General features: G+C 42.4%; 2 protein-coding genes and 1 pseudogene across 2 annotated transcripts; all 3 read right to left on the bottom strand.

Annotated features, from left to right (window-relative positions):
* Positions 1-40326: 40326 nt before the first annotated feature.
* LOC115199744 (aquaporin-3) lies at positions 40327-50255 on the bottom strand. Its single transcript, XM_029762140.1, has 6 exons — positions 49995-50255; positions 42574-42700; positions 42250-42387; positions 41970-42085; positions 41646-41863; positions 40327-41400 (listed from the first exon to the last, which is right to left on the bottom strand). The coding sequence occupies exons 1-6, from the start codon at positions 50100-50102 to the stop codon at positions 41211-41213; spliced, it is 897 nt and encodes a 298-aa protein (XP_029618000.1). The 5' UTR covers positions 50103-50255; the 3' UTR covers positions 40327-41210.
* Positions 50256-53694: 3439 nt separating this feature from the next.
* On the bottom strand, positions 53695-58944 carry LOC115199567 (nucleolar protein 6-like; annotated as a pseudogene).
* A 365-nt stretch (positions 58945-59309) lies between these two features.
* Positions 59310-66050, bottom strand: LOC115199566 (nucleolar protein 6-like). The gene is made up of 6 exons (XM_029761904.1): positions 65834-66050; positions 64328-64388; positions 60210-60376; positions 59947-60115; positions 59616-59734; positions 59310-59390 (listed from the first exon to the last, which is right to left on the bottom strand). Exons 2-6 carry the CDS (start codon positions 64386-64388, stop codon positions 59310-59312), a joined length of 597 nt encoding a protein of 198 aa, XP_029617764.1. The 5' UTR covers positions 65834-66050.
* Positions 66051-72089: the final 6039 nt, after the last annotated feature.

Genomic DNA, 72089 nt, shown 5'->3' with positions numbered 1-72089 from the left:
GAGCGACTTACAAATTGGTGCATTCACCTTATGATATCCAGTGGAACAACCACTTTACAATAGTGCATCTAAATCTTTTAAGGGGGGGGGGGGGTTAGAAGGATTACTTTATCCTATCCCAGGTATTCCTTAAAGAGGTGGGGTTTCAGGTGTCTCCGGAAGGTGGTGATTGACTCCGCTGTCCTGGCATCGTGAGGGAGCTTGTTCCACCATTGGGGTGCCAGAGCAGCGAATAGTTTTGACTGGGCTGAGCAGGAACTGTGCTTCCTCAGAGGTAGGGAGGCGAGCAGGCCAGAGGTGGATGAACGCAGTGCCCTTGTTTGGGTGTAGGGCCTGATCAGAGCCTGAAGGTACGGAGGTGCCGTTCCCCTCACAGCTCCGTAGGCAAGCACCATGGTCTTGTAGCGGATGCGAGCTTCAACTGGAAGCCAGTGGAGAGAGCGGAGGAGCGGGGTGACGTAAGAGAACTTGGGAAGGTTGAACACCAGACGGGCTGCGGCGTTCTGGATGAGCTGAGGGGTTTAATGGCACAGGCAGGGAGCCCAGCCAACAGCGAGTTGCAGTAATCCAGACGGGAGATGACAAGTGCCTGGATTAGGACCTGCGCCGCTTCCTGTGTGAGGCAGGGTCGTACTCTGCGAATGTTGTAGAGCATGAACCTACAGGATCGGGTCACCGCCTTGATGTTAGTGGAGAACGACAGGGTGTTGTCCAGGGTCACGCCAAGGTTCTTAGCACTCTGGGAGGAGGACACAAGGGAGTTGTCAACCGTGATGGCGAGATCATGGAACGGGCAGTCCTTCCCCGGGAGGAAGAGCAGCTCCGTCTTGCCGAGGTTCAGCTTGAGGTGGTGATCCGTCATCCACACTGATATGTCTGCCAGACATGCAGAGATGCGATTCGCCACCTGGTTATCAGAAGGGGGAAAGGAGAAGATTAATTGTGTGTCGTCTGCATAGCAATGATAGGAGAGACCATGTGAGGATATGACAGAGCCAAGTGACTTGGTGTATAGTGAGAATAGGAGAGGGCCTAGAACAGAGCCCTGGGGGACACCAGTGGTGAGAGCACGTGGTGCGGAGACAGATTCTCGCCACGCCACCTGGTAGGAGCGACCTGTCAGGTAGGACGCAATCCAAGCGTGGGCCGCGCCGGAGATGCCCAGCTCGGAGAGGGTGGAGAGGAGGATCTGATGGTTCACAGTATCAAAGACAGCAGATAGGTCTAGAAGGATGAGAGCAGAGGAGAGAGAGTTAGCTTTAGCAGTGCGGAGAGCCTCCGTGACACAGAGAAGAGCAGTCTCAGTTGAATGCCCAGTCTTGAAACCTGACTGTTTAGGATCAAGAAGGTCATTCTGAGAGAGATAGCAGGAGAGCTGGCCAAGGACGGCACGTTCAAGAGTTTTGGAGAGAAAAGAAAGAAGGGATACTGGTCTGTAGTTGTTGACATCGGAGGGATCGAGTGTAGGTTTTTTCAGAAGGGGTGCAACTCTCGCTCTCTTGAAGACGGAAGGGACGTAGCCAGCGGTCAAGGATGAGTTGATGAGCGAGGTGAGGTAGGGGAGAAGGTCTCCGGAAATGGTCTGGAGAAGAGAAGAGGGGATAGGGTCAAGTGGGCAGGTTGTTGGGCGGCTGGCCGTCACAAGACGCGAGATTTCATCTGGAGAGAGAGGGGAGAAAGAGGTCAAAGCAAAGGGTAGGGCAGTGTGAGCAGGACCAGCTGTGTCGTTTGACTTAGCAAACGAGGATCGGATGTCGTCAACCTTCTTTTCAAAATGGTTGACGAAGTCATCCGCAGAGAGGGAGGAGGGGGGGAGGAGGATTCAGGAGGGAGGAGAAGGTAGCAAAGAGCTTCCTAGGGTTAGAGGCAGATGCTTGGAATTTAGAGTGGTAGAAAGTGGCTTTAGCCGCAGAGACAGAAGAGGAAAATGTAGAGAGGAGGGAGTGAAAGGATGCCAGGTCCGCAGGGAGGCGAGTTTTCCTCCATTTCCGCTCGGCTGCCCGGAGCCCTGTTCTGTGAGCTCGCAGTGAGTCGTCGAGCCACGGAGCAGGAGGGGAGGACCGAGCCGGCCTGGAGGATAGGGGACAGAGAAAATCAAAGGATGCAGAAAGGGAGGAGAGGAGGGTTGAGGAGGCAGAATCAGGAGATAGGTTGGAGAAGGTTTGAGCAGAGGGAAGAGATGATAGGATGGAAGAGTAGAGAGTAGCGGGAGAGAGAGAGCGAAGGTTGGGACGGCGCAATACCATCCGAGTAGGGGCAGAGTGAGAAGTGTTGGATGAGAGCGAGAGGGAAAAGGATACAAGGTAGTGGTCGGAGACTTGGAGGGGAGTTGCAATGAGATTAGTGGAAGAACAGCATCTAGTAAAGATGAGGTCAAGCGTATTGCCTGCCTTGTGAGTAGGGGGGAAGGTGAGAGGGTGAAGTCAAAAGAGGAGAGGAGTGGAAAGAAGGAGGCAGAGAGGAATGAGTCAAAGGTAGACGTGGGGAGGTTAAAGTCACCCAGAACTGTGAGAGGTGAGCCATCCTCAGGAAAGGAACTTATCAAGGCGTCAAGCTCATTGATGAACTCTCCAAGGGAACCTGGAGGGCGATAAATGATAAGGATGTTAAGCTTGAAAGGGCTGGTAACTGTGACAGCATGGAATTCAAATGAGGAGATAGACAGATGGGTCAGGGGAGAAAGAGAGAATGTCCACTTGGGAGAGATGAGGATTCCAGTGCCACCACCCCGCTGGCTCGATGCTCTAGGGGTATGCGAGAACACGTGGGCAGACGAGGAGAGAGCAGTAGGAGTAGCAGTGTTATCTGTGGTAATCCATGTTTCCGTCAGCGCCAGGAAGTCTAGGGACTGGAGGGTAGCATAGGCTTAGATGAACTCAGCCTTGTTGGCCGCAGACCGGCAGTTCCAGAGGCTGCCGGAGACCTGGAACTCCACGTGGGTCGTGCGCGCTGGGACCACCAGGTTAGAGTGGCAGTGGCCACGCGGTGTGAAGCGTTTGTATGGCCTGTGCAGAGGGGAGAAAACAGGGATAGACAGACACATAGTTGACAAGCTACAGAAGAGGCTACGCTAATGCAAAGGAGATTGGAATGACAAGTGGACTACACGTCTCGAATGTTCAGAAAGTTAAGCTTACGTTGCTATGTGGCTGGAGTGTGTCAGCAGTTCCTGCAAGAGGAATCCATTGATGCTATGGACTGGCCCTCCCGTTCCCCAGTCCTGAATCCAATTGAGCACATCTGGAACATCATGTCTTGCTCCATCCACCAACGCCACGTTGCAGCGCAGACTGTCCAGGAGTTGGCGGATGCTTTAGTCCAGGTCTGGGAGGAGATCCCTCAGGAGACAATCCGCCACCTCATCAGGAGCATGCCCAGGCGTTGTAGGGAGGTCATACAGGTACGTGGAGGCCACACACACTACTGAGCCTCATTTTGACTTGTTTTAAGGACATTACATCAAAGTTGGATCAGCCTGTATTGTGGTTTTCCACTTTAATTTTGAGTGTGACTCCAAATCCAGACCTCCATGGGTTGATAAATTGGATTTCCATTGATTATTTTTGTGTGATTTTGTTGTCAGCACATTCAACTATGTAAATAAAAAAGTATTTAATAAGATTATTTCTTTCATTCAGATCTAGGATGTGTTGTTTAAGTGTTCCCTTTATTTTTTTGAGCAGTATATTAAGGAAAGACTTTTTCAAATTATAGTCGCACACTTCATGTAGCCTAGCCCCTAGTCCTATATGTTTTGATAAGGTTTGTATCTCAACTAAAGTGGTCAAATAACTTCTTAAAATGAAACACATTAATCTGCTTTATAAGCGCTGTAGAGCCTAACTGGTCTACACAGGCAGCACATGAGTTTCAAGTTTGGGGAAGATAATTTCCACCATAATAAAGCATTATATTCATAATCGTATTTGCGGTCACATTTGCGAATGTTGTTTTCCGGCTAATTGATTGAATTTTGGAACATTACTGCTTATAGCCTAATGCTGCATGTGTATTGTTGTGCTTATAATATGAAGTATCACGACTCAGGATATGACCCAGATGCAGACACAGGAGGCGGATAGTACAGTTCTCAGATGATTTATTATAACATGGGGCAAAGGGCAGGTCAAGGACAGGCAGAGGTTCGTAATCAAGTCAGAGTCAGACAGGTACAGGACGGCAGGCAGGCTCGGGGTCAGTGCAGGCAGAGGTTCATAATCAGGTCAGAGTCAGACAGGTACAGGATGGCAGGCAGGCTCGGGGTCAGGGCAGGCAGAATGGTCAGAACCGGGAAAAACTAGGAAACAGAACATGAGAAACAGGAAAACAGGAAAGCACACTGGTAAGACCTGACAAGACAAGATGAACTCGCAACAGACAAACAGAGAACACAGGTATAAATGCTCATGAGATAATGGGGAAGATGGGCGACACCCGGAGGGGGGTGGAGACAAGCACAAAGACAGGTGAAACCGATCAGGGTGTGAAATGAAGAAATAGCCTATTAGCTTATCAACATTTTTAATCTAAACATTCTGATCTGTTGCATCAGCCTCATTGCTTTTAAAAGAAATTGATACTAGTCGTTGTATTAATTTAGGATCTATCACATCTCACAACTGTCCCAGACTATGTTTGGAATATTTCTTTCTCGCACAGCAGGACAAGGCGATCAATAGAATAGGTCAACTTTTGTACTATGGGGGATAGTAAATTGACTGTTCGTTAGGCCTACTCATCTTATTGGCTGACAAAAAGTAAATGTGGACAGTTCTTCCAACATCTTCAATATGCACCTCGAAATTCGATAAGGACACACACAGTTGTATCCCCGATGTGTCTGTCTTCACTTGTAGCCTGTGAGAAGGACCCGTGATGCCCGTGTGAAGGACCTGATCACGTGATGGGCATTGGCTAATAAGAATTGAGATATCTGAGAGAGCCACGTGGTGCATCTGAGCACGCATTCGGGAGAATGGAATTACAATTATTATATTCAGTCCAAGGGCACAATTGCCAGTGGCTACAAAAGGCATGGATTATTTTAGGGAGCATCACAACCACAGGGGATTATCAAGTGCTTGTCAAAATGAGAGACTGATCAAGTGTGTGTAGCCTGCGCCAAAAAACAAAGCAGAGCTCGTGCCTTTTGTGCAACTTTTTTCAAATTATCATTAGAGTCGCATCATGCAGCAGTAGAATGTATTTTAAACATCTAAACATATGGTCCAACATTTGTATTACAACTAAAGTTGCATAAATAACTCTAAATTAAGCTTATAGGAGGACCTGTTTCTTTGTTAACCGCTCAACACAGAATAGCCGCATGTGCGCACTCCCTCAAATCATTTGGAGAAAATATCCTTTCTATTTTATTTAGCTGTTCACTTGTATTCCTTATACTATAAAATAATATAAATTAATGCCACGAAATTTTCAGCAAATCTTCTCTGCTAAATGAACTAGTGTAGCCCACAGCCATATCAGGGCCTAACATAAGTACAACTCGAGAATTGTATTGTTATTTTATTTAACTAGGCAAGTCAGTTAAGAACAAATTCTTATTTACAATGACAGCCTACCCTGAACCTGCAGCCATGGGAGGATGTTATCATTCTGACCCACAGCTGTAAGGATCGACACTGGAGATGAGAAGCGGCTACAGGGAGTGAACACATAGTGATTGAGTCCAGGTGGTTCCAATGAAGCGCAGGTGCGCGTAATGATGGTGACAGGTGTGCGTAATGACAGGCAGTCTGGCGCCCTCGAGCACCCGTGAGAGGGAAGGAGGGAGCAGGCTTTGTCAACAGCAAACATACCCAACTGGCCCAGTTTTCATTTTATTTAACTGATAATGCATCCTTCCACAAGATATAGTCCTGACACAAATCTAGTGTTGCTACCCAAACCGGCTGGTCGTTCGTTCAATTGGTTCGGTTGCTAGAGACACGACCCAGTCATTCAGTCTTTTTGTTCTGTATCTATGGACGCGACCCAGTCATTCGTTCTAAATGTTCCATTGCCATACTGGCTGGCAGTGTTCTTATCCCTTGCTTGCTAGCTAGCCAACTACGGCTAGCTTACAATCACGTCAAAATACAGCCAGAATAACAGCAAAGTAGCTGCATTTGCATTTGTTTAAACTGTTTTCTAGTGACATTTATTTGGATACATCCACAACAATGAGCTAATGAGGCGCGATTTCACCTGGCATTAAAAATGTGCTCACTCATCAGGGAACTGTTCTTCAGAGGAGCTAGCCAACAACACAGCTAACACAATAACTTCAAACTGAAGCTGGAAAGACTGCAAACTAGCTGCACTTTGTTTCGTTTTACCTTTTTTCAATTGACATTTCCTTGTATATATCCATAAAAATGATCTCAGCTGATTCATGATTTTGACTGGCTGAGAAACGCTGCCTGCCTGTCTGTCTCGTCCCGACTCCAGACGCTTTCATTACTATGGGACAGCTGGAGTTCAGATTTGAATATTGAAACAATGCTTCAAATGTTGGAGAGACAGACAGCAAGGTTAATACAAATTTCCGCAGTTGTAAGCTAAATGTTAGTCTATGCTTTTTATAGTGGAGATCAAGTTTATAAATTGCTTGGCTGGGCTGATGAGACCATGGATTGGGCAGTCAGATGGAACAGAGTAAATAGACATTTTAACGTTATAGGTTTAGCCGGTGGTAACTTGTGGAATAGACACTGGCTGGAATGTGATTTTAACCAATCAGCATTCAGGATTAGACCCACCCGTTGTATAAACACCAACATCCACTCCAATAATGCATTCACCCCTATCTTCAAGAGATAGACCGACCCCCATTGCGTGGTTCCCGCTTTCCTTCATGTACACCTGAAACATCTTGCACTGGTACACTATGAACACTCATTTTTGACAGTTGTGAGAGACCTATTCATCAGTATGCTGCTAGCTATATAACTACTTACCTGTAGCAATAATCAGTTTTCTATTGTAGCTGCAGGTTTGTAATGTCATTGTTATCTAACCCACATAGCCTTAACTGCACAGCTAAACTGCCTGAGACTTGTCTTTGAATAATAATGCATCAATCCAAATCAGCCATTATGTGACTGCGGCAAATGAGAACAATAATCAGTGAAACTTGATGGATATACTGTATCTGTATGGCTTTAATATAATGATTATTATTGCTATTGGCCAAGTAAGGTGATTGTTCAGATCCAGTCTTCATCATCTGCACTGTTCAATAAATACCACCTATTTTTGGGCCTGATCCTCTGACTCCGTCTTAACTGTTGCTGATCCAAGCCCAACTAACTATTGTACACCTACCTAATATTGCACACTGCCCTTACACATTCTCACTTAGCTCAGCTTTCACTTATTGCTGATTTAGGTATTATAAAGGAGTGCTATAGAAGCTGATACTCTGGGTAAAGTAGGCTAGCCTATTTGGGAGGGGTGCGAAAATAAAATCTGGGCCTGCCTGATAACAGTCTATCTAAATGATTTGCAGGGACGGATGCTGCCTCACACCTATGGCCTTCATGGCAGCTTGTGCCAAGTGGGCAATATGAGATTTTAGTTGGACTCTTGGTTAGACTTTATTTGGGTTAGTTCTATACGACCATACCTTACCTAGACCAGTGCTTGCTCCATACAGTAGCCCGAATGAATATAGAAAATCATCTTAGATTCACACAGTACACTGGGTAACAGTACAGTCATTTAACACTAGGGGGCAGTAGAGTACCAGTCTTAACAAGATTCAACATGTACAGTCCCAAAACAATAATGTTACTATATTTATGAGCAGGCTACACAGCGGAATTGCCTTTAGAAAAGTTTCAGTGAACTGTAATGCAGTCAAAAATGCCTTCAGTAAAATAGTTTAACTTGACTTACGATGTAATTAATGAACATGATATATTTTCCAAAGGTGACTGTATACAGTGCCTTCAGAAAGTATTCACAATACCTTTTACTTTTTCCACATTTAGTTGTGTAACAGCCTGAATCTAAAATGGTTTAAATTGAGATTTTTTTCACTGGCCTACACACAATACCCCATAACGCCAAAGTGTAATTGTGTTTTTCAAAAGTTGACTAATTAAGTAAAAATTAAAAGCTGAAATGTCTCGAGTCAATAAGTATTCAACCCCTTTGTTATGGTAAGCCTAAATAAGTTCAGGTGTAAATATTTGCTTAACAAGTCACAAAATAAGTTGCATGGACTCACTCTGTGTGCAATAAAAGGATTTCACATGATTTTTGAATGACAACCTCATCTCTGTACCTCACATACAATTATCTGTGAGGTCCCCCAGTCGAGCAGTGAATTTAAAACACAGATTCAACTATAAAGACCAGGGAGGTTTTCCAATGCCTCGCAAAGAATGGCATCTATTGGTAGATAGGTAAAAAAAAGCAGACATTGAATATCTCTTTGAGCATGGTGGTTATTAATTACACTTTGGACGCTGTATTAAAACACCCAGTCACTACAAAGATACAGGTGTCCTTCCTAACTCAGTTGCCGGAGAGGAAGGAAACCACAGGGATTTCACCACGAGGCCAATGGTGACTTTAAAAAAGTTGCAGAGTATAATGGCTGTGATAGGAGAAAACTGAGGATGGATCAACAACATTGTAGTTACTCCACAATACTAACATAATTGACAGAGTGAAAAGAATGAAGCCTGTAGAGAATAAAAATATTCCAAAACACGCTTAATATTTGTAACAAGGCACTAAAATAATACTGCAAAAAAATGTAGCAAAGTAATTCGCTTTTTGTCCTGAATACAAAGTGTTATGTTTGGGGTAAATCCAATGCAACACATTACTGAGTACCAGTCTCCATATTTTCAATCATAGTGGTGGCTGCATCATGTTATGGGTATGCTTGTCATCGTTTATGGACTGGGAAGTTTTTCAGAATAAAAAATAAACAGAATGGAGCTAAGCACGGGCAACATGCTAGAGGATAACCTGGTTCAGTCTGCTTTCCAACCAGACACTGGGAGATGAATTCAAACTTTCAGCAGGACAAATACCTAAAACACAAGTTAATTATACACTGGAGTTGCTTACCAAGATGACATTGAAGGTTCCTGAACGGCCTAGTTACAGTTTTGACTTAAATCGTCTTGAAAATCCATGGCATGGCTTGAAAAGCAACTAGATAGAGTTTTAAGAATTTTTAAAAGAATAATGTGTAAATATTGTACAATCCAGGTGTGCAAAGATCTTAGAGACTTACCCAGAAAGACTGACAGCTGTAATCACTGCCAAAGGTGATTCTAACTTGACTCAGGGGTGTGAATACTTATGTTAATGTGATATCTGTATTTCATTTTCAATCAATATGCAAACATTTCCAAAAACATATTTTCACTTTGTCATTATGGGGTATTGCGTGTAGATGGGTGACAAAAATTCTATCCATTTTTTATTCAGGCTGTAACAACTAAATGTTGAATAAATCAAGGCGTATGAATACTTTCTGAAGGCACTGTATGTAAGAGTGGTTGAGTGAGTGGGAGTAAGAGTAGGTGCAAAAGTCTCTTGAAAAGCAGGTGTGAAGAGTCAGTGAACAATCAATCAAGTCATGTCAGATCAGTGATTATTTCTTTATATATAGCCTATGACATTTCATCATCATGGATCTAATTAGGCCTATATTTATACAGAACAAAATTATAAACATATCATGCAATAATTTGAAAGATTTGACTGAGTTAAAGTTCATATAACGAAATCAGTCAATTTAAATAATATTAATTAGACCCTAATCTATTGATTTCACATGACTGGGCACCGGCACAGCCATGGCACTGGCCCACCCACTGGGGAGCCAGGCCCAGGCAACCAAAATGAGTTTTGCCCGAGAAAAGGACTTTATTACAGACAGAAATACTCCTCAATTTCATCAGCTGTCCGGGTGACTTGTCTCAGATGATCCCGCAGGTGAAGAAGCTAGATGTGGAGGTTCTGGCCTGGCTTCATTACACGTGGTCTGCGGTTGTTAGGCCAGTTGGACATACAGCCCAAATCTCTAAAACAACATTGGTAGAGAAATCAACATTACATGATCTGCCAACAGCTCTGGGGGAGATTCCTGCAGTCAGCATGCCCATTGCTCTATCCCTCAAAACTTGAGACATCTGTGGCATTGTGTTGTGTGACTGCGCCTTTTAGAGTGGCCTTTTATTGTCCCCAGCACAAGGTGCACCTGTGTAATGATCATGCTGTTTAATCATCTTCTTGATATGCCACACGTGGATGGATTATCTTGGCAAAGGATAAATGCTCACTAACAGGGATGCAAACAAATGTGTGCACAGAATGTGAGAAAAATAAGGTTTTTGTGCGTATGGAACATTACTGGGATCTTTTATTTCAGCTCATGAAACATGGGACCTTTACATGTTGCGTCATTTTTTTGCTTCAGTATATATAGATCAATGATTATTTCAAAAAAGGGAGAATCCCCCCATGAATACATTCAAACAGGCAGGAGGGATCCTCTTGAGTTGCCTCTGATTCCACAGACACATTTGCGTAAGATCCCTGCGTCATTCCTCCCGCAGTGGTTGAATAGGCCTATACTTTACTTGCCCAATAGAGTACTATTAGCCTACAGGTTGGGGTTTTCAATCTAGTCCCGCTAAAGATACTGCAAAATAGCGTTGTTGTAGCAAATTTGGGGAGCAGCTTGACATGGGAAACATACACACGCATAGCCCCTGGTCTCCAGGATCCCAAGATAGCCTATGATCGTTAGGAGGATAGTTGTCATAGGGGGATATACTATTCTCAGTAAAGCACTATGGATAAAGTCATTAATTAATAGTTGTCATTATTCACAGATTTTTTGTTCCCTCATATTCTGAACATCCATATGCAGTAAGATTCTCTAACCTAATGTATGGCAGCTTTGCCGTCTCTATTCAGCTACTACATTACACTCGTTGCCACTCCTGTCATTTGCCAAAGACAGGAGTGGCAAGGAGCGGATTGTTAGCTAAAAGACTGGTGCCCAGTGTATGTGGGCTATGCAAGGTGTTTGCCTACGCTACGCAGCAAAACATTGTAATGAATTCGGAGGGCAGACTGACAGGGACTCAACCCCAGGTCTCTTCGGAGTCAGTGAGAGTGCCAAGATAGTTTTTTTGTTTGCTCATAACGTACCATGGCCGTTGGAAGAGTGTTTGCCTGTAGCCGAAGTTGCCAGGGGGAAACTGTGTGTGTGTGTGTGTGTGTGCAATCCTGTTTGAACAAGTTATTAGATTGATAAGCGTGCATGCGTGCCCAGTGACGCCTGTTTGAACGAGTGTATTAGATCATTAGATTGATGGCCGTATGTTTTGTACCTACTTTTTACCTCCGACACACATACACACTCACACAACCCATTTGTCTCCACCTTCACAAAGTAATCACACCCCTTGACCTTTTCCACATTTTGTTGTTACAGCCTGAATTTAAAATGGATTCAATTGAGATGTGTCACTGGCCTACACACAATAACCCATAATGTCAAAGTGGAATTCAATGAAAAGCTGAAGTGTCTTGAGTTAATAAATATTCAACCCATGTTATGGCAAGCCTAAATCAGTTCAGTAGTAAAAAACAATATATATATATATATATATATATATATATATATATATATATATTCTCAAAAATGTACTTCAACTTTATTCTCGAAATATATATATTTTTTAAAGTACTATCCATGTGAAAACAAATCCAAGTACTACCACCCATCACCGTTTATTTATTTTTTCCTCTTCACTTGGCCCTAATACTTTTCCACAGAAAAGTAGCTTTTTGGACCTAATGCCAAAACATTTAGGAGATAGAGGGGCTTAAAGTTGAGCCATTTTCCGTACCCCACCCTACCATGAGATAGCCATGTCATCATCACTGGAAAATATAAAAGGTAGTGTTTGATATCATTTAAAAGCTTACGAACAGGGGTTGTCAAACTATTATATAATTTAACATCAATTATCAAACAATTCATAATTTTTTTTGCATATGATTTTTTGCATATGTTGTAGTTTAGGCCCTATTTTGCATAACGGAGGTGTTTGTGTTGTGCCTGCCATCAGTTGAGACACAACCAACACAGCATGCTCTTAAACGCAGGGTGGCTGTCATTTCAGTCATAGACATAAGGACTGGGGAGTTTTTCAGGATATTTTTCAGTATATTTTCAGTGGGTCTGTGACAAAGGAAGGTGGGGCTGTAACAATGGTGAGGTGTGCTTCTACACCTGCATTGCTTGCTGTTTGGGGTTTTAGGCTGGGTTTCTGTACAGCACTTTGATATATCAGCTGATGTAAGAAGGGCTATATAAATAAATGTGATTTGATTTGAGTGTCAGGATAATTACATGCCATGTCTCAGGCTGAACACATTGGCATTTTGAAAGCAATCGTGAAATGACAAACAGTTGACAAATAGATTATCCACCTCTCAAATACAGCCAAATGATGGCAACGAGAGGTTTATTCTAAGGTGAGCGTGGCTTGAGCCTTGCTACTCTAATGCTGATGTGTTTCTCCCCTCCAGTTCCAGGGGATGGTGTGGCTGCCCCTAACACTACTGAAATGGACCCTGGGACAGAGCCCTCTCATCTGTCTCAAAGCACCACTGACCCTGAGGACCCCTCAATGACATTCTTCACCGTGGAGTATGGTGAGTTGGGAAATGTTACATTCCCAGCAAGAAAACCAAAAATGGCACTCAAACAGAAGCGGGAACTAACAAAGTCACTGACCAACAACCAAAACGAAACAGGTGGGGTTTTAGGAGGGGTTCTGAAAGATACTCATGGGGGTGTCCACTTAAAGTTGACTAGAAAAAACAAGTGGAACCTAAAAGGTACCCACTATGAGCGCCCACAAAATGTGCCCAAGAAGAGGCAAACAAACGAAAAACCCTCACCAAGCTTAAGGGAAGCGAACTAAAAAAGTGGCACAAAACAAAATCAGACAAAGGAAGGTTTTGACCCTCCACATCTCTCAAGACAACTGGAGTACTGGGCCAGCCACTGTTAAATATCACCTGGACCAGCACAGTTGAATCACCTTCCCACTAATGAGATGGAAACACATACTGACTGATGAGGTGACACCAATCGGTGCGCCCTACGTGCTAAAGTGCTATATGTGTTGAAGTCCAACCTCAAAACATAAATGGAAAAAGCAAAGCCTTCCGGAAGGGTGTGGAAGGAAAACTATAACTGCCTTTATAAACCTGTTGAGACCATTTCACATGAAAAAAAATCTTGAAAGTCAGATGTAACGTTTATGGGTTTGCATTGAGTATACCTTCAAATAAAAACAAAAGCAAACCAAGGAGCAATCTGCCCAGATTGGCTGTGGGGCCTTCTACTATGTCACTGATCCACCATAGGGTGGCGCTAGAGAAGAGAATCCCAGAGTTCGAACGACCTTTACACGAGCGTCCAGAGGTTTGCTAGAGTTGAAAAATGTTTGTTGAGTCTGAACTGTTGATTTTCTGAGAGTTTGTCCATCAGTGTGTGTGTTGTATAGAGTTTGGCTGGAAAGTGACCGTGCTGGTGCTGAGCTCCCTGGCTCTGGCGCTGGGGACTGTAATACTCCTCCTCAACATCCACCACAACAAGTGAGAACCTGCACACTACTGTCTACTCCCCTGTACCACTACTGGTCCACTAACAAGGGGCCTAATGGAAATGTAGCTTGTCAGTAATACTATCCATAGCATTCAGAATTGTCTAAGTTCCCCCTGAATGTGAATTATGCTCCGAAGATTGTTGATGACCCTGTAGTTAGTAAGATTCTTTTCTCAAATGACTTAAATAACCCAGAACTATAACTGCATCACAAACTACTTTTTAAGACTACTATAACCACAACTGCCCACACTCAGTTGCAAAATTACAAATGAGAACTAGATGGTAATTTTCCATGAAGATAAACCAGTGTGACTTGTGTTTGTGTGTGTGTGTAACTACAAATACATGGTTTCAATCTCCCAAGAAAAAGAACGTTGTGTGTATGCTGAAGTTTTACACTCCTACGGGGGTGATGAGTCAGCCGGGGTCCCCTTTGCTTAGCGAGAGAGCCCCGCTAACGCAGCAGCCCATGCAGCTGGCCCGCTCTCAATCCCTACATTGCGGAGAGATCCTGGTCGAGTGGAAGGACGGTACCCTCACCCCGCTGTTCGACCACAACTGTTACCTGGCTGACAGAAGGACAACTGTGTCCATGTGTGTGTCTTTGTGCCCGTGTGAAGGAAAAGAGAAACAAAGGGAATCTGAGAATCTATTGTGGAATCTGAGAGGTGCACAGTGAGCGCACACGTTTCAATGCATTGCATTTCAATATTCGATTCCACAAGAAGTTTATTGATGTGAGTCGGCATGGTGGTCATGTTACATGCTCAACACACGCACCTCATGGAATGTCTGGAAAGCACTGAGTTCCCTCAGAAGTATCTGGCCAAACTGAGATGAAAGGTAGCAAAGAAGTCCTGCCAGAAGATATAGCTGGGCCTGGTTGAAGTATCGTTACGTTATATTACAAACCTCAGATGAACTGGACAAACAGCCTTTCCCTCTAACTGATACCCTTTTCAATATACAGTGCATTCGCAAAACTATTCAGATCTCTTCACTTTTTACACGCTGTTACATTATAGCTTTGTTAAATAAATATTTTTCCTCATCGATCTACACCCAATACCCCATAATGACAACAGGTTTTTAGAAATGCTTGCAAATGTATTCAAAATAAAATAAAAAAAGAAATAACTTTACGTAAGTATTCAGACCGGTTGCTACGAGACTCGAAATTGAGCTCAGGTTGCATCCTGTTTCCATTGATCATCCTTGAGATGTTTCTACAACTTGATTGGAGTCCATCTGTGATAAATTAAATTGATTGGACATGATTTGGAAAGGCACACACCTGTCTATATAAGGTCCAAGCCATGAGGTCGAAGGAATTGTCCATAAAGCTCCGAGACAGGATTGTGTCAAGGCACAGATCTGGTGAAGGGTACCAAAACATATCTGCATCATTGAAGGGCCCCAAGAACACAGTGGCCTCCATGAGCAATCGGGGCAGAAGGGCCTTGGTTTGAGATGTGACCCGATGGTCACTCTGATATGGCTCCAGAGTTCCTCTGTGGAGATGGGGGAATCTTCCAGAAGGACAACCATCTCTGCAGCACTCCACCAATTAGGCCTTTATGGTAGAGTGGCAAGACAGAAGCCACTCCTCAGTAAAAGGTACATGACAGCCTGCTTGGAATTTGCCAAAAGCCACCTAAAGACTCTCAGACCATGAGAAACAGGGTTCTTGGGTCTGATGAAACTAAGATTGAACTCTTTGGCCTGAAAGCCAAGTGTCACGTCTGGAAGAAACCTGGCACCATCCCTACGGTGAAGCATGGTGGTGGCAGCATCATGCTGTGGGGATGTTTTTCAGCGGCAGGGACTGGGAGACTAGTCAGGATAGAGGAAAAGATGAACGAAGCAAAGTATAGAGAGATCCTGCTTCGGAGTGCTCAGGACCTCAGACTGTGGCTTGGAAGGTTCACCTTCCAGCAGGACAACAACCCTAAGCACACATCCAAGACAACGCAGGAGTGGCTTCGGGACAAGTCTCTGAATGTCCTTGAGTGGCCAAACCAGAGCCCGGACTTGAACCCGATCTAACATCTCTGGAGAGACCTGAAAATAGCTGTGCAGCGATGCTCCCCATTCAACCTGACAGAGCTTGAGAGGATCTGCAGAGAAGAATGGGAGAAACTCCCCAAATACAGGTGTGCTAAGCTTGTAGTGTCATACCCAAGAAGACTCGAGGCTGTAATTGCTGTCAAAGGTGCTTCAACAAATTACTGAGTAAAGAGTCTGAATACTTATGTAAATGTAATATTTTCGGTTTTTTTTTTATACATTTGCTAACATTTCTAAAAACCTGTTTTTGCTCTGTCATTATGGGGTATTGTGTGTAGATTGATTGACAAAATGTGGAAAAAGTCAAAGGGTCTAAATACTTTCCACTGCACTGTATAAGACGTCGCTACAGTAACAGGTCGATAGCAACAATTAATAACCTTTCGGACAGTTAAAAAAAGTGGAGCTTCTGAAGCGTGGAATTCTGCTCCCGCATAGAATGTTCGGTATTGTTTCCCTGCCAACAATAAATGTTGCTGATTGAAGTTTTAGGCCTTAAGGCTATCAGTTTCACAATATAATTTCCAAAATTTGAGAAACATGCCACCCACTGAAGATATGGAGATGAAAATGGTTCCATTATTCGTTATTTTGCCTTTGTTTTCCCAATCTCAGTCTTTTTTTCTTTTAAGGCACAGAAGACGTGCATTTTTTAATACAAAGAGAACACAACTTTTTTTACTTATCTATTTTTTACTTTACTTTATACTTTTTCTTAAACTGCATTGTTGGCTAAGGGCATAAAAGTAAGCCTTACACTGTAAGGTCTACACATGTTGTATTCGGTTCATGTGACAAATAACATTTGATTTGATTTCATACCTACAAGCTGAATTAGAGGAGGAAGATGATTTATATAAATATGACTACATTAACCTGTGGTCTGACATCAGAAAGGTAATTTGAACACCTCGCATCCCAGTTTCGCCCCCTACATTGAAAAGCAGAACACCAGATGGAGAAATGCCATTGGCTATTAGAAACACATAGCCGTTGTGTTGTGGTGGCTCGCATCTACTTGCCAATACCGGACTGTGGCAAATCTCTTTGGCATTGGCATATCAGCATTAGGTGGTCTAGTGCTCGAAGTCTGTAGGGTGGTAAATTATATTATGTACAAAACATACATCAATGGCCTCCTGAGTAGTGCAGCGGTCTAAGGCACTACATCCCAGTGTTGTGGCCGGGAGTCCCATAAGGGCGGCGCACAATTGGCCCAGCATCGTCCGAGTTAGGGGAGGGTTTGGCCGGGGGGGGGCTTTACTTGGCCCATTGCGCTCTAGCAACTCCTTGTGGCGGGCCGGGCACCTGCAGGCTGATTTCGGTCAACAGTATTTCAGGTTAAGTGAGCGGGTCATGTTTCGGGAGGGCGCATGACTCGATCTTCGTCTATCTCAAGCCCGTTTGGGAGTTGCAGCGATGAGACAAGATCGTAATCACGAAACTGGGGAGAAAAAGGGGTACATTTAAAAAATAAACATACATCAAATTGCCAACGGGTATCCAACTTGGTAGAACCATAGTAGGATTCCAGAGAAGAGGCTTTCCTATGTGTGCCGGTACTATAGATGGCAAACACATACCAATTATTGCCCCTAAAGAAAACCCGGCTGATTATTACAACAAAAAGGATGGCACTCAATCGTACTCACGCATATTGGTAAGCAACTATTATTCACTTGATACATAATAGGCCTATCAGAATGTGATTACTGGTAATGTTAACAACCATATCAATCACACTCATTCATATTGAGTCACATTGGCAAAATGTCAATAGTCATATAGCAATCAAATTGCTTGAAAATAATGAAAGATTAATATATATGTTAAAAGATTTTGCAAGGCTAGCCTATGTTACAATGATACAACTGTAATTGTATACAATATATCACTTTCAAAGACACCTATGTTGGATGGCCTGGCAAGACCCATGATGCAACAGTGCTTCTTAACTCTGACTTGTACATTTTGGCAGAGGAACTTCGCCACAGTTACCTTTTCCCACAGGAGGTAGGGGATTATCACTGGGCTTTGTGCTTGCTGTGTAAGTTTGAAGTTTTAAGGTCACGTGCACAAGTGCAATGCCACGTGCACAAGTAGTAGCCTAATTAAACTGCTGGTCTCTGATCCCACGTATCATCTTCTGCCTTTGCGCCCTTGAGCAAGACATTTAACCCCTCATATCTAGGGGTGTTGGAAAAGGCAGAAGAAAAATTCCCGTTCTCACCAATGGACAGTATAGTATGCATTTTAATCTATTGACATAGTCAAAGAGCAGGGGAGGACTGGTAGCCTACCTGAAAATAACTCGTCACTAAGCAAAATTCATTGGGTAGCCAGCTTGTTTATTACATTTTTGGTTTTGTTTCATGTGTTACTTATTGAAATCACAGATTGTTGGTGGGACTGAGGTCCCCATGGTCATCATTGGCGATCCAGCTTGCCCACTGAAAAGGTGGCTTACCAAAGGATTCCCATCTAACGAATCGGAGAAGGACTTCAACCACGTGTGGTTGTAGAAAATTATTTTGGTTAGCTCAAAGGCAGGTGGCGACGCGTCATGAAGCAGGTAGATGTGAATGTTGCTCTGGTCTCTGAAATTGTTCACGCATGTTGTGTCCTCCAAAACATTTGTGAAATCCATGGGACGGATACCTTAATCCCTGAGTCTGTGGTCAGTCACATAACAAGAGATGCCAGTAAACACAGATGCTGGACATGCTCCACCCACCCTCTGCCTGCACACACTGTAATAGTTTCCTTTTAATCATTTTTATTTTAAATGAACTGTATTGTGTCTTGAACTACTCCAGGATTTAATATTCACATTGTCTCCTTTCATTCAGATAGTTGTATTAAATATCTTGTAACATTAAACATTTCAAAAAACAATGCATTTATTGACTAGTTGAACAGTAGAAGATTTACTTAAGTTGTAGCTATAAATTTAAGCTACTCGTACATCTCATGTTTTTATTGTTATTTTCAGACAGATTAATTAATCTAGTTATATCTTGTAACATTAAACATTAAAACATTAACAAAAAAAATATGAATCAATTGAACAGCAGAATAATTACTATTTAAGTACTAGTACATGTATTCCATGTTGTGTTTGTTAAGTAATGAAAATACAGTAGTGCCGCCTCTTCCTCGCTTCCTGTGTGGTCATTTGGATGTGGAAATGGGTGGGTATGGGTGTTGGCAGAGTGAAGCGAGGGCCCTGGGGAGGTAAATGCCCCTTGTACTTACAATTGAATTCGGAAGTTTACATACACATAGGTTGGAATGATTAAAACTTGTTTTTCAACCACTCCACAAATTTCTTGTTAACAAATTATAGTTTTGGCAAGTCGGTTAGGACATCTACTTTGTGCGTGACACAAGTCATTTTTGCAACAATTGTTTACAGACAGATTATTTCACTTATAATTCACGGTGTCACAATTCCAGTGGGTCAGAAGTTTACATACACTAAGTTGACTGTGCCTTTAAACAGCTTGGAAAATTCCAGAAAATGATGTCATGGCTTCATAAGCTCCTGGCTAATTGACATAATTTGAGTCAATTGGAGGTGTACCTGTGGATGCATTTCAAGGCCTATCTTCAAACTCAGTAACTCTTTGCTTGACATCATTGGAAAATCTAAAGAAATCAGCCAAGACCTCAGAAAAAAAATTGTAGACCTCCACAAGTCTGGTTCATCCTTGGGAGCAATTTTCAAATGCCTGAAGGTACCACGTTCATCTGTACAAACAATAGTACACAAGTATAAACACCATGGGACCACGCATCCGTCATACCTCTCAGGAAGGAGACGCGGTCTGTCTCCTAGAGATGAACGTACTTTGGTGTGAAAACTGCAAATCAATCTCAGGACAACAGCAAAGGACCTTGTGAAGATGCTGGAAGAAACAGGTACCAAAGTATCTATATCCACAGTAAAACGAGTCCTATATCGACATAACCTGAAAAGCCGCTCAGTAAGGAAGAAGACATTGCTCCAAAACCACCATAAGAAAGCCCGACTACGGTTTGCAACTGCACATCGGGACAAAGATTGTACTTTTTGGAGAAATTTCCTCTGGTCTGATGAAACAAAAATAGAACTGTTTGGCCATAATGACCATCGTTATGTTTGGAGGAAAAAGTGGGATGCTTGCAAGGCGAAGAACACCATCCCAACCGTGAAGCAGGGGGTGGCAGCATCATGTTGTGGGGGTGCTTTGCTGCAGGAGGGACTGGTGCACTTCATAAAATAGATGGCATCATGGAGGGGGGAAATTATGTGGATATATTGAAGCAACATCTCAAGACATCAGTCAGGAAGTTAAAGCTTGATCGCATTTTGGTCTTCCAAATGGACAATGACCCCAAGCATACTTCCAAAGTTGTGGCAAAATGGCTTAAGGACAACAAAGCCAAGGTATTGGAGTGGCCATCACAAAGCAATGACCTCAATCCTATAGAAAATGTGTGCGCAGAACTGAAAAAGCATGTGCGAGCAAGGAGGCCTACAAACCTGACTCGGTTACACCAGCTCTGTCAGGAGGAATGGGCCAAAATTCACCCAACTTATTGTGGGACGCTTGTGGAAGGCTACCCGAAACGTTTGACCCAAGTTAAACAATTTAAAGGCAATGCTACCAAATACTAATTAAGTGTATGTAAACTTCTGACCCACTGGGAATGTGATGAAAGAAATAAAAGCTGAAACAAAGCATTCTCTCTACTATTATTCTGACATTTCACATTCTTAAAATAATGTGGTGAGCCTAACTGACCTAAGAGGGGGCATTTTTACTAGGATTAAATGTCAGGAATTGTGAAAAACTGAGTTTAAATGTATTTGGCTAAGGTGTATGTAAACTTCTGACTTCAACTGTAGGTGGTTGAAGTTGTGCTGGTCGTTGAAAGATCCCTTTCAGCATCTCTAGCACCATGTTTGTTTGCATGGTGCCCATCTGCATTAGCATCTCCCTTTGTGAATACGGTAAGTCATTGTTAGGTTTCTCTCTCATGGTTTTTGCTTAGCGTCCCTCATCAACTTCTCCTCAAAGAAGCGCCTCTCTGACTCCTCCAAGTGCATTGTGACCATGGACCACACCTCCACACACTGCCATCTGGAGCTTCTTCTTTCTGGGGTCACCTGGGGAAAAAATAAAGAAATACATTAGTGGTTTACAAGACATAGACTCTCCATACTCAACTGGTGGACAGCGGACCCAGAACGAGATCAATACGGAACCCTTTCTGAGGTGGTCCGTATTGACTTGGTTGGGCTTCGACCCCTGGTATCATTTAAACACACATAAAAAATGGAAAAATGCATAGAATTGCAGGAAATTAGCTTTAAAACAAAAACAAAAAAATCTGCCCCGTGCAAAACGTGTAGAATTGCAGGAAATTAGCTTTAAAATGCAACATTTTCTCTGCGCCAACAAGAGGGGTGTGAACAGTTTGGGGTGGCATGGGTTGCGAGGTGGGGGTTTGTTACTACGGCAGTAAATTACATTATCCATCCAGACCTTTGCCACCTAGGAAATTTGTGTGAACGGGCCTTCTCAAATAGTATTTGATTACTCCTGGCATAGACCATGGATACAGAACATTACAGGATTTTTTTAAAGCACTGTCTTTTCAATTACGTCATGTAGGCTAATAGCCTAATGTTGTTTCTGATTACTTATTCTTCTCGCAATTAGAATTAATATGACAGCAATAGGCTACCATCCAGAAAGGATGAGTAGTAGTTAATAGTTAGTTAATGGTTGAAAGTAGTAGTATTTAGCAGAGGTGTGGACTCGAGTCACATGACTTGGACTCGAGTCAGACTCGAGTCACAAATATGATGACTTGCAACTCGACTTTGACTTTAACACCAATGACTCGTGACTTGACTTGGACATGAGCCTTATGACTTGATCTGACTTGATACCCTCCCCAAGCCCAAATATAAAAAATGATGCTATTAAAAAAGTGTGCAGCGCATCAACTCTTCATTTAACGGATTACAGTTTGAATCGGACAGCAGGCAATCAAATTGTGCCAGATGAGAAAAGGTTGTGCGTGGCAGTGCAGAGGAACGTCGGCGAGTGAATTCAGATGGAGCCCTTTGAGGAATGATACCCAAAATTATTATTTTGGATATAAAGACGTCGCTGTATCAAAAAAAAATGGATTGCAGCTTGCAAAACATGCAGGAAGAAAATTGCATACTGTTAATGTTGCGACAGTTCGTTTCTGGTAACAGAACAAAATAGTCAGCACATAGTAACTTCTGATTTAACTGTACTTTAATTAATGCAAACACGTGTGTGGTATATGTGTGGTTCGTATATATACGGTCTCGCTGTTTTACCTCGCAGGGCAAACAGAGAAGAGGACGACACATCCTATTGTTCTCGCTTTTATACTGACAGAGATAGTTCCCGCTCAATGCTGGTCTGTCAGAGGGAGGAGGAGCGTGGTTTAAACTTGCTCCTCCTATCGTCGGCGTGCAGGCTGATCCCAGCATCGTGACGCACTTCCTGTCGCCGGGTGTCATTCTTCCTGTCTTCAGCAGTTGATTTATCCGTAGTTTATGTACTTAATATTGTAGCATAGCTTCCCCAGTATATTATATAAGTTATGCAAACAAATAGCCAGTTCAACCCTAACAATACGGAGGCTCAACAATTTCCAACTTTCTTCGACATTTGAAGCTGCACAAAAAATGGCAAGTCATGGCAAATATAGCCGACAGTTATATATTTTATTACTTTACTAATGTATCATGTAGGCTAATGTAACGTTAAATCAATGAGCCTCCACACAGTCAGTCAGTGCGGGAACGTGATCATTGCACCCAAGATTGAGCTACAATTGGCTAGGCAGTTAGTAGCCAAAATGTTCCTAAACAAGGTTGGGCGATTGCGCCCCATAGCGACCCTCGATAGTCGATCCCTATTGGGGGGGGGGGGGAATATAAAGTTTATTTGGAAATATTATTTTAAAAGCATTCATGATTTGCGTGAATGTAATATACTAACTATTACTCTTGTTAAAAATATGAAATGGTTTTACATTTGGTGAAGAGCACATTATGACTTGTTTAGGACTCGAAACTCAAAGTTAAAGACTTGAGACTTGACTTGATACTTAAATGGTCTTGACTTGAGACTTGACTCGGACTTGCCTGTCTTGAGTTGGGACTTGACTTGGGACGTGAGTGCTAAGACTTGAGACTTACTTGTGACTTGTTAAACAATTACTTGGTCCCACCTCTGGTATCTAGCTAGGTATCTTTCATATAAACAAAATTCTGTCATCAGTTGTGAAGACAACATGGGATTCCCTATAGCTAACGTTAGTCTAGCTAATACCAAACGAGTGGGTCATGTCAACCAGGCTAGGGATTACCCTGCATTTAACGTCAACCTGGGACTACCTGCATCGTCATGATAGAGTTGGAGGGAATCCCCTGGAAAATTAGGGTAGTATAGTAACTAGCAAGCTACAGTATCTTCATTATTGTGTTAAATGCAGGCGGTCCTATGTTTACTTCATAAATGAAGACGGACAGATTTTCTTTCCTATTAAAGTTAGCTAACTAGTTAGAAAGTGGTTGAAGCTAGCTAGTAGTTAACTAGCTAGCTGCTGCTGTAACAGAGAAATGGTGTTTAGTTACCTTAATAGGAAGGAAATTCTAGGTAACACTAATTTACTTGATCCGGATTGCTGGGGAACTAACATTTGCTGTTCCTCTTCTCTCGACGATGGCCCTGCTGATGATGTTGTGAACGATGCCTCTGGCGAGGTGTCAACACTGTCTCCGTCTCCTTCCACGTCTAATTCCTCCTTGTCTTGTTCTGGCAGTGGCAGCAGGGTAGTCACCATCAAATTGACTGGCTGAGCACTGGCCCGGTGCCCTCAAATCTGACCACACAGATCAAAGTGGGCCATGTCCTTTGTGCTCCGACCACTTGTATTACTGTTGTCGCTGACCTGTGTGACATGATTGTTTCAGGGACTTGAGTTTCGATATGATTTGGCCTTATGTTTGTTTGAATCCCTGCTCTGTCAAAAGCCTCTCCAGCTGCCCATAGACTGCTGAGTTCCTGGCGGTCCCATCAATTTGGGCAGTTATTAGATGATGAATAATTTCTTCTACTTCACTCTTACTCCAGGTCGCACCTCTATCATTCAACATTTTGTTGTTTTGGAGATTTCTTTACGGTAGGGTAGCTGGATGTGTTTTCTTTCTATATGTCTTGGTAAGTATTAGTAAATGTATTTAACAAACTTTAACATACTATTTTAGGAGAGAGTGGTCTGCGCACAGGCAGCAGGCAGGCAAGCTGCTTGCAGGCAGCTTGAGATCATTTGATTGACAATTCTGGTCACCTAGTGATGGATGTTAGGCTCGGTTCAGAAGCGGCATTCCTTAACAGACAAGTTTAATACCCATTCAGTGGCGCTTCGAAACTATCACCAGAGAAGGTTTCGTGTCGGCAATTAAAAATCTTTACACAATGGGTGGGTCTAATCCTGAATGCTGATTGGTTAAAACTGCATTCCAGCTGGTGTCTATTCCACAAGTTATCACCAGCTAAATCTATGACGTTAAAATGTCTATTTACTCTGCTCCATCCGACTGCGCAATCCACGGTCTCATCAGCCCAGCCAAGCAATTTATAAACTTGATCTCCACTATAAAAAGCATGTAGACATTATCTCACATTTCTTTTAGACTAACATTTAGCTTACAACTGCGGACATTTGTATTAACCTTGCTGTCTGTCTCTCCAACATTTGAAGCATTGTTTCAATATTCAAATCTGAACTCCAGCTGTCCCATAATGTAATGAAAGTGTCTGGAGTCAAAATCATGAATCAGCTGAGATCATTTTTATGGATATATACAAGGAAATGTCAATTGAAAAAAGGTAAAAATGAAACAAAGTGCAGCTAGTCTTTCCAGCTTCAAATTGAAGTGATTGTGTTAGCTGTGTTGTTGGCTAGCTCCTCTGAACAACAGTGTCCTGACGAGTGAGCACATTTCCTATGCCAGGTGAAATTGCGCATCATTAGCTCATTGTTATGGATGTATCCAAATAAATGTCACTAGAAAACATCTTAATCAAATGCAAATACAGCTTCTTTGTTGTTATTCTAGCTGCACTTTTTGACGTGACTGTAAGTTAGCCGTAGTTGGCTAGCTAGCAAGCAAGGGATAAGAATGTTGCCAGCCAGTATGGCAACGGAACATTTGGAACGAACGATTGGGTCGCGCCCACAAATAATGAACAAAAAGACTGAACGACTGGGTCGCGTCTCTAGCAACCGAACCAATAGAATGACCAGCCGGCTTGGGTAGCAACCCTAGATTTGTGTCAAATAGAAACCGTTGTTTGGAGGACATATTGGCAGTGTACCCTTACAGACAAACAAACATGCCGTAGCTGAGGCATTTTCATTCCGTGTGTCAGAAAGGGGTATTAGTGAGACATATGACCAGGTGCTTCCAGCAGGTGTGAGGTAGTAGTGGATCATACTGTTCAAGGTGAGTCCTGATGTATTTGTAGCATTGCTATGATATCAATATCTAGTGTGTTGAGGCGTCGACAATGTTGGCAATCGAGTATAGCCGGTTGGGTATAGAGGAGAATAATCATCGTTTTTTTTCCAATGTTAACAGATATTTTCAGAGATAGTATTGTGGCAGCTGGTGTGTAGAATATATGATGTAACATTTTGTTTAAATTGGTGAAATGTGGAAAAATAACATTTTTTAAATGATTTTTGCTTCTGAATTATGGGTATTGCGTAATTTTTTATGAAGGTATCTTTACTTTTACTCAAGTATGACAATTAGGTACTTTTTCCACCAGTGCCAGATGGTGATGAAACCTGTCGGGATGCTCTCTATGGTGCAGCTGTAAAAGTTCCTGAGGACCCGAGTAGCCATGCCAAACCGTTTCAGCCTCCTGAGGTTGAAGAGGAATTGCCGAGCCCTCTTTATGACTGTTCTGGTGTGAGAGGACGATGTGTGAGAGGACGATGTTCAAATCCTCAGGGATTTCAACATCGAGGAACATCGAGGAACCTGGAGCTCTTGACCCTCTCAGCTGAGGGCATACAACACAATGAATTACTCAAATCAAATCAAACCAAACTACTGTATCATGCCCACAGTTTACTACACAAGTCATATGTTTATTTAACATTGGAACTGTTAGTGATCTTGTTAGTGAACAACTATGCAAACAACTCATTTGTTACATGGCTCAGTCCAAATGCAACCCTCAAAGATGACAGACTTGTAGACCCAAATATGTGTGTCTGTCATGTAAGAGATAGAGATTGAGAAAGATTGTAATGGCGCCGGAGGAGATGGCTGCCGATTTACGGACTCCTAACCAACTGTGCTATTGTGTGTGTTTTTTCGCGTTATTTGTAACTTATTTTGTATATAATGTTTCTGCCATCGTCTCTTATGACTGAAAAGAGCTTCTGGATATCTCACCTCCTACTGGACAAAGATTTTTTCTTTAACGAGTCGGACGTGAAGGATTTACTTCAGACACCAGACAAGGCCCAAATCCCCGTCATTCGCATGAGAAAGAGACAGAGATATCGGGGACATAGCTCGTGGTGCCTTGGGGAGGCAGGTAGCCTAGTGGTTAGTGTTGGGCCAGTAACCGAAAGGTTGCTAGATTGAATCCCTGAGCTGACAAGGTAAAAATCTCTCATTCTGCCATTGAACAAGGCAGTTAACCCACTGTTCCTAGGCCATCATTGTAAATAAGAATTTGTTCTTAACTGACTTTCCTAGTTAAATAAATAAAAAAAGGATCCGACGTCGAGTGGGTCATTTGCCTCTACCATCAGTCCTATTAGCCAACGTACAATCATTGGATAACAAAATAGACGAGCTACGATCACGAATACTCTACCAACGGGACATTAAAAACTGTAATATCTTATGTTTCACCATGTCGTGGCTGAAGGACGACATGGAGAACATACATCTGGCAGGGTTTATGCTGCATTGCAAGATAGAACAGCTGCCTCCGTTAAGACAATGTGTGGCGGTGTGTGTATATTTCTAGACAACAGCTGGTGAACAAAATGAATATTAAGGAAGTCTCGATGGTTTTACTCGTCTGAGGTAGAGTATCTCATGATAAGCTGTAACCACAGTATTTACCAAGAGAGTTTTCATCTATATTATTCATAGTTGTCTATTTACCACCACAAACTGATGCTGGCATTAAGACTGCACTCGATGAGCTGTATAAGGCCATAAGCAGACAGGAAACACTCATCCAGAGGCGGCGCTCCTAGTGGCCAGGGAATTTAATGCAGGGAAACCTAAATCTGTTTTACTTCATTTCTACCAGCATGTTAAATGTACAACCAGAGGAAAAAACCCTAGACCACCTTTATTCCACACACAGAGATGTGTACAAAGCTCTCCCTCGCCCTCCATTTGGCAAATCTGAACATAATTCTATCCTCCTGATTCGCGCTTACAAGCAAAAACTAAAGCAGGAAGCACCAGTGACTCGGTCAATTAAGAAGTGGTCAGATGACGCAGATGCTAAGATACAGGACTGTTTTGCTAGCACAAACTGGAATATGTTCCACAATTCTTCCGATGGCATTGAGGAGTACATCACATCGGTCACTGGCTTAATCAATAAGTGCATCGATGACGTCGTCCCCACAGTGACTGTACTTACATACCCTTAACCAGAAGCTATGGATTACAGGCAACATCCGCACTGAGGGTAGAGCTGCCGCTTTCAAGGAGCGGGAAATCCCGCTGTGCCCTCTGACGAACCATCAAACAGGCAAAGCCTCAATACAGGACCAAGGTTGAATCGTACTACACTGGTTCCGACGCTCGTCAGATGTGGCAGGGCTTGCAAACTATAACAGATTACAAAGGGAAGCACAGCCGCGAACTGCCCAGTGACAAGAACCTACCAGACAAGCTAAATAACTTCTATGCTTGCTTCAAGGCATGCAACACTGAAGCATGCATGTTCTGGACAACTGTGTGATCACGCTCTCCGTAGCCGATGTGAGTAAAACCTTTAAACAGGTCAACATTCACAAGACCGCAGGTCCAGACGGATTACCAGGACGTGTACTCCGAGCATGTGCTGACCAACTGGCAAGTGGTCCCTAAACACCATCCTCTGCGACTGGACACTGGACTTCCTGACGGACCGCCCCCAGGTGGTAAGAGTAGGCAACAACACATCTGCGATGCTGATCCTCAACACAGGGTCCCCTCAGGGGTGCGTGCTCAGTCCCCTCCTGTACTCCCTGTTCACCCATGACTGCATGGCCAGGCACGACTCCAACACCATCATTAAGTTTGCTGATGACACAACAGTAGTAGGCCTGATCACCGACAATGATGAGACAGCCTATAGGGAGGGGGTCAGAGACCTGGCCGTGTGGTGCCAGGATAACAACCTCTACCTCAACGTGATCAAGACAAAGGAGCCGATTGTGGACTACAGGAAAAGGAGGACCGAGCACGCCCCCATTCTCATCTTGGCCGGGGCTGTATTGGAGCAGGTTGAAAGCTTCAAGTTTCTTGGTGTCCACATCACCAATAAACTATCATGGTCCAAAAACACCAAGACAGTCATGAAGAGGGCACAACAAAGCCTATTCCCCCTCAGGAGAATGAAAAGATTTGGCATGGGTCCCCAGATCCTCAAAATGTTCTATAGCCGCACCATCAAGAGCATCCTGACTGATTGCATCACTGCCTGGTATGACAACTGCTCGGCCTCCGACCCCAAGGCACTACAGAGGGTAGTGCGTACGGCCCAGTACATCACTGGGGCCAAGCTTCCTGCCATCCAGGACCTCTATACCAGGCGGTGTCAGAGGAAGGCCCTAAAACTCAACCCACTCAAGTGACGCAGCCCTCCTAGGGACGGCATGGAAGAACACCAAGTAAGCCAGTGACTCAGCCCCTGTAATAGGGTTAGAGCCTGTAAGGTGTAGACCTTCACTGTAAGGTCTACACCTGCGCATGTGACAAACAAAATGTGATTTGATTTGTGTGTGTGTATTTCCCTGTGGAATGTTTATACTGTAGATGTTACAGCTGGAATGTGTTTGTTCTTTCACACAGAAGTAGGTATCATCTCCACCTCCGATGTTTTCCTCCCCTGGTGCACTTTGACCTTGTGGTGGAGAAAATACCTTGGGAATGCCCAATGTCCCTTTTCTCTCCTGCTGTTTCAATATGCACTGAGTGTACAAAACACTTGGAACACCTTAATATTGAGTTCAACCCCATTTTCACCGCAGAACATCCTCAATTCTCAGAATGAGAGAGATTATGTCTGTGTGTGTGTGTGTGTGTGTGTGTGTGTGTGTGTGTGTGTGTGTGTGTGTGTGTGTGTGTGTGTGTGTGTGTGTGTGTGTGTATTTCCCCATGGCAGGGAAGTTTCCAGGCTCCCAGCAGGAGGAGTCAGTTTACTTCTCCATGTTGTTGTTTGTTGTTTTGGGAGAGGCAGGTGTCGAAGTTTAAGGTTATAATATTGAATAATTTGTGTTAATAATTAGCATTACTGAGGAATGAGGGACTGGCTTAAAGGCTTAAGCATTAATTATAGGAATTTGGAAAATTATAACAGAAAAGAGGAGTTCTCTGAGCCCAACATGTCATTTTATACTGTAGATGTTACAGCTGGAATGTGTTTGTCCTTTCCCACAGAAGTAGGTATCATCTCCACCATCACCACCTCTGACGTTTTACTCCCCTGGTGCACTTTGACCTGGTGGTGGAGAAAGTACAGTAACACATTGGTGATGCCCGCTGTCCCTTTTCTCTCCTGCTGTTTCAATATGCACTCAGTATATTGTCATAGGTTGCACACCCCCAGTTTTTTAGCATGTGTTTCCAGCTGGGGCAGAGAGGTGTGGAACGTATGTGTTTAAGAGGTGTGTGAGAAAGATTGAGTCTGAGGGTTGTTGTTTTTTTCAACCATGAGGTATAACGAACAGCCTACTGAGTCAGACATTGTTGGGCACTTCCCAGTTTGTTAAAACTTCATTTATGCACTCAAAAAAAAAATCTGTTCACCGTACGACTTCTGTTCACACATAATTATCATGAAAATCACAGAAAATGTAAAGTCATTACAAGCGTTTATTGCTAATATGCGTTTACTGAAACTGGATCATTCCCCACTCACTGATTCAGTAGAAGTTTGCCAATGAACTGTAAACATCTCCTCCCAGAGAGTTTATGCTGAATGGCTATCTGATTGAGAAAAGCGTGGACAAGGCTGGTCATTGACGTCAGCCTTTTTTCAGTACTTTCCAAGATGGCCTAACTAATTCAATATCCCAATTGAATTTCCCACTTCTCCTCAAACTTTCCTCTAGGAGCATGTCCAGTCCCCAGGCCAGGCAAGAGTCAGTGTGATTACTTATTAGTTTTGACTGCTTCTAACCTGGGCTACTGAGTTTACTTCAGGTCTAGTCAGTGTGGACGTGACTGGAGGTGGATGGAGTCTCGTTTCCTCCTTCATGCCCCCTGCATCACCCTCTTATCTTTCCCCGAGACCGTCTCTGTCTCTTTCCACAATCAGGGCCTCCCATCAAACACATAACGCAGCGCGGTCTAGAGATGGTCACTGAGGGCCCGTTTCTGACCCAAGTTAAGAACACGTAAATGGAACGTAACTCCTTTTTTTATGCACTCTTCTCTCTCTCTGCGTATTCTGACCTTGAACTTAAGCATGAGAATAGCATGCTATTCACCCATAATTCATTTGGTGTGGAGATTGAATAAATGAAGGCGTGGCCGAGGTGTGTCTACAGATACGCTGTATTCTAACCTAGCCGTATTTGTGTGCGAGGAAACCATGAATAAGGTCTCGTGAACCTTCCCGGTTCCACATGGGAAAAGCATCTACTTTATTATTTTCAATAGAAATAACACTCTTCTCCACGCACTGTAATTTCCAACTTGATACGAGCTATTGATAAGAGCTAGGTAAATGAGTAATCCATTTGGATAAGGAAGTGTAAATATGAATGACACTAATGGCAGCAAACTGAAGCATATCAGCATATCAACATAGTGCCCAACAATGTCTGACTCGAGGTTGAAATGCTGTGCCATTATTCAGAATTAAAACTGTACAGTCTTTTAACTCGCAGGGACGGGCACTCTCGAATGTCTTAATTGTAGACTACCCTGACTTTCTCTGTTTCCTATTTCTGTCATGTTAAATTTTAGCCACTATCAGTCTTGACCGTCAGTAGGTCTAATGCCAACACATATTCAACTGCCAATTTACTGTTAGTTCCCTTCAGTTGGTAAAGTTTACATGATCATTACATTTAATTACATTGTTTAGTTTATCTTAATTTCCTTCCTCTGTAAACGCCGTCACGTCTGCGTGGCTGTTGCTGAGGATCATTAGTAATGGTTGATAATATAAAAACAAACAGCCTGGTTTGCTTGGTCTGTTTTGCCAGCGCTCCCGGAAGTCTCGCGATGTTGCGCCTCTGGGTTTAGAAACTCTGTGGTATAGCCTACTATTGTACATTATTCTCCCTATTATAATTCTACTGTATGTAGACTCCTCTTTCCACATTACCATGGGTTGAACAACTGAATGAATCAAACTACCGTTTCCTTTATTTTGTGCTTAAAAGCTCTCCAAACCGTTTTTTTTTTTAATGATTCATAAATACTTCCCTAAACCTAAATAATCTACAAGATCAGAGTATTTTTGAAATCGAACTATTGGTGCTGAAATGGAGACGAATATGCATATATGTAGATGCCTTCCTTTCATTGATCCTTAATATTCTGAGACCGTTCTCTCGAGTCCGTCGACAAAATTCGAACTGAAAGGTAAACCATATTTAAAGCGATGGCTTAAGATAAATCTACTGAAAACCCTACTGAATGAAAACTCCACAAGAAAATCTGTTTTCAAGGTAGCCACAACTGCAGAGCGCGTTACACGACTCAATAAGGTAAGTCTGAATACCAAATACTGAGAAGTGCATGGGAAAGGCATGCGTAAGAAAGGCTTAAATTCCTAAGTCGGAATCGGCCCCTAAGAGAATAAGGGTTTGGTCTCACAGGTTTTGGTCATTTCACTACTTCAGTGAGCAAGAAATGTAGCATTCAGCAAGATCTGTAGCTTGTGCAATGTTGTGTGGTACACAACGGTATTGTCAGGTGAGATTTTTTGTCAGAGAAATGCTAAAGGCAATGAACTGTTGTGCCACGTCCTGGCCAGTATAAGGGTTAATTGTTATTGTAGTTTGGTCAGGACGTGGCAGAGGATATTTGTTTTATGTGGTTCAGGGTGGTGTGTTAGTTAGGAGGGCGTTTGATTTATTATTTCCGGGTTTTGAGTTATGGTCTATGTTTATGTATTTCTATGTGTAGTCTAGTAAGTGTGTTTCTATGTTGAGTTAATTGGGGTGGACTTCCAATTGAAGGCAGCTGTTTGGTGTTGCCTTTGATTGGAAGTCCTATATTAGTTGGGTGTGTTTGTCTGTGTATTTGTGGGAGATTGTTCTTGGATTGCTGTGTTGCCTTCAAGACTGTTATTTTGTCGTTCATCGTTTTGTTATTTTTGTATACGTGTTTGTTTGGTTTTTTTCCTTCTTTTCCCGTAAATATAGAAGATGAGTATACATGTCCCTCCTGCGTTTTGGTCCTCCATTTCTAACGACAAGCGTGACATGTTGCCCCTGTTCTTGGTGGTTTACCTCCATCTTATCTGTGTGACTTTTACCAATTTGACGACAAGACCCCACAAAAATGCTATGGGAAAATATGTGCTTCTCAAAGGTCCCTCTCATAAGAACAATAATGGAAGACACCATATTTGATACAGTGTGGAGGACACATCAGGCTTTCATATTTCATATAGTACACCACAGGGAGACAGTTCACTCAGTGAGCAGAGTTCTTCACATGGTAAACAGGTGAAATTAGACTGCACTTGCGGACTACAGGAATTGCCCGGAATTCTCAGACAAACAAAACACCACACTCTATATATCAGTGAACACATGTGGGAAAGTATTTCCGTGCTGCTTTCCAAAGTATTACTGTTCATGCTTGCATGCCAAACCCAAAGGCCAAACCCTTTTGTGTACAGGTACGCTGACTAGTTGACCTGTCAAATGGCCAAAGATGACTGCCTCTGTTTTCACTCATTCCCTGTTCTTTCCATTGGTTCTTGGATAGGGTTTTGATGTGTATTATAGCCCCAGAGTGCTGGTACAGAGGGATTTTGGGTCAGCACACATGGCCCGCACATGGCATCCTCCATCCCCCCAGGTGTATGTTTGTGAGGCACTGGGCCCAGCACCAACTGGGCTTGAGAGGCTGCTTGGAGCAGAGACTGTGCGAGACAACCCACTTAAACAACAGAAACATGTTTTTACAGGCCAAAACAGAAAGCAATATAATGACTGTAAGGTAGGGTGAAGCTGATTTTGAAATACTCTGTGTCAATTGGAAATTGTGGTCTGAGCTGCAAGTTGTTAGTAGCTATGATAACAATTTAGTTTTGAAAGAAAACATTCACAAGTTATTAAAAGACACATACCGCTGTTACTGAATGGTATTGGATTCATTTCCTGTCTGAAGGGCACATGTAGCACCCCCCCCCCCCCCCCCACACATTTCATAGAATTTGTCCAATGGTATGAGTTTACAGTTGCCAGGACAATGGCTTTGACATGAAAGGTTACAGTAAATCATTGAGACATTTATAGGAGAGGTTTGAGAACAAGGCATTCTCAGGTGGGAAAGCTTCTGTCTTCATGTATTTCTTCTGCTCTGATTGATGAAATAAAGCCACCTTGAAGAACATTAAAGGAATATACGTTTTTCCCACAATCTCTTTGGCTTATAAATGTGTTGTACAATGCTGACATTAGGCCAGGTGCAAATACTTTGATCAGACAACCTCCTTGGCTGGCACAACCTGGAAAATACAAGCCCAAGCTAAGGTTATTGTATTGCACTGGAGGTGAAAATAGGATCTGATCACTGTAAACTGAGGGTACATGAACAACAGAACTACTTAGTGCCAGCATCGGCCGTACACACCACCCTCCGTAGCGCCATGTGATCAGATGCCAAGTAGTTGCCATACCAAGCGGTGATCAGCGAGGCAAAATAGCTGTATAACTTTTTGAGGTTCTGAGGGCTCAGGCCTAGCTTCGTCATGTCATCAGCAAACTTAATGATGGTGTTGGAGTCATGCACGGCCACACAGTCATGGGTGAACAAGGAGTAAAGGAGAGGACTAAGCACGCACCCCTGAGAGGCCCTGTCTTGATGGTCAGCGTGGCTGATGTGTTGTTGCCTACCCTCACCACCTGGGGGCATATCATCAGGAAGTCCAGGGTCCAGTTGCAGAGAGAGGTGTTCAGTCCCAGGGTCCTTAGTTTAGTGGTGAGCTTGGAGGGCACTATGGTGTTGACTACAGCTCAGCGTTCAATGAACAGCATTCTCACGTGGGTGTTCCTTTTGTCCAAGTGGGAAAGGGCAAGATAGCATTCGCTATAAATTATCGTTCAGTTTGGTCCCTAAGACGAGGTTCTAATCTCGTTCCTGGTACGGTATAGAACAGAACCATTAGCTCATGTTATCTGGAATGCTCTTTAGGCTTTATTACCCAAAGACATCGTAAATCTCCTCTGTCAGTGCTATCTCATAGAGGCCCTCCTCAGTAAAACACACACACAATAGTTAACAGAATACTCTATTCTGTCGAATAAAACAACCATTAGAATGCAATACAAGATTATAATATAATCTTGCAATTTTCTACGACAATGTACATACGGTCACTGTAGGGACGACGTCATTGATGCACTTATTAATAAAGCCGGTGACTGGTGTGGTAAACTCCTCAATGCCATCGGCTGAGTCCCGGAACATATTCCAGTCTGTGCTATCAAAACAGTCCTGTAGCTTAGCATCCACTTCATCGGACCACTTCTGTATTGAGCGCGTCACTGCTACATCCTGTTTGAGTTTTTGCTTGCAAGTAGGAATCAAGAGGATAGAGTTATGGTCAGATTTGCCAAATGGAGGGGGAGGGAGAGCTTTGTAGGAGTCTCTGCGTGTGGAGTAAAGGTGATCTGGAGTTTTTTAGCCTCTAGTTGCACAGGTGACATGCTGGTAGAAATGAGGTAAGATGGATTTCAGTTCTCCTGCATTAAAATCATCGGCCACAAGGAGCTCCATCTCTGGATAAGCATTTTCCACCTCTGGATGAGCATGTAACTTGCAGTCACACACAATTTGTTATGACTCCTATCGGATGTCTAGTCGGAGGTATGCATAACACTGTTATGAGTCCTATCTAGTCGGAGATGTGCATCCGAGGGAATGCTGCTTATGATGGAGAACACATCCCCACAACAGGCAGTCAGTTGCTGTAGCAGTCGGTTAGTGGATGAATCCAGGTTTGCTGGGCTTAGCTCACATCTCAGAGAGAGAGAGAGAGCGAGAGAATGAGGGAGAGAGACAGAGAGAGAGAGAACTGGTGGATACACTGTATTGAAAGGTGGCAGGCTACATTTACCAAAAGGAGAAGAGATCATAAATATAATATGGGGCACAGGAGGCTGCTGAGGGGAGGACGGCTCATAATAATGACTGGAATGGAGTGAATGGAATGGTATCAAGCATATGGAAACAATGTGTTTGATGCCATTACATTCATTCCATTACTTTGAGCCCGTCCTCCCCAATTAAGGTGCCACCAGTCACCTGTGATATGAGGTTCGTAAGAGAAGCTCAGCTGATGTGCCTGTTTGAGACTTCCTGAAGGCATGCATGGCATGCAACACAATGAACTACTGTATCATACCCACAGTTTACTACACATTACCATCAAGTCATATGTTAGTGATCTTGTTCATGAACAGCTAATTTGATACATGGCTCAGTCTAAATGCAGGCCACAAAGATGACAGACTTATAGACCCAAATATGTGTGTCTGTCATGTAAGAGAGAGAGATAGAGAATGAGAGAGATTGTGTGTGTGTGTGTGTTTGTGTGTGTGTGTGTGTGTGTGTGTGTGTGTGTGTGTGTGTGTGTTTGCTGCTCTACTCAAACAGCATTAACAGAGGAAGAAATACATCAGGCTTATTGTCCTTATTCCACACCTGTGCATCACACAGCAGGACCCAACAAACACAATAAAACAGATACGTGTAAGATGGAAATGTAAAAGTGAATTTGATCATCTTTGTATTCGTTGTCTCATTAGCCACTTACTTCCCCTTTCCTCTTATTCTATATAATTTATTTACAGGTTGCTGTTTGTTTTATTTACCGGATTTACCGACACTAAAATGTAACAGCACAGATCCCATTCTGCAATAACATACTTTGTCTTTGTAGGTCAACAATAAGCAGGGGAGAAATCCAAAGATTGAGCAAGACTTTAAAGTGAATTTGATCTTTTGAGAGCAACACTTGTGGTATTGTAATGGTTAGGGTTCTCCAGAGGGTGGTGCGGTCAGCCCAACGCGTCACCAGGGGCACACGGCCTGCTCTACAGGACATCTACAGCACCCGGTGTCACAGCAAGGAGAAGATCATCAAGGACCTCAGCCACCCGAGCCACGCCCTGTTCACCCCGCTACCATCTAGAAGGCGGAGACAGTACAGATGCATCAAAGCTGGGAAAGAGAGACTGAAAAACAGCTTCTATCTCCAGGCCATCAGACTGTTAAATAGTCACCACTAGTCGGCCTCTGCCCAGTACCCTGCCCTGAACTTAGTCACTGTTACTAGCCGGCTACCACCCATTACTCTACCCTGCACCTTAGAGACTTGCTGCCCCATGTATTAAAGACTGGTCACTTTAATAATGTTTACAGACTGTTTTACCCATTTCATATGTATATACTGTATTCTAGTCAAGGCTCATCCTATAGTATATCTACTGCTGTACACACCTTTTCTATTCATATAATGTACATTCTCACCATCATAAACATTCCGGACTCTAACATTGCTCATTCTGATATTTCTTAATTTCTTTATTTACATTTTTGGGATTTATGTGTATTGTTTGGTATTACTGCCCAGTTGGAGGTAGAAACATAAGCATTTCGCTGCATCTGCAACAACATCACCAGATGACCTGTGCGTATCTGCTTCTGCTCAGACCTGTCGCATCGTATGAGTTATACCATGATTCTGACCTGTTGCCAAGCCAAAACCTCAACCATGCAAATTCAGGGGGATTATATTTTTCTCCCCAGTACTTTACATTATCCAACAAATAACCTCATCGAGGTATGCACAACAAGGTGCATACTACGGTTTACTGCCACATCTATGGAAAAATTGAGCTCAGTTGGAATGTAGTAAGGAGTTATTAACAGGAACCATGTCATCTTCTGTTGCCCTTTGGGACAGGATATGTCTGTAATATCTGTATTCAGATCAGTTTAGGACAGATGATGGAAGTGCCTGTATGAATGAAGTGCAGGGTATAACCAGTCCCTTTACTGTTAGGGATATTTGGGATAAAAAGTTGTGTTGCAGTAAGAAGGAACTGGTAGTTGACTTACTTGGTTTGACACAGCAAACTACAGTTTTCACTCAATTGAAATGAAGTTGAAATGAATGGATGTTCATAGCATAGTGTTATACTTTTAGACAATGAAGAAACACGGGACGTCGGGTGAGTTTAGACAAAAAGCAACAATCTTTATCTGCCAAGCAGCAGAGTGAGCAGACAGTCATGTGTGAGTACCCGGCGTCAGAAAGGAGAAGAAGAAGAGAACAGGACAAGACATGAAACCTCATCCCATTACCTACATTTACACATCATAAAAATCACTTTTTTATAATGACAGTAAAAAAAAAATATCCCTGGCCCAACTAACAAAATACAAATGGCCTCACAGCACAGGCATTTAGCACCAAGGTACAGATTCTCCAGTTGAAAACCAAGAGCCAGATGAAGAGTTACAGGTCATGTGTTTTCTGCTTTCAGAGGACAGAAATCAGCAGTTGACCACAAACTGATTGACTGTAAAACCAGTACACGTAAAGTTGACACATGGCAATGGTTTTATTGACATGTCTTAATACTGCAAATATTCACGAGCAAGAAATGCTGGCAATCGAACCCAATGAACTCAATTGTATTCATATGTTGGGAAAGCCATCAGGTTTGGCTGATGAAGGAATGGAACAGAGTGGTAATCATCTCTCTGACCCATGAGATGTCAAAGGGCTGTGTCGCCATGAAACAATCAAAGGATGCTGCTTGAACGCTATATATACACACACACACACACACACACACACACACACACACACACACACACATACACACACACACACACACACACACACACACACACTTACCTGTCCAAAATTCTAATCAGTAACATAACTTTTGGGTTACCCAAACTCAGTAACTTAATCTGATTACATTCTGTTACTTTTAGATTACTTTCCCCTTAAGAGGCATTAGAAGAAGACAAAAATGTATGTTACCAATTGAACAACATCTATTGCAGGATAAATCAGTGTTAAAGTTTACATAGCTGGCCATATATGGATGTTACATTTTGCTTTATGGGTTGGTTACGTGGGCTTCTTCTAACCCATCGCTTTCTACTACATATAATAATACGATTAAATTATGCCCAATAAATGTTATACCACTTGGAAATATGGAAGTATAGATTAGCCAAATTGTTTTACCTGAGCATGACCCCAAAACGAAGGATTTATTAGCCAACCCTACTCTGTTGTCATGGAGGACTGATTGGGCTCATTGATTCGAGTTGAAAAATAAATGCTGCACTCATGGAATGGCATGCTTTGAGCGCTACTGAAAAGTGCTATTTACATGTGAAAAATTTATGCCAAATGCTGCTGCATTTGCTATAGGCCTTTTGTTGACCTTTTGTTGGTGACACTTTGATATCTTGATAATATGCAGCTGTTTAAAGGGCAAATCCACAGATGAAACAATAACCAAATGGTCGCCCAGCCTCTCTTTTGGTAAAAAGATGAGGGATGGGCCTGGAGAAATATAACCACTCTCAGAGGAATAGACAGAGCTATGGATGCAAGGATTGACCATCCATTATATAAAAAGTCTAGTTTTAACCATGTTATGAGGCTTTATAGTGTTTGTTTACATTTACAATGTTTATAAACATTGGAGTAAAACAAGCTTATGTTTTGGGTTCTCATGGAGTATGACAGTTGAACTAAGCTCATGAGGCATTTACAAGTTATATTCTTCAAGAATCTATGGATATATATACAGTACCAGTCAAAAGTTTGGACACACCTACTCATTCCAGGATTGGTCTTTATTTCCACATTGTAGAATAATAATAAGACATCAAAACTATGAGAAAACACATACGTAGGATCAGGAAGATACAGACAGCTCAGAAAAATAATTTGTTTAAATGTAATCTGGCACCTTATGCTAATATTATGATATGTGTATTAATTATGATGCCATGATATATACCACATGTATTGATGATGTGTGTTATGATCCCATGTACTGTGTTGCAATTTGGATGTAATATCCTAGCCATGTTAGTGCAGTACATTGAGATGTGTGATTTACAACAGTCAGAATGACACCCTCATTAAAAGGATAATTGGACAGGTTAAGAGGTATGCAGAAGAAAAACACATGTACACACACACACACACACATATATATATATATATATATATATATAAACACAGTACCAGTCAAAAGTTTGGACACACCTACTCATTCAAGGGTTTTTCTTTATTTTTAATATTTTCTACACTGTAGAATAATAGTGAAGACTTCCAAACTATGAAATAACACATAGGGAATCATGTAGTAACCAAAAAAAGTGTTAAACCAAAAAATATATATTTTATTTGTGAGATTATTCAAAGTAGCCACCCTTTGCCTTGATGACAGCTTTGCACACTCTTGGCATTCTCTCAACCAGTTTCACCTGGAATGCTTTTCCAACAGTCTTGAAGGAGTTCCCACATATGCTGAGCACTTGTTAGCTGCTTTTCCTTCACTCTGTGGTCCAACTCATCCCAAACCATCTCAATTGGGTTGAGGTCGAGTGATTGTGGAGACCCGGTCATTTGATGCAGCACTCCATCACTCTCCTTCTTGGATTAAATGTAATCCGTTACACCCCAACCCTGTATATATACACATATACCTATTCCGGACTCCAACATTGCTCATCCTAATATAAATATAAATATATATATATATATATATCTTACTTCCGTTATTTTACTTTTAGAGTTGTGTGTATTATTAGATATTACTGCACTGTTAGAACTAGGAACACAAGCATTTCGCCTCACCCACAATAACATCTGCTAAACAACATTTTCCAAACACCTCAAACAGCTTTTTCCTGCAATCTAGAGCCATAATCATTATGCCCAATTCTATGTAAAAATATAATAAAAAAATATGTATATTGTTCTGCATAGGTTATCTAAGCATGCCTCTTTACCTGTTCAATTGCCATTTTAATGAATGATGCTCATTGAGTCCTTAAGAACTGTGGTTAGTATTATAGAGACACAACAAAACTGTTTTATTTATTCATCAGGAAGGAATCAATAGGCTACATAGCTTGATCAAATTAATTTACAATCATACCTCCTGCAAGTCCTACCCCTCACTGGCAGCTGAAATCAAATCTGTGTGTGTCACTCAACATTCTCTCTGCTTCCTCCACTGACGATACTGTCTGCAGACACTAGAGTATATAGCATCCTGCCAAGCATATCTTTGCGCCATGGTGCACCTTGGAAGCAACCGCTTACTAGGGAGGAAACCACTGACAGATTTTTTTAAATAAATAATTCTGATAAAACGTGGGCTTAAAAATTATGTTTAGTAATTAATAAAAAATAAAAAGTATAAAAATCTTAGGACATGAGGCCTCTGGTTGACATTGAAATTCATGGACTCACTAAAACGTACACATTTCATTTGATCGGGACACATGTACAATCTGTCTACAGCATATAAATACAACGGGATCATTAAAACGCTATGTTAGTATAAAACATAAAATACTGTCCAAACAGAAGAGCTAAAGACACTAGGCTATAAACTTCCATTGTTTCCAAACATTTTGAATTAATATAATTCTGTGTTTGAGTCTTTACTTTCTCCCCTCTTACTTAAGGACACAGTACAGCTACAATGTAAGACAAAGGACGCCTAGAGACAGATATACTGTGACAACATTTTAGAGAAAGATTGATGTCCATAATGTGTGTGCGTACTGTAGTTGTCTCCTTACAGACTAACAGACACACAGCCGTCAAAGTTAAGAGTGAAAAGGGACCCACCGGCCCTCAAGGAGACCATACTGTACCCCACTGAGGCTGAGCTTAGGGGTATGGGATGCTGGTAGTGGTGGAGGTTTTGAGGCTCATAACATCTCTTCCTTTAGGGCATCCTTTGGGTTCATGTTGGCCAGTTTGACTCTCTCCTCCTGGCTCTTCCTGTCACGAACCTCTCCCTCCTGATGAAAGCCAACCATCAGCTGATAGACCACCACACCAATGATGGCTCCCAGGAATGGGGCGAAGATGGGCACCAGGAACCAGCACTTATTGGCACTGAGAGAAAGAGAGCGAGAGAGTGAGAGAGAGACAAATCCAAGAAGTTGTGCGAGAGAGAATTTATCCATCATCACCATCTCCCATTTTGTTTAATCATTATATCAATAATGTACAAACCTCTAACCAGGAAATGGATACCGAGTGGTAGATGTATAGTGGTAGAATACATGTGAAGAGGGCAGAGAGGTGAAGAGAGAACCAGATGCATGCAGAGAGAGAAAGAGGATTGGGGGAGGACTCACGTGAAGACCTCGGTACCCCAGCCTGCCAGAGAGGTAAAGAGGCGTGGCCCCAGGTCCCTGGCAGGGTTGACAGCGTAGCCAGAGTTGAAGCCCATGGACAGGCCGATGACCAGCACCACAAAGCCCACCGTGAAGGCCTCCAGGCCCTGGGGAATGGGATTGTTATGGGGGTCCACGATGGCCAGGATACACACGATCAATGCTGCAGTGCCAATCGTCTGGGATAGAGATACCTCCATTAACGTGGAGAATTCCGAATATACTAGTAGTTATAATTCCTGATCCAACCAGTTTGGGGGTTGTATGCGGAAGAAAGGGGCTTACCTGGTCGAAGAAGCCGTTGACCAATGTGAGATGTTTGCCAGGGTAGGTGGCGAAGATGCCAGCGGTGGCGTTGGGCCCGGTAACAATGAGTTCTCCAGCATAGTTCAACAGAGCGTCTGAGAGGAGAATACACACACACACACACACAATGATATAACATCAACTGTAACGAGGTGTTACGCTGTACACAGATTCGACCTTTTGTCTAAGTTAAGACTTTTCAAAGAGTTGACTGCAACAGATGCATGCTGTCCATCCCTGGACAGTCCCGAGGACTCACCATAGTACAGACCAAAGATGATCCCGGAGCCCAGGAAAGCTCCCAGTGTCTGGAAGACGAAGTAGACTGGGAACTTTCTCCAGCGTTCTCTCCCAAGCAGGCAGAGGGCAAAGGTCACTGCCGGATTGAGATGTCCTCCTAGGAAACACACATGTTGAGAGATTGTTAACATCAAAGCAGGACAGACATTTAGCATCAAGACTTAGAGACATGACTCAGCCTAGGAACAACTCATGGGAACAAATCTGCTCGAGGAGAACCTCTACACCTAAACATGTTGGTGAGGTAATTAATGCGCATGTATTGCTAATATGAGGTTTGTACCTGATACCTGGCCACAGACCAGGATCCCTAGGGTGGCAGCGAAGCCGAAAGCAAAGTTGACGGTTAGGAACATGCCATGAGATCCTCCACTAAGCACCAGCTGAGCCACTGCACCACAACCAAACATCTGTTAAGAGGGAAGAGACAAAAAAAATTACATGGGTACCAACAAACAATGATCATCAACATTGTCTGTAAAAAAAAAAGATTGTAATGACTGCATATGAGGAGTACTCGATGTGTTTAAAGCCAGAGCAGAGGCAAATATTTACTCATTGCTATGTTAACACACTGCAATACAGTGCCTTGCAAAAGTATTCATCCCTCTTGGCGTTTTTCCTATTTTGTTGCATTACAACCTGTAATTTAAATGGATTTTTATTTGGATTTTATGTAATGGACATTCACAAAACAGTCCCTATTGGTGAAGTAAAAAAAAAAAAAAAAATTGTTTTTTTTTAAATACAAATTACAAAACGGAAAAGTGGTGCGTGCATATGTATTCACCCATTTTGCTATGAATCCCTTAAGTACAATCTGGTGCAACCAATTACCTTCAGAAGTCACATAATTAGTTAAAGTCCACCTGTGTGCAATCTAAGTGTCACATGATCTGTCACATGATCTCAGTATATTAACACCTGTTCTGAAAGTCCCCAGAGTCTGCAACACCACTAAGCAAGCAGCACCATGAAGACCAAGGTCAGGTACAAAAAGTTGTGTAGAAATACAGATCAGGGTTGGGTTCTAAAAAAATATCTGAAACTTTGAACATCCCATGGAGCACCATTAAACCGATTATTAAAAAATGGATTGAACATGGCACCACAACAAACCTGCCAAGACAGGGCAAAACTCAAGGACCAGGCAAGGAGGGCATTAATCAGAGAAGCAACAAAGAGACAAAAGACAACCCTGAAGAAGCTGCAAAGCTCCACAGCGGACATTGGAGTATCTGTCCATAGGACCACTTTAAGCCGTACACTCCACAGAGATGGGCTTTACGGAAGAGTGGCCAGAAAAAAAGCCATTGCTTAAAGAAAAAAATAAGCAAACACGTTTGGTGTTCGCCAAAAGGCATGTGGGAGACTCCCCAAACATATGGAAGAAGGTACTCTGGTCAGATGAGACTAATATTGAGCTTTTTGGCCATCAAGGAAAACGCTATGTCTGGTGCAAACCCAACACCTCTCATCAACCCGAGAACACCATCCCCACAGTAAAGCATGGTGGTGGCAGCATCATGCTGTGGGGATGTTTTTCATCGGCAGGGACTGGGAATCTGGTCAGCATTGAAGAAATAATAGATAGCGCTAAATACAGGAAAATTCTTGAGGGAAACCTGTTTCAGTCTTCCAGAGATTTGAGACTTGGACAGAGGTTCACCTTCCAGCAGGACAATGACCCTAAGCATACTGCTAAAGCAACACTCAAGTGGTTTAAGGGGAAACATTTAAATGTCTTGGAATGGCCTAGTCAAAGCCCAGACCTCAATCCAATTGAGAATCTGTGGTATGACTAAAAGATTTCTGTACTTCAGCAGAACCCATCCAATTTGAAGGAGCTGCAGCAGTGTTGCCTCGAAGAATGGGCAAAAATCCCAGGGGCTAGTTGTCTTATTTCTTGTTTGTTTCACAATAAAAAAATATTTTGCATCTTCAAAGTGGTCGGCGTGTTGTGTAAATGAAATGATACAAACCCCCCCCAAAAAATCTATTTTAATTCCAGGTTGTAAGGCAACAAAATAGGAAAAATGCCAAGGGGGGTGAATACTTTCACAAGTCACTCAAGAGGCTTTGTCAGTATACATGATACACAAATGGATATCCTAGATTTACTACTTTTCATCCCTGAAGGTATGTGCAGGTCAGAAAGGGAATACAATCATTATCAGTGAAACTGGTTGCCATGATGATTTAAATGGGCTCTATTGTGTATTAACAGGTATAAGGGGAGGAAATTGTGAAATTGTTGTCCGTGTTGACATTTGATTGTCCCAGTCCAAATTATGGTCATTTTTCAGACACCGATGTATCTGATAAAAACAAGTGTACTACATATTTACGCCCTGATATGTTTACGCTGGCAGGAAACACCTCGTTTTATATGCTCTAGAATGGAAACAAGGATTGATGCAGTGAGAGGAAGTCAGTTTCGGGAGCTGCTGTCATGGTCGTGAATTAGCTATAGAGTTGCCAAGGTGGTCATACCGCAATGTGTTTGCACGCCAACTTGTGTGTGTGTGTGTCCATTACTATGGGGATAACAGTAGTGTGTGGCATGTGCTGAAACAGCCAGTCGCAAGGCCCCCTGAAGCAGATGAATTGCTCTCAGACCACAGGGCACATTCGTTGAGATGAGCTGCAAGGAACTGTCTCGACAGAGGGCTTGGCATCTAGTGGATGGTTTAACATCACTGGGGTCAGTGTAAACTCTGGCTCCTGATTAGCCCCGCGGGCCTCATGCTTCCGATTGGCTGGAAAAATACCACATCTTCAGAGGGGCCCATCTTTAGTTAGACATGAAGTTAAATGTCAAAGGGATCTTAATGTCAGAAGCATCTGATAACATGTCAGTATGGAGCCAAATGCCAACTGAATTAGCCTGATCAAATTCCACCAAAAGGTTATTCATTAAGATTCATGATGCTGTAAGAAATGACTTAAAAGACAGCACCTAACAAGATAATGTCCTAAATTAAATCACAGCTCTCTAAGTGGCCTGGTGGTGATAGCGACAGCATGTCAGGACAGCATTACGCCATGACATTACATGACTACATTGCACACTTACTCCCCCAGACTGTCAGGCAGTTCATGCTGTGTCCTCATTCTGAGTGTCTACCGATACACCTGGTCACTCATGCGTTCCCTTTTAGTGAACAGCAATGGAGGGAGGGAAGAAGTCACAGGGAGAGGAAATCTCGGGGTAGCTTTTGTTGCCGTCAGTCTTTTCCAACATCCATATACATTAAAACTGTTATTGGGACAAAGGGAAATGTGAAGAGTGAAGTGTGTGAATAAAATACTGTGTGAAGAAGTCGTCAAACTTTTTTCCAGTGGAGCGTCACTCCTAGTAACATGGCATGGAAGTCATGAGTTGGGGTGTTAAGCCATGGTTTCGTGTGGCAGCATGTGGTCTCTCATCCCTTCAATTTAAGCAAAGAATAGCACACAATGACTGTTTCATAGATGGAGCTGTAATATAAAGAGAAAGCTTATCGCTGTTGTTTCCCCCCCCAGCTCTTGGGTTTATGTAAGGACTGCATTGTTCTCTGGATGGTGCACATGCACACCATCGCTGGGGCCAGAAGGACATGTGTCCAACCACCTGTCACACAAAGGTGACACAGTTAGTCCACTGGGAACAGTCGTCAGTTCAATGTTTAGTTTTGATTTACATTTGGTTAAGTTGTCAACTAAGGTGAATTCAACACTATGTCATTGGATTTAGGTTAAAAGTTGTGTGAAAAAGCAACTCAAAACATTTTTTTTAACGTTACTTTTTGTAAATCCAAATCGGTTTTCCATGTTCATTAAGCGTCATCACAATTTTATTTTGTTTGTTGAAATGACATGTATTCAATGTTGATTCAACCAGTTTTTGCCCAGTGGGAGATCTCAGGAAAGACCTGTCACCCCGCTGGCCTTCAGGGACAAATAGTGCCTGTTGTCTCCCCTTTGACCATGTCCACAGAGACACCACAGAAATACCACAGCCATGTCTAATCAACAACTGTCGTTTAGTTTGACTATTTTCCAAATCCTGCTATTGCTGAGATCTGTTCTCCATATGCATGGGTATAGCTCTGTGCATGACAAATGTAATACGCACACACACGTTACCTGTCACATACACGAAACACACAAACACACATTTTACATTTTAGTCATTTAGCAGAGCGACTTACAGTAGTGACTTACCGTAGTGAATGCATACATTTCATACATATTTTATTTTTTTTTCGTACTGGTCCCCCGTGGGAATCGAACCCACAACCCTGGCGTTGCAAACACCATGCTCTACCAACTGAGCCACACGGGACCACACCCTGCCCATCCTTCCTTCCTCCGCCTCCCTTTACCTGAGTATCAGTCAAAAGCGCCTGTCTGTTCACGCAGTCATCACATTAGTCAGTCATTAGTATATCTTGAAGACAGGTGACGTCTATATATGTCCTGGAGGGCGTGAATATATTTGGCATGTTCAGGTTTCACCCATTGCGCTGTTGCTGTCACTCCCAATACTGCAATCCATGTTTGACATAGCACTTATTAAATAGACATGCCACACCTGCTACTAGTGCCTTAGACAGTGACGTAACAGGTTTAATACACAGTGCTTTTCCATCCATGCTCCTGCTGGAGATTTACATCATTTTCTTATCAGCAGTGTAACACCTGTCTACGTCTATTTACTATCTTATAATAAATAGTACTTTTACGACAACGCTTAACTGGTGCAACAAGTTTCTGCCGCTTGTGTTCCTTTTCTGACGCTGAAAGTTGGTCCCGTTTTAGCGAACCAATGCAAGGCTTTTCTAGATGGACATCGATTGTAGAGATCCTGTCGCGGCATGAGAAAATGTACTGCAATAACATTAGGCAATGAATAAACGCTTTGTAAAACAGGTGTGAGAGAGCCTGCGACCGTGAGTAAGACTGAGTCATCTCTCTAACAACTCTTTCTCTCAGAGCAAAAAAGTGAAACTTAACAGCCTAAAAAGCCTGCAGGTTGTAGGCCACACTAGCTGTATTATCTGGTAGGTGCTTAAAGTACTACTACCCATTTTCTTAAGTGGCCATTTACTGCTAGAGCAAGATAAAGAAACAAATTGCAGGGGTTGTTTAGTTTGTCTTGTTTGTTTATTTAACATGGCGGATGGCTAAGGTCTGTCAGTAACCGAGGGAAGATTTAATCTGTCAGTTCCATTAAAGCCAACTTAAAGCTCTACACACACACACACCAATCCAATTCACATTCCCGCTCCAACAGATCCACAGATGACACAATTTCCCACCTGGACAAGAGGAATACCTGTGAGAATGCTGTTAATGGACTATAGCTCATCATTCAACATAATAGTCCCCTCCAAGCTACAAGTAGGCAACAACACCTCTGGTCACACTGACCCTCAACACGGGGGCCTCACAGGGGTGTGTGCCTAGCACGGTCCTGTACTCCCTTTTCACTCACGACTGCGTGGCCACGCATGACTCCAACACCATCACGATGACACGATGGTGGTAGGCCGACAGCGATGAAACAGCCTACAGGGAGGAGGTCAGAGACAACAATCTCTCCCTCAACGTCAGCAAGACCAATGAGCGGAACGTGGACTACAGGAAACAGGTGGGGGGGGGGGGCTCTGCCTCTTCCTCTAAGCAGTCAGACATATCTCAGTTCTTTCGGTTATTATCTCTCCCTAACAAACAAGGTTCTAATGTCCAAACAATGGGGCGTAGATAGCTAAAAGTGATGCAAGTAAAGACACTCCCCCTGGGGCAGGAAATAGACATGTATTGATTAACAGGTGTGAACAAAACTGAACAGTAAACATAGAAGGTATCAAACATTCGAAAATGTGACTTATTGCAGAAATAACTACATTCTCGAAGGGAATAAACATGGTCAGGTTCTTTGTGAGTATTTGATAAAGTTTTGGCTTGCGGTGCAGCTTTGCTAACATCGATCTGTCTTATTACATTCATGAAATCTGACGATGCTAATATGCTAACTCCAGGTTGTAACCAGAAGTAAATAATGGATTATTGGGGATTCTGTCACCATGGGCCTTAAGACATAACTCAAGGGGAATTATGGGAAATGCTATCCAAATATAGATTTGGGATGAATTATCCCTTTAACATGGACCAAACACACCTGCAGTCTTGAAGAGGGCCCAACAGTAACTCTTCCTCCTGAAGAGATTTGACATGGGACCTCAGATCCTCAAGAAGTTCTACAGCTGCACCATTGAGAGCATCTTGACTGGCTGCATCACCGCCTGGTATGGCGAACTGCACCACCCTCGACAGCAAGGCTCTACAAAGGGTGGTGCGGATGGCCCAATACATCACTAGGGCCGAGCTCTCTGCCATCCAGGACCTTTATACCAGGCGGTGTCTAAGAAAGGCCCAGAAAATTGCCAAAGACTTAATCATATCACAATCAACTTTTACCAGTTGAATGTAATTGATAGGAGACCGTCTGTGCTACTATACGGTCCTTTATACTAAATATTTTCAGTTCCAGGTGCGTAGGAATCAAAATGAGAATACCGGAAGAGATCGAGACTCGCACGGTGCAGGAATAATTAAAAAACTGAGGCTAAAAATAAATTAAAATAAAATATGTTTATTTGAACATCATGGTGCCAAGATGTTTATTGTGTAAGTCCAACACGCTCTGAGACAGCTTCTATCAATTAATTAGACTGCTGAATAGCTAATCAATGGCTACCTGTACTATCTGTATGGCCTATCTGCACTGACTACCTGTACTGGCCATATCCACAGAAAGGAGAAAAGCTCAGGTAAAAAGTTAAAGGAAAAATCCGGCATAATCTCCTGAAAACGTAACTTTTTAATAATTTTCTTTGACTTTGAAAATGTAGGTTGTGTATATCGGTAGAGAAAATAAAATCATTTTTTCCCTTTTTAAATTTCCTTTAAAAGGCAGAAAAATGTGAAAGACTATTTCATTAGCGACTGTAAACATGCACACACTTCAAATACGACAGCAGAAGAGCACGAGGTTGCAAGGTGAGTCCTGGATCATTATGCAGAGTAAAGATCATGTGTCCATGTTCTTGTCAACAAGAGCAATCATATTTTCATACACACTCAAGGAGTGTAATTTATAGGTGCCTATATGAGGCTCACATTCCCGACCCCAGAGAATTTGAGGTCAAGTGCAAAGGCTAGCACAAGCTGTAAAGCCATGCTGAACTTATCTAATGGAGTTAAGAACGTGGCGTAAGTACACTCCACATCTAGCTTGAAATATTGCCGATGGAGCAATCCAATTGGTACCTTTTGTATAGCTCAAACAGTTGTTACGTTGTCAAGGAAGATGGTCGCGTGTTTATGAGCAGAGGAACACTGGTTCGAGACCGGTATGGGGACATGGACAGTGGAGGAAGATCTATTGTGAGCAGCTCACTGATGTTGGTTTCACTTACCAGTGTCCATCACTCTCACATCTTGGCATAACAACAATAGTCGATACACAGGTTATTGTTAATCCAGTAGTATTTTGTCGAGGTTTGAATACGCACAAACTAATATTTCTTGTGTCAATGAATCATCACAGAAAAACATGCAATCTACTCTTCTGAGAAAGGCTTGAGTGAGGATAACTTGAACATCAATATGGTAAATTAGGACGTCAGTGAGGTGAAAAGATCGCAGAGCTCTTACCACCAGGATGAGGGTACCCAGACACTCTGCCATGGCCTGGCGCAGCAGCAAGTTACGGATCTGGAAAGTCTGTGCCAGCTTGTCCATGAATATCTTCTGTTTTCCCATGGTTCAGTGCTGATCAGCTAACCTCCTGTATTATGACTGGGTGACAGCAGGTAGGTAGGTCCTACTGTGTGTGTGTGATGGCTAATGCAGTGGCCTCCTCTTATAGGACCTGGACCTCCTGTGGTTCCTGCCAAAGCCAGCCCCCTTGAACCCTCCCTACTCTCGCTCTTCCTTCTCTCACTCCCTCCGTCTCTCTCTTTCCCTCATAACTCTCACATCCTCTGATCTTTCTCACTGATTCAAACACACCCTCTCCCTGTCTGTCTCTGTTTCTCACTCTCTTCTCCTTTTCGTCCATCCTGTTTTATTCCTCTCTGCCTGAAACTTTATCACCATGTTTTTTTTCTTGCTTTGTCTGGTTTGAAGAGGAGTGAGTCATTTCCCCATAACTGCTCAAAAGGTTTGCTTCTAACATCAATAACGTTGTCTATTCTGTTGAGGCACTGGAGTACATTGCATTCCACTTGACTCCGACAGCATAGATTGCATTCACTTCTTGATCAAATATGATCTACCTTCATGTTTTTTTTCTGTTATCTGCTATATCCAACATTGTATTTTATATTGTAACCAGTGTTGGGGAAGCTACTCTGAAAATATAGTTTACCAAGCTATCAATGACTTCACACTGGAAGAAGTAAGCTTCACTAAAGTTACCTTTAAGAGGAATTATTAAGAAAAAGATAGTAACTTAAGTTAATTAAGCTTAGAAAAAGTAGTTCACGACGCACAAACTACTTTGTCAAAAATGATCATATCTAAATCTGAAATGTCATAGACTACAAATTGCAAGAACAGATCACTCTGGAGTCAGATGTAACAGAATGTTAGTTTAGCCAATTAAAGACAAAAAGTGAGAATTAGGAACACAAAAAGTGTTTCATATGAGAATTAGGCAGGTCTGATATCGAAAAAGAAGACATTCAACTTTAACAGCTGTGGAGCTTTTGCATTGACAGTGTAAAACTAAAGAGTTCCTCACCATGACTACACACAGACACATGCTAGACCAGCTCCTTCTAAGAGGATGGTTGGTGAACCTGAGATCAAGCGTGTGTCATTCCTCACATGACCATAAATCCAGTTTTGGAATAGGTGACATTTTTGTGAAATATGTTTTCGTAACACAATCGTTGACAGACTGATGATGGAAATAGCCTCTTAGGAGCTGGATTATGCGGTACACTGCCCACCCTGATCAAGTCTTTCGGGACAACCCTTTACTTCAGCAGGTCTCACATCTCATCACTACTTCAGCATCACATAGATGGGCTCATTTTCCCAAAGTATTTGTTCAATTAAGGGATACTCAGTGCAGATCTAACATTCTAAGTGTTTATGTCGACAAAACGACATAAATCACTGATGAATGGTGATAAAACATCCCAAACTGGAAAATATGCAACAGTCAAGTCAAAAGCAAGTTATTACTTTAAAACGAAGTTCAAACTTCAGTTACAGCCGGTTAGGCAAGCAGTTGTGGGGACACGATAAATAAAGTCAAAGACCAATTTGTTGAAAAGGTTGAACCAGGTAACCAGATAATTCCCAACGTGCGAGGAGTCACGATTCGAGCAGGAAATCCTGTAATAAATAGATAGCTAACAACATTGGGCGAGGACAAAATAAGTCCGGACAATTATCTGTCCATTGTGACATGATTATGTGGGAGATGGACACAATGGAGCTTGATTAGGTATAACACGTCGCCTCTCCTTGGAATTTCCTCAACATCTAGTCAGTATGTCAACACATTTTTTACACACATTCATGGCGATTGTCGCTTTCCAATGTCTGTGTACAGTGTGATGACCAAATTAATATCCCCCGCGGGATAATGAAGTTGAGTGAGCTAAACATAGCACTAGCAGGAATCCCAATCACAAGGACTTTCTTCCAAAGAAAGTTTCAAGATGAAAATACATTTAGCAGGCATATATGGAGGGGAGTCACTGCCAGTTCAAAAATGCAATGCTTAAATGCTCAATTGAAATGTGAAAATGATGAACGCATTTATATTTTCATATTTGTGCACATGATTCATGCCACAATGAAATTGCAATGTTAAAAATGAAAATTGATCATTGCAAATGGTAAATAAAAATGGCAAAAGATTAATTGCAATGTGCAAAGTGAAATGGAGCGTGTGTTTTTATTTTCCAACTGCCCAATTTAGCATTCTCCCTTTTCAAACTGTATGCAAATTGCTTCCTGGAGGCGTGAACCAGGAGAGCAACACGACACCACAATGCAGTGATATCCTAGCCATGTCACACACACTATGCCCATTGATATTAGACTAGTGTAACTGATGGGGTTTGAACCTGGGTGTCCTGTATACCAGAAGAACATCTTAGCCTGCTAAACCAACTCTTAGGTAATTTAGCCTGGGGAGCCAATGCTGTTTTTCTGGTCTCAGGCAGTTACTCAACACTAGGCAAAGTTACTCATCACATCTTTGTGGTCACCGAACCACTTCTGATTAGTTAGTCTCATAATGAGTAATCTTGCCTGATACCTAAAGAGTTGCTATGTCTGATACCTGAAGAGTTGCATTGGCTATGGCCACTGGGCACAGTTCAATGTCTAGTTTTGATTTACATGCCGGTTGAATTATCAACGAGAGAGAACTCAACATGAAATAAATAAAAAATGTCACCCTTTCATTGGATTTAGGTTAAAGTTGGGTGAAATAGAAATTCCCTTAAATTGATGACTTTTTTGGAAATCCAATCTGTTTCCCACATTGATTCATCACATTTGTATTTTAAATGACGTGGAGAAAACATTGATTCAACCAGATTTTTGCCCAGAGGGTAGGGTTTGGTTTAGCAGGCTTATGTGTTCTTCTGATGTGCAGAAGACCCTTGTTCAAACCGTCAGTCATATTTATGCTGTGGCTCAGATGGGTCAATGTGAAGAGGTCAAAGGATGGTGAATTGTAACAGAGGTGGTTCAGTTAACACACATGTATGAGTAGGCCTTACCTAAGACATGAAGAGTTGCATTGGCTCCCAGAGTCAATGCCTAGGCTTCAGTTTAGCAGGCCTATGCTTTTCTGGTGCGCAGGAGACCTGGGCTCGTACCATGTGTTGGTTACACTAGTCTAAAAATCTATGTACAGAGCACAGGTTGTTGGCACCTGAATTGGGGAGGTGGGCTCGTGGTAATAGCTAGAGCAGAATTGGTGGAATGGTATCAAATACATGGTTTCCATGCGTTTGATACCATTTGCTCTGTTCCAGCCATTGTTATGAGCCGTCCTCCCCTCAGCAGCCTCCACTGGTACAGAGAGCCTGGCATGGCTAGGATGTACTACTACATAGTGCTCCTCTCCTAGTTCGACAACAATGCATGTCAATAAGTCATTGTTTTAGTCAAAAGTATGATATATTTGGACTTCATGCAAATCTGTGTAAATGCAGTGTCTTTTCCTATGATATACAAATGCTACCAAAAGGTTGCACTGTGTCCACTACAATGTAGAAAAACACATATCAGCCATCTTTCAATAGTTATCCATCTTACTGGAGCTTATTCTTATCCGGAATCATCCATATTAATGTAGAAGTATTTAGAAACAAAAAAAAAATTGACACAATACATTATTTACCATTAATTTCTATTAGGCACAAAATAATCTGAAACATAACCAAAATAAACAGCAAATGCAACCAAACAAAGTGTACAGTCACAAGCTTAATATAAATCATTGCGTGCTAGGAATATGGGAGCAAAAACTAAACTTTTGACTACTTTAATACACAAGTGAATGTCCCAATAGCTTTGGTCCCTAAAATGGGGGGACTAAGTATAAAAAGTAGTGTAGTTTCTAAACGATTTGCCCAATGTGGATGAAAATACCCTCAAATTAAAGCTGACAGTCTGCACTTTAATGTCATAATCATTGTATCATTTCAAATCCAAAGTGCTGGAGTTGAGACAAAACATGCGTCACTGTCCCAATACATACGGAGCACACTGTGCGTACAAAACAGTAACACAGACAAGGTTAAAGCACCAGCGAAAACAAAGACTTCACATGGTTAGTTTCTTACAATGTTTCTTTTATCCAGTAAATGTGCATGGCTTGCGTTTAGCACACAATTGGATAGACAATGACTGTAAGTGTGTTACAACATGTTGATTTCATTTTGACAAAAAGGTGTCGACGAGTTGACATGTTTTCCTGGCTACGGGGGTAATCCATTTCAAAATGTGATTCTTTAAGTTAAAATACAATTACCGTACGCGTTTCTGTGTGCGAGCGTGTGTGTGTTTGCGCACGTGCACAGTCCACACCACCCATTCACCTGTCCTTGCCACCACTGACTTGACCAGGCCCTGGCCCATGACCCTGAAGTCCTCCAGGATGGCCTCCACGTTGGGGACAGTGTGAGACTCCTCCCCACTCACCTCAACACGATGAGCCAACATCTGTGAGGTCTGGAAGAGGGTGAGACACATGACTGGGGAGGGGAGGGGGGGTACACAAAGAAATGTATAAGCAGAAATGGAGAGAAAGACATTTTCTGCAATTTTTCTTTACCTTGAAAGGCAATGGGCTGAAGGCTTTGGGCTTCCATAGCACTGTGATCACAGTAACGCCGTAGGGGGGTCACAGAAGAACAGAGCCAGGTCTCCAAATGCATCCTGGGAAAGACGGGAGGAGACACTGGTTTAAAAATGGAGCCAATGAAAATCTGCATGTCAGGAGAAAGCGCAGACATTGCCTTTTTGCTTCTATAGAAACCCATCTAGCCTGAGCCTAATTTATGTAGGCAAAAATGACGGGGCTGAAATCAATGACGGGTAGTGCCCCCGCTGAAGTTGGCATGAGGCGGGTCCACTGTCTAGCTCAGTAAGGGCACCTGCTTGGGGCTCAGGTGGATCAGGACATCATAGGCATCCAAAGGAGGCCGCATGACCACCTGTACAAATGCAAAACACACACACGGAGCGAGAGAACCAAGGAAGAGAAGGGAAAGTTAATGATGGAATGGCGTATTACAAAAAAGTAGTTCAGTTATTGGAAATGAAGAAAAACATTAACATGAATGTGAGTGTGCATGTAGTAGTTCTATGAGTGCGTGGGAATAGATTGATAGAATGGTGGGTAAGTGTGTGACTAACCCGGACGTCCTGTATCCGGTTGGCGTCCGTCAGCTGAGGTTCCAGGACCTTCAGGCTCTCTGCGGCCACCATCACCACACGCTGAAGCATCTGAGCACCCAGGGAGAAAAACACACACCATTTAATAACACACCCCCACACTAGACATTATAGTAACCCTACAAAACCTGTTTGTTGTCTGTCATGACACACCGTTTAAACTCCTCATTCGGGAACTCTCATCTACCGTCACTAAAGATTGTTTCGGAGTTCCATTGAGTCACCATGACTACGCTCTCTGTTGTCTTAACCCCCAGGTCAGATGACGACTTCATGATAAAAGATCTGGTACATTTTCAAAATGTGCACTGAGCACAATTAATAGCTGTTCCATTGATATGTGTGTCTGTGTGCTCGGATCAATCCGCTTCTCATTTAATAAGTTGATTAAGTTGCTACCGTGCAGCCTTTGTGCATTTCAATCTATGTTTTGGTCTCATTCACTGTGGGTACACCGCACTGCTCCAAAATTAAGTGCACATTTGCCATCAATGTGAAAGTGGCAGATGCCGCAAACGCACAAGTTTTTCCTCAGGCAGATGAAAATGTTAGTTTATGACGCTTCTTCTGCACGTCACGCAGTAGGCCTGTTGAATTCAAAGCTCTTTGACAGAAACACATAAAAAGGTGCCAGGTCTGGAGAACAGCTAGTTTGAGCATTGTTATAGTGGTTGATGTGGAACTGGAAAGCTAAATGAGAAAGATGGGAAGCTGCCGGCTTTATCGCCCCCATATTGCTGTGTGCTGCCGTATTTCTCAACATATTCTGTCAAACAGCGGACATGAAAAAAAGATCTTCAACTAATTTCCTACCGGCAGTGGACAGGGACAAAAAGCAATTGGTGAGCATTAAATTCACTTTTTATTTTCATATAAGCCATATCCATTGTATGTCTATAACGGCATAAACTGAGAAAAAAAAAAAAAAAAAGTCAGGTAAAATTTTCTTAATGCCATTTCGAATGAATGTAATATTGTATTGGTGTTATAACATCACAAACGGAATGTGCATGGCATTACAGATGAGGGATTTATAAGAGATGCTTGAAAGGTTAAAAAGCAATAGGGGTCCGTATCATGAAAAGAAACAGTCAGTTGCCTATGGTGAGTGAGATGCATCATTTCTACCTTTACCATTTTTACTAAGTAGTAATAATGATATGAGTGGATCCTCTAACAGTGTGACGCAGGAGAGCAGTGTGCCTTGAGGAAGGGTCCAAGAATAGGGAAACTGACTGCCGACTAAAAAGAACATGTAATTCATTTCTGCGCCGCTGTTTATGATGGCACCTCTACTTTAATATTTACTATAGTTACAGCTCTAAATTAAAATTTTTCATTGGTAAAACTGGTGCTCCCAACTTTTAAAAGTTAGGAGCACAACAAAATTTAGGAGCACCAGAAAATATTTGTAAATCTTTTTTTATTTTTTAAAGTTGCTATAGCCTGTATTTGGCCTTCATGTATTCTAGCTACTTCTGAAGCACATGTTGTGTCCTAGAAACTAATATGTAACCCTGGAAATATATTTGTTAATTATGAAAAGTTAAAATGGCATTTGTAGAATATTAGGTTTCAACATTGTATAAAAGCACAATTTTCTTGTTGAGATGCATTACATGGACAATTGTAGTTCACCCAAATTACACTGGTTTCATTACCCTGTAAGCGGTCTATGGACAAGGTATGACATCGTCCATGCTTTGGTTTAGTTTCCCTGGCACTGTTTCCACATGCTAACGGTTTAGCACTTGTGGCACAAATCCCATTCAAGTCATAGGAATGATACCAGCATGTTTCATGTTCAAATCATCTACTAGTTACTTTGTTGAGCTTCACAATCGATTTTAGATACTGTCGGATGATTTGGACATGACACACGAAAAATGTTCATATCGGTCCCATGACTTAAATGGGATTTGTGCCAGAAATGCTAAAACGCTAGGATAAGGAAACCAATGATTCATTTTGCAATTTGAGTGAACTATCCCTTTAAAGAACATTGTGTGCAATGACATGCAAGAGATCAGTCATTCATTACTATGATAATTGATCTCCTGAAAAATATATCCCTTTTCCTTTCTTTCTGTGCCCCCAAATGTTTGAATATACTGGTAAAGTTAGCAGGTTGTTAGCTAGCTAGCTAATGAGGTACCATGACTGAACAAGGCGTAAATGAATGGCCCACGAGTAGTTTAAGAATGGCCCGAGACATGGTTTATTAAAGTAAAACGCGGACATCTCTTCCACTATAAGTAAAAAAATGTTACACGGGTAATATGGGTCATATCTTCTGAACTGTTAGGGCTAGAAACAATACAGTTTAGCTATAGTAATGGGTACAACCATGATGCTAACAAATATTCACTCAATCGTTTCTCTAGGGCACTCGGAAACAACGGTAGAGTGAAGTATAATCATTACAACAACTATTATCTGAGTAATTTCTCTTGAAGGTGCACTGGTGCTCCAAAATTGCAAACTCCAAAAAGTTTGTATTCTATTTCAAGTCTGAGTCTCTCACTATGTTGTGTACAATGGGCTGTACTGGTGACTGTACTGGATGTATGCCCATGTTCTAATTTGTTCAGATGGAGCCTGTTTGGTCCAGATTGACAGCTTCTTGTCTTTAGGCGTGGCAATGAATATGACAGGCAGAAACTCTGGAGACGATGAAGTTATTCTTGATCTCAGTGTAGTCAGCAGCTACAGATGAGGATAGGACAGAGGGTGGGAGAGAGAGAGGGGGACAGTACGTCTACATATGAAGCACATCAGCACGAGAGAGAGAACACGCCATTGGTTATTTTTTGTAATGCACGAATATGATAAGATACAAATATGTTAATAAGATACAATGTACATCCACATTGTGTGTGTGTGTGCGCGCTCACCGGTGAGCTGGTTGTTGAGGTCGACCACCGGGGGTTGTTTCTCCAGTCGAAGGAGGAGAAAGCGAAGGAAACCCACCTGAGGAGACCTGAGAGAAAGAGACATGGAGACAGAGAAAGAAAGCAAGAGAGCGAGCGAGCCAAGAGTGAGCAAGAGTGTGAGAACGAGAGAAAGAAGGGGTAGATGGACAAAGAGAAAAGAGGGAGAGAGAGAGGGGTTGTATCAGTCATGTGGTACATGAAGGTGACGAGAGAGAGGGAAAGGGTCAGCGATGGACTGATATGCAGGTAGCTAGTTACCCTGGAGGAGTGAAGGGGGCCAGCTGCAGGAAGAGGGACACCACCAGCAGGTCAGCAGTGTCCTCTGTTATGTCATCGCTGAAGAGCTCCCAGCCAGCGCTTGGCCAGGCGACACACCGCCCCAAAGTATGGGTGGAGTTGCTGGAGCCTAGAACACACAACCACAAACATTAAGATGCGTGTGTTCGTTTGAGTGAGAGCAAAAATGTGTAAAGCTAAAGTGTTAGCTGAAAGGGAGTGCTGTGGAGAGAGCGGGGGAGAGGATATGTAGAGCTAATGTTAGCTGATAGAAGGAGCGCTCCAGCGTAAAAGTAGTGCCTGACCCGTGCAGGTGAGTAGAGGCCGGTGCATGGTTGCCATCTCCAGGGCTTGAGTCTCCTCGTTCTCTCTGACGATGAGGAGTCCTTCAGTATACACACTCTCCCTCAGGACCTGAGGCTCCTGGTGGCAAGCTACCTGTATCCTGAACGCCAAGCCATCCTTGACACACACACACACACACAGTTAGTCAAGGTGCCTGATAAGAGTGCTTCCCTATACTAGTCATGAATGAACATAGCCATATGGTTGAGAAATTTCACATGGAAAATGGACGGCCCCTTATGAGACGTCCACGGGTCCGCAAAAAAAAATATATAAATAAATAAATAAATAAAATGGTGACGGCCTCAGGTTGCCCCGCAAGGCCTGGTCTTCCGGGAAGCCAAATGTACTTTCAGCCCAGAAACAAGATGGCGAGCAGATGGCGCAGGGGCCCAAACCTGGTCCAGTTCCCTCTGTCTGAGCCACAGTTTGAGCAGGGCTACTCGCTCTGCAAAGGCAGTACACTGGGAGCTCACAGCAGTCAGGAACAGCAGATGGTTCCTGGGGAGCATGTCCCCCAGAACAGAGCTGTTGTAGTGGGGAGTGGGCGGCTCACTCGTATCTACACAAACACACAGAAAAGGAATCGGTGAGAATGTAGGCTTTAGTCTGATTTTAACGTGAAGTATCTCTCCAGTGCACGGCTTGTATAATTCAGGTCAGTGTACTCTCCATCAACAAGGAGCTTTCATCCCGTAACCATCTGTGTACATTAACGTTCCAGATCAGAATGGAACTGTAACAGGAAACAATATATCGAAGCTGCTTGGCTTTGGGTAGTGCTCACCTGGCCGAGACCTCTCCAAGCCAGTGTATCAGTCAGTGCGGATGTTATTCCTCTGCGGCTGGGCTTGAAGAAGCCCGGAGGACGGCAGGGTTGGAGCCTCAAGATGAAACTGGAGGAGTCTTTCCATGGAGAAATAGTCATATCATTGACACACAACCAATGAACTGAATAGGTACTTGCTAACAAACATATGGGTTGCATGCAAAAGCCAACAAACCTAGACTTTGAGTTAACGAAAACAGTGAAATAGACTACATAACTTGGCTCCATTCCTATACCACCCTTCTGTAACAGATGCTACAGTGTAGTACTACAGTATGTTGCTAGGAACCTGGAGGGGTAAGCAACAGGATGGGGCGGAGACGGTTGCCATGGAGACATGAATAGCGCATGGTCCCAACGTTGTGAGAGGAGGCAAGATGCTGTGCCAGCCCTGCCAGGTAAAGTGCCCTCCTCCGTGGGTACCTCTGGTTTAGGGCATCTTTAGGGTGCAGGACATCCTGGAAGGAAAACATGAATAGATGCATGTTATTATTGTTGTATGATCAAATTATGACTGCCATGTTTCAGAGTGAATAGAGTGGTGTTACGTACCGCAGGAATAGTGACTGCCAGATCGACTGAGGTGTCTGGTTTGGTGCAAGTCCCCAGTGGGTAGATGCCCATGATGGCAATAGATGGGGGTGCCATGTGGAACTTGCCTTTGGCACCAGGAGAAAGGGGACCTTTACTCCTCCTGACAACCATGACAGGTCCCTCAACTGGAGAAAAAGAGAGACGATTGGCATTGAAACATTTATGGAGGTCACCGAGTTCAGACCAAATACAACAACTTGCCATTAGTTCTAATCCCCTGGACACAGTTCCTCCAACTGCAGGTATTGGCAAAGAGACAAGATGGTGATTAAAGAGCTACTGCCCCTAAAAAAGTACTTCTCATTTAGAAACATTTATTATAAGTGTAAATAGGATAATTTTGGTCATAAAGTCAGTCTCGTCCAAAACAGAATTTTGTGGTCGTGACATTTGGAAAGGTTGGGTTCGTTTGAATCGTGCCCACAGCTGGCAGCACACAAGTGATCATCAATTTGGAGTGCAGCGACACGCGACCCAACCGCAATGCCCATGGTAAAATTGGGTTGACTTTGGATATCCCTATGTGGCTAGTTAGGGATCATCAATAAATTACACAATATACATTGGACAATATGTAAAAATTCCAATAGCTCCAAATTTCAAATGACTTAACCTCAAAACTATAAATATTCAAATACAAATATTGAAAGCATTTAATGAGCAAACTAAAAATCTAATTTACATTGTGCAATTTATTGACGGTGCATAACTAGCCCGGAGATATGCTATCGAAAGTCAAACCAACTTTGCCACGGTCACTAGTCGGCTGAAGCTAATTGGCTAAATAATTTGGCCAACTCTTCCCACCTGTGAACACACAATAGACACCCACATCAAACCACACTTACGTTTGAATTCAGTCATGTCAGCTAGAATTTGATAATGAACCAAATCTAAAATGAGGCCAAAACAGGAAGTGCAGTAGCCCTTTAACACATGTACAGTGGGGAGAACAAGTATTTGATAACCTGCAAAATCAGCAGTGTTTCCTACTTACAAAGCATGTAGAGGTCTGTAATTTTTATCATAGGTACACTTCAACTGTGAGAGACGGAATCTAAAACAAAAATCCAGAAAATCACATTGTATGATTTTTAAGTAAATCATTTGCATTTTATTGCATGACATAAGTATTTGATACATCAGAAAAGCAGAACTTAATATTTGGTACAGAAACCTTTGTTTGCAATTACAGAGATCATACGTTTCCTGTTGTTCTTGACCAGATTTGCACACACTGCAGCAGGGATTTTGGCCCACTCCTCCATACAGACCTTCTCCAGATCCTTCAGGTTTCGGGGCTGTCGCTGGGCAATACGGACTTTCAGCTCCCTCCAAAGATTTTCTATTGGGTTCTGGTCTGGAGACTGGCTAGGCCACTCCAGGACCTTGAGATGCTTCTTACGGAGCCACTCCTTAGTTGCCCTGGCTGTGTGTTTCAGGTCGTTGTCATGCTGGACGACCCAGCCACGACCCATCTTCAATGCTCTTACTGAGGGAAGGAGGTTGTTGGCCAAGATCTCGTCATACATGGCCCCATCCATCCTCCCCTCAATACGGTGCAGTCGTCCAGTCCCCTTTGCAGAAAAGCATCCCCAAAGAATGATGTTTCCACCTCCATGCTTCACGGTTGGGATGGTGTTCATGGGGTTGTACTCATCCTTCTTCCTCCTCCAAACACGGCGAGTGGAGTTTAGACCAAAAAGCTCTATTTGTCTCATCAGACCACATGACCTTCTCCCATTCGTCCCCTGGATCATCCAGATGGTCATTGGCAAACTTCAGACGGGCCTGGACATGCGCTGGCTTGAGCAGGGGGACCTTGCGTGCGCTGCAGGATTTTAATCCATGACGGCATAGTGTGTTACTAATGGTTTTCTTTGAGACTGTGGTCCCAGCTCTCTTCAGGTCATTGACCAGGTCCTGCCGTGTAGTTCTGGGCTGATCCCTCACCTTCCTCATGATCATTGATGCCACACGAGGTGAGATCTTGCATGGAGCCCCAGACCGAGGGTGATTGACCGTCATCTTGAACTTCTTCCATTTTCTAATAATTGCGCCAACAGTTGTTGCCTTCTCACCAAGCTGCTTTCCTATTGTCCTGTAGCCCATCCCAGCCTTGTGCAGGTCTACAATTTTATCCCTGATGTCCTTACACAGCTCTCTGGTCTTGGCCATTGTGGAGAGGTTGGAGTCTGTTTGATTAACTGTGTGGACAGGTGTATTTTATACAGGTAACGAGTTCAAACAGGTGCAGTTAATACAGGTAATGAGTGGAGAACAGGAGGGCTTCTTAAAGAAAAACGAACAGGTCTGTGAGAGACGGAATTCTTACTGGTTGGTAGGTGATCAAATACTTATGTCATGCAATAAAATGCAAATGAATTACTTAAAAATCATACAATGTGATTTTCTGGATTTTTGTTTTAGATTCCGTCTCTCACAGTTGAAGTGTACCTATGATAAAAATTACAGACCTCTATGTAGCGGGTTTCTTATGCACCACAGGAGAACCCAGAATTGAAGAGCGACACCACGGCTGTCTTTAAGGCTTTTATGTTGATCTGCTGCAATAGTATTATGAAAAGACAGGACAGGAACACATCAGTCTCCAATGCAACGCCTGACAAGTTGTTCTTTCTCTCTCAGTGTTTTCTCAGACTCTCACAATCACACTCATACATAAAGCCATAATGTATAGTATAAAATAATAACCAGTCCTTAATACAAAGAATGTATAATCTTAATTCTTAGACAATAGAACCATACCTGCAATAGTATTATGAAAAGACAGGACAGGAACACATCAGTCTCCAATGCAACGCCTGACAAGTTGTTCTACACAGGAGCATGAAGAAAGGTAAAACACATATCCTGTCTCACATCCCCAATACATTGCTAGGTACTTTCAGTGTTGATAGTAGCAAAATACAACAACTCATGTACAAAACCACTGCAACACAAACAAGTTACAACGTAAAATCGCCTTAGAGGGCAAAAACTACATCCCCCATAATGCACCACCATCACTAGTCGGCATTTCAGCTAGCCTTCTGCATCACAGAAAGTCATGCTAGCTAGCAACACTTTTAGAACTCTGTAACTATATTAATAACAACAAAACTCTGAAAGTTACGTGTTTCGATAGTCTCACATCCCCTTATAACAATATCTACAGCATTAACCTTGGGACGTTTTATTTATTTCACGTTACGGACTTCTACAAAGGAGTAATCTGCAACCCGTACCTTTCTCTCTCAGTGTTTTCTCAGACAGGAGAGCGGGAGCTAAGGGTAGTACCAGGGTGTTAGTAGGTGATGTAAGCACCCAGATAAAATAAAATACATTTAATGAAACAAAACCTGAAGATGTTAACATCATTCAGCTACTGTAGCTGCCTACCTAACATCAACAGGCATCACCAGTAGCGCAACAATTAAAATTAGAAACCAAAAGTAAAGTTCCTGGCGATCTGACTCCCCCCTTCTGTCTGAACTTGGAATATTCCTGTTCGCGGGCTTTGGCCACTGACCCTCAACCTGATTGTTCTGTTCTGCGTTGTGTACTATTCTAATAATTTGAAGTTTGCTGGAATAACCATTTTAACTCTACTACATCTACATGCTTTGTAAGTAGGAAAACCTGCAAAATCGGCAGTGTATCAAATACTTGTTCTCCCCACTGTATATGCATGCATGGACAAGTGTTTTCACTGACTCTCCATACATTCAACCCTTAGCGTTAACTGTGTGTGCTTGTGTCTATTGTTCTATTATATAATATTTATTCAACTGTTCGACCAAGACACTAACTTTATATTTGTAACAAAGTCATATTTGATATAGCACATTCATAATTTATACTGTGCATACCAACTTCATTTAATGACTTGTTATTTTTGATTCACATGGTACTGAAATGTTGAGGGAGCTAGCACGCTAGCATTTCACTGCACCTTTTATACCGTCTGTAAACTGTGTACATGACAGATAACATTTGATTTTGATCATGCATGCCTGAACACACACACAAAAAAACAAAAAACCAGTCCCCTTCCTGGACCACCTCGGGCTTACTCCTTTTGGCCCTGGTCGGGCCCTCATCTTCCTCACAATGGGAAGACTCAGATTGCTCCATCTTTAAAACGTGAGAAACATGATGTGTAAGATTAATACAACACACATATTGATTATGCTGTGATGGAAAATATAGCAAGCTAGCCAACTTTGCTCAACTTCACGGTTTACGGTGAGCCGGACTGGAGCTTCGACGTCCCATAACATGGAATTTATGAAAGACTACAGATTTCAGAAATTGCGTGCTATTCTTTGGATGTTGAAATCCGTCGTTTTTGATTAATAAATAGTCATGTGAAGTCGGATCTCCAGTCTGCCCACACTAGTCGCTGCTCAACTTCATCGTAAATCGTGGAGTTGAGTAGTTCAACCTGGACTAAGGGGTCGACGTAACAAGGTAAACGGGACACTCAAATTATTATAACAAACATTTTGTATGGTATAGTGATTGGGGGGGGGTCGATAGTCACTTATTGGGATAATGAAAATATATCGTATAGTTTTGACAATATCGTAATATTATTTAAGGTTAGTATTTTTACTTAAGTACTTTACACACCACTGAATATGGTCATAACCCAAATTCCAACAGCCTTTAAAATACTAAAGCTAGCTCATGTATTTAATATTCAGCAAACAGTTATATAGACTAGACTAGTTAGATAATGTTAACACCCGTTAAGTGTTTACAGTACATATTAATTAGGAACAAACATGGCGAAATGATGTAGACAACACCACACACATTTATGGCAACAAAAATCCAAAACAGTCCCTTTACAAGTAATAGTGTGGAATACACTTCACTTGAACTTTCTCTGCCGATTGTCCGTGATGTTGGTACTTCGTTGGTCGAAATTTGAGACAATATATTGTAATGAAACAGCAGGGAGCGGGTCTCGAACCCTCGACCTTCTTGCCCGGAGTCCAGCGCGCTATCGACTGTGCCACAAAAGCATGCTCGTGCGGCAGAGTCGATTTCCGCGCTTAGAAACCTAGGTTCGTTACACTATACACAGTAAAGCGTTATTAACCTGACTTCAAAGTGCTCGTCTCTGTGTGTGGCAGTCAAGAAGTGTTTGCTTGTGACCATAAGTACGTGCACAAGACGGAACGACATGGACGTAACCGAAGTCTGCAGGCGTTTACAAGGTTTTGCACATGTGATATACATTTGACTGGCAGTAACGGTGCTCTAAAGTCGGGTAAACAAAATACTTTCCTATCGATATTTTGTCTCAAATGTCATACACTGAAAGACCAACCGCACAGACAACCGGCAAAGTAAGTTGAAATTTAATTGCGTTTAACATTCTGGCTTGTAAGGAAAACTTGATTTGCATTGCTATGTTTCAGACTATATATCAAGTATTGATATAAAAGTAATGTATTACGCTAAGTATGTGCAGGCAGCTAGCTATGTACCCGTTAGTTAGCCAACTAACGTTGCCACTAGCTGCCATTGCCCACATGCCAAAGAAGGAAAAAGTACACAAGGTAACTTACCTGCTCCTCAACTGTTCATTTAATTTTTCGTTCGTAAATGGTTGTTCAATCAATAAGACATCGTTTTAATTCAATGCATATGACAACTTTTGGTTGTGGGCACAATTATCCCATGTAGACAGGGCCAGTCAAAAACAGCGCATGACGACACGCAACACAGCTTTAACATTGGCTCGTTTCTGTGTAACCTCCCATAAACCTCAGAATGCGTTGCTTGAGCACGTTCGGGTTGATGCAGAGTTTTTAAAGCCAGAGGAGTAATATCGCGGGACTTCCGGGAACACTTGCGAAACAGACCAAACAGACCAGGTTTTTTTTTATTTATTATTATTTTTTATTTAATTTTTTACATTTCAAACAGCCCAGGTTGGGATTGACAAATATACAATTGTTCCTTAGTTGTTAGTTTTCTCGAAATCTAAAAGCTCATTCTAGATTCGAGCCAATGTCTTAAGTAGTTGAATGTTATTACTGCAACCTCGTGAAAGTGACAAACTAACACGTTTTCATTTGTGTCAAAAAAACAACTTTATATGGAAGGAGTGCCTTTTGATTTGAAGTCATGCACATTCGCATGTCGGCGGGATAGGACCGTTAGACCCGATTATGTGTTTCTACACAGGAGTTTAGCTAACCGACGTCGCCATGACATGGCCCACAAGTGGGATCGGGGATTTCTATTGGGAGAAGCAGTTTTAGCTCATCTTCATACTGTACTGTCTTTGCAGAGATATTAGGAAAGGAGGAGATAAGAATCCCAAGGGGAAATGAATGGAGAAGCTATAACGCTCTGTCCAGCAGGCTATCGACCAATCACGCAGTTTATTGTATCTATTTTTATTTTAACTTTATTAACTAGGCAAGTCAGTTAAGAACAAATTCTTATTTACTATGACGGCCTAGTAACAGTGGGTTAACTGCCTTGTTCAGGGGCAGAACGACAGATTTTTACCTTGTCAGTTCCTAAGCTATCCTCATGCAAACCCTTAAAATTCAGGGTATGAATCGAGAAACATCTCTATTTCCCTCGAAAGTAGGTAATGTCAACATTTAAAAGCTATACTTTATTACAGAGTACAAATTAATTATCTAAGATTTTGGAAAATATTTGTTATGTTGAGCTTATTGTTCACATAATTCATGCACATGTTGTTTTTTTGTGGTAACGTGTCTTGAGACACATGCATAGCTAGCAAGCTAGATAGACCAATAACCACCTTTTTGTAACAAGAAATGAACAATCTCTTTGAAGCTGTAGTGATTGAACAGTACTCAGGCTTAGGCTAAGTGGGCACAACACAATGCACCCACACATACATAAAAGGTTGCTTGCTAATCTAGATAAGAATGCTTACATTCAGTAAAGAGAGAGTCATTTGCACTTCCCTGTTTACGCAATTGAATTGATAAGATTCAAAGATGTACCACAAAGAGAGGAGCATCCAGATTAAAAACAGTGTGTCTGTGGAGTATGACCTACTTCACAGTGGTACATGCCAATATGGTCAGTGCTTTTTGGGATAGACTCAACTTATCCCATCGCCAGCTGCATTCCAACGAGGCCAACATTACTACCAGCTCCTCTCTCATCATGCAGGTAGATTATTATCACTGGCCAAGAGGTGGATCATGCTATGCGTGTACTTTATTCATTATTGGCCATGTTAGATTGACATGAATGCATATGCAATCTTTTGTTGATGGGGAAACTTGCTGTCTGGTGTGCTCCTCTCTTGTGACATCCTGGTGCTCACCTCTCAGAAATGCATGCAGGTGTGTGTACGCATGTGAGGCAGTGGCCTTATACAGTGCCGTCCACTGCTGTTTCTGCCTGTTGCTCAGGTGTTCACAGTAGAGGTCGACCGACTAATCGGAATGGCCGATTAATTTGGGCCGATTTCAAGTTTTCATAACAATCGGTAATCGGTATGTTTGGACATCGATCATGGCCGATTACATTGCACTCCACGAGGAGACTGCGTGGCAGGCTGACTACCTGTTATGCGAGTGCAGCTAGGAGCCAAGGTAAGGTGCTAGCTAGCATTAAATGTATCTTATAAAAAACAATCTTAACATAATCACTAATTAACTACACATGGTTGATGATATTACTAGTTTATCTAGCTTGTCCTGTGTTGCATATAATCGATGCAGTGAGGGGTTCATTTATCATTGAATTACAGCCTACTTCACCAAACAGGTGATTTAACAAGCGCATTCGTGAAAAAAGCACTGTCGTTGCACCATTGTGTACCTAACCATAAACATCAACGCCTTTCTTAAAATCAATACACAACTATATATTTTTAAACCTGCATATTTCGTTAATATTGCCTGCTAACATTAATTTATTTTAATTAGGGAAATTGTGTCACTTCTCTTGCGTTCTGTGCAACAGAGTCAGGGTATATGCAGCAGTTTGGGCCGCCTGGCTCGTTGCGAACTGTGTGAAGACTATTTCTTCCTAATAAAGACAGCCAACTTCGCCAAATGGGGGATGATTTAACAAAAGCGCATTTGCGAAAAAATCACAATCATTGCACGAATGTACCTAACCATAAACATCAATGCCTTTCTTACAATCAATACACAGAAGTATATATTTTTAAACCTGCATATTTAGTTAAAATAAATCCAGTTTAGCAGGCAATATTAAACTAGGGAAATTGTGTCACTTCTCTTGCGTTCATTGCACGCAGAGTCAGGGTATATGCAACAGTTTGGGCCGCCTGGCTCGTTGCGAACTAATTTGCCAGAATTTTACGTAATTATGACATAACATTGAAGGTTGTGCAATGTAACAGGAATATTTATACTTATGGATGCCACCAGTTAGATAAAATACGGAACGGTTCCGTATTTCACTGAAAGAATAAACGTTTTGTTTTTCGAAATGATAGTTTCCGGATTTGACCATATTAATGACCTAAGGCTCGTATTTCTGTGTGTTATTATGTTGTAATTAAGTCTATGATTTGATCTTTGATAGAGCAGTCTGACTGAGCGGTGGTAGGCAGCAGCAGGCTCGTAAGCATTCATTCAAACAACACTTTCGTGCGTTTGCCAGCAGCTCTTTGCTGTGCTTCAAGCATTGAGCTATTTATGACTTCAAGGCTATCAACTCCCGAGATTAGGCTGGTGTAACCGATGTGAAATGGCTAGCTAGTTAGCGGGGTGCACGCTAATAGCGTTTCAATCGGTGACGTCACTCGCTCTGAGACCTTGAAGTAGTTGTTCCCCTTGCTCTGCAAGGGCCGCGGCTTTTGTGGAGCGATGGGTAACGATGCTTCGAGGGTGGCTGTTGTCGATGTGTTCCTGGTTCGAGCCCAGGTAGGGGCGAGGAGAGGGACGGAAGCTATACTGTTACTCTGGCAATACTAAAGTGCCTGTAAGAACATCCAATAGTCAAAGGTATGTGAAATACAAATGGTATAGACAGAAATAGTCCTATAATAACTACAACCTAAAACTTCTTACCTGGGAATATTGAAGACTCATGTTAAAAGGAACCACCAGCTTTCATATGTTCTCATGTTCTGAGCAAGGAACTTAAACGTTAGCTTTTTTACATCGCACATATTGCACTTTTACTTTCTTCCTCAACACTTTGTTTTTGCATTATTTAAACCAAATTGAACATGTTTCATTATTTATTTGAGGCTAAATTGATTTTATTGATGTATTATATTAAGTTAAAATAAGTGTTCATTCAGTATTGTTGTAATTGTCATTATTACAAATAAATAAATTTGTAATTTAAAATAAAATCGGCCAATAAATCGGTATCAGCTTTTTTGGTCCTCCAATAATCGGTATCGACGTTGAAAAATCATAATCGGTCAACCTCTAGTTCACAGGTGTGTTCCAGGTGCACGAGTCGGATGGATCCATAATTGTGTACTGGCAGGCATTGCACACCCCTGAGACGCCGACAGGTAACTTCCACCCCATATACAAATACTCCATCTCCTCCCACCCTCACCACTGCATACAAACCCAGCAGTATCTCTGTGGGACCAGTGAGTGTGCGACACAAGGGAAGCCTAGAGCAGGAAACATCTGCCTGGTAGGACATGCGTCCTCTCTGATTCCACCAAGCCTGTGAAGGAAGGTTAACTCAGAATCAAACTACGGCTATTACCAATGTCCCACAGTTATGCCTTAACTAGTCTAGAGGACATGGTACACAATGTCCAGTAGTGCTGAGCAATATTTCCGGGGTAGGGGGGGGTGCAGTGGTTTGTTGACAGATGTCGGTTCAATTACTTGAATTCTATTTAGTTAAAAAAATTGAGAGCCCAATGTGCTGAGCGAAATCAAATAATTCACGAGAGAAATCAAGTCAAAAACTATGTGGGACGCTGGGCTTAAGGGAGTTGTAGATTTTATTAAACAAATATTCAACCTAGTTCAGCGCAGAAAGGTGGTAATTAATTACAATAACAATAATCCATAGCGCCTGTTTTTTCTGGTTCAGACAGAGATGGATACACTTTTACGCCTGCTATGTTAGATACAGACTGCATAGATCGGATGGAAGAGAAATGTACAGTTTGCGGAGCACAGAGAACATTCAATGTTCTGTCTGGGTAGCTGCTACTGCCTGAGCTGAGATGAGATGATGGCCTTCTGAGTGGCGCGGGGGTCTAAAGCACTGCATCACAGTGCTGAGGCGCCACTACAGCCTGGGGTATCACAGCCGGCCGTGACCGGGAGCCCCCATAGGGCGGCGCACAATTTGCCAAGCGCCATCCGGGTTAGGGGAGTGTTTAGCCGGGGGGCTTTCCTTGGCTCATCGCCCTCTAGCGACTCCTTTTGCCAGGCTGGGCACCTGCAAGCTGTGTTCGTCAGTCCAGCGACACATTGGTGCGGCTGGTTTCCGGGTTAAGCGAGCAGTGTGATAAGAAGCAGCGCCGCTCGGCGTGTCATGTTTCGGAGGACGCATGTCTCGAACTTCGCCTCTCCCGAGCCAATTGTGGAGTTGCAGCGATGAGACAATATGGGAACTACAAATTTGATAATACGAAATTGGGTGAAAAATAAAAAATAAATAGATGAGATGATGACTGAATGAAAAATTTCATAGTAATTTCCTATTTTTCTATTGATGTCTACCCAATGTGGATCTGATGGAGACGAAGGAATATTTTCTATATTTTGGCAATTGAATGTTCACAATTTTTGCCTTTGGAATTTCCATTAAAAAGCTCTAAAATAATTGTAATGTAATTATTTCCTAATGCATTTTAATGTAAATAAATAAAATAATCTAAATTGAAAACTGTGATAATATTTTAATAATCGAACCGTAACCGAACCGACCTCAAAAAGCATTAATGTCCAGAACTTCTTTCCCATGGACATGAACTTTGGTCCAGCGGTCAGATAGAAGAATATTGTCATAATCAAGTAGTTTCCTATATATACTGAACAAAGAAATGTCAAAGATTTTACTGAGTTACAGTTCATATAAGGAAACATGTCTGGTGAGTAGGCAGGCCATTGAACAACTGGGACATTTTCAGCTTCCGGGAATTGTGCACAGATCCTTGTGTCATGGTGCCGTGCATTATCATGCTGAAACGTGGTGATGGAGGTGAACGAATGGCACGGCAATGGGCCTCAGGATCTCGTCACGGTATCTCTCTGCATTCAAATTGCCATCGATAAAATACAATTGTGTTCATTGTCCATAGTTTATGCCTGCCCATACCATAACCCCACTGCCACCATGGGGCACTCTTTACAACGTTGACATCAGCAAACCGCTCACCCACACGACACTATACATGTGGTCTGCGGTTGTGAGGCCGGTTGGACGTACTGCCAAATTCTCTAAAATGACGTTGGAGAGAAATTAACATTCAATTATCTGGTAACAGCTCTGGTGGACATTCCTGCAGTCAGCATGCCAATTGCACGCTCCCTTAACTTGAGACATCTATGGCATTGTGTTGTGGGACAAAACTGCACATTTTAGAGTGGCCTTTTATTGTCCCCAGCACAAGGTGCACCTGTGTAATGATCATGTAATTTAATCAGCTTCTTGATATGTCGCACCTGTCAGGTGGATGGATTATCTTGGCAAAACAGAAATGCTCATTAAGAGGGATATAAACAAATGTGTGCACAAAATATGAGAGAAATAAGCTTTTTGTGCGTATGGAACATTTCTGGGATCTTTTATTTCAGCTCATAAAACATGGGACACACACTTTTCATGTTGCGTTTATATTTTTTGTTCAGTGTAGAATGT

This window comes from Salmo trutta, chromosome 9, assembly GCF_901001165.1.
Source record: "Salmo trutta chromosome 9, fSalTru1.1, whole genome shotgun sequence".
Classification (NCBI taxonomy): Eukaryota; Metazoa; Chordata; class Actinopteri; order Salmoniformes; family Salmonidae; genus Salmo; species Salmo trutta.
Note: the sequence above shows the minus strand (reverse complement) of the source record. Positions and strands in the feature narration are given on the sequence as shown.

Bases quoted from the DNA above. Each gene is read 5' to 3' on its own strand.
- LOC115199566 (XM_029761904.1), bottom strand. From the start codon at position 64,388: ATGGAGCAATCTGAGTCTTCCCATTGTGAGGAAGATGAGGGCCCGACC. The intron at 60,377-64,327 runs GTAAGCCCGAGG...CTTTTTCTCCAG, and splicing joins CCCGACCAGGGCCAAAAGGA to TTGAGGGACCTGTCATGGTT. The intron at 60,116-60,209 runs GTACGTAACACC...TTTTCCTTCCAG, and splicing joins TGGCAGTCACTATTCCTGCG to GATGTCCTGCACCCTAAAGA.
- LOC115199744 (XM_029762140.1), bottom strand. From the start codon at position 50,102: ATGGGAAAACAGAAGATATTCATGGACAAGCTGGCACAGACTTTCCAG. The intron at 41,864-41,969 runs GTAAGCCCCTTT...TCTCTATCCCAG, and splicing joins TCAACGGCTTCTTCGACCAG to ACGATTGGCACTGCAGCATT. The intron at 41,401-41,645 runs GTGAGTCCTCCC...TCTTTCTCTCAG, and splicing joins TGGGGTACCGAGGTCTTCAC to TGCCAATAAGTGCTGGTTCC.